Source organism: Mesoplodon bidens (genome assembly GCF_964165515.1).
Source record: "Mesoplodon bidens genome assembly, chromosome: 4".
Classification (NCBI taxonomy): domain Eukaryota; kingdom Metazoa; phylum Chordata; class Mammalia; order Artiodactyla; family Ziphiidae; genus Mesoplodon; species Mesoplodon bidens.
This window is the reverse complement of record NC_138160.1, coordinates 165,260,515-165,332,603: the sequence shown is the minus strand read 5'-3', so window position 1 is coordinate 165,332,603 and position 72,089 is coordinate 165,260,515.

Here is a 72,089-nt window from a genome sequence, read left to right as displayed (position 1 = left end):
TTCTTTTTTTGGTTATAGTCTTTGTTTTAAAGTTTATTTTCTACCCCAGATTTCTTTTTGTTTCCATTTGTATGGACTACCTTTCCATCCCTTTATTTTCAGACTGCATGTGTCCTTAGTTCTAAAGTGAGTTTCTTGTAGGCAGTATATAGATGGGTCTTGTTTTTTATCAGATGACTCTGTCTTTTGATTGGAGTGTTTAGTACATTTACATTCAAAGTTATTATTGATAAGTATATACTTATTGCCATTTTGTTAATTGTTGTCTGGGGTTTTTTTGTAGTTTTTTTAGTTTCTTCCTCTTTTGCTCTCTTCCTTTGTGATTTGATGACTATCTTTAGTGTTATGTTTGGATTCCTTTCTCTTCTTGTGTGTGTCTCTCTTATGGGTTTTTGGTTTGTGGTTACCATGAGGATCATATATAACATTTTGTATATGTGTGTGTGTGTGTGTGTGTGTCAGGGTATGCCCTTTGTGGGCTTCACGGGCCCTTCTTTTGTGGCAGGGCCAACTGCTGTGGGCGCATTGTTAGGCAAGGCTGGCCACAGGCCCAGTTGACTGAGAGGCCCTGCCTGGTGTGATGGCTGCCAGCCTGCTGGTGGGCAGAACTGGGTTCCAGAGCAGCTGGCTATGGAGCCCAGAGGATACTGGGCTAGTGTTGTCCCTCTGGTGGGCAGGTAAGCCCCTGACACTAATAGGCTAGAGGGAGGACTTCAAAATGGTGTTTGCCAGCACCAGTGTCCTCGTGGTAGAATGAGCTCCACTTCCCAAAATGGCTGCTGCCAGTGCATTGAACCCCAGGTGGTGTCACGTGTGCCTCATACCTCTCTGAGAGATGCTCCAAGATCAGCAAGCAGGTCTGACCTAGGCTCCTTTCAAATCAATGCCTTCTGCACTGAGACTTGGAGCACGTGAGATTTTTGTGTGCACCTTTAAAGAACAGAGCCTCTTTCCTACAGCCCTCTAGCTCTCCTGTACACAAGCCCTGCTGACCTTCAAAGCCAGATGTTCTGGGTGCTTATCTTCCTGGTGCAGGAACCCGAGACAGGGGAGCCTAATGTGGAGCTTGGACCCCTTACTCCTTGGGGAGAACATTTGCAGTTGTGGTTATACTCCTGTTTGTGGGTCATATACCCAGGGGTGTGGGCCTTGACTATGTCATGTCTCTGCCCCTCCTACCAATCTTGTTGTACTTCCTTCTTTATATCTTTAGCCATGGAAATCTTTTTTACTAGCCTTCAGGTTATTTTTGTAGATAGTTGCTCTGTAAATAGTTGTAATTTTGGTATGCCCATGGGAAGAGGTGAATTTAGGGCCTTCCTAGTCTGCTGTCGTAGCCATATTCTCCAACACCGAGTATTTTAGTTCAAGCCAATATCTTTTTCTTACACCAGTGTTCCTCAAACTTGAGTGGGCTTCAGAATCACCTGAAGGTCTTGGTAAACAGATTTTAGTCCCCATCCCAAGTTTCTCACTTAAAAGGTCTGGTTTGGGGCCAACACATTTATATTTCTAAGTTTCCAGCTGATGCTGGTTGTGGGACCACACTTTACGAATTATTATGTTTTCCCATCATGCTTTTCAGATTTATCGTCTGCAAATCCTTTCAGCTTACCTTTAAAATGAAATTAAGAGTATCTATTCTGTCTTCCTCTCAAGGTTGCCATGAGTTTCAAGTAATTGTAAACTGCTAAAATGCTACAAAACAAGTATAAAGCTTTTCTCTTTCACTAGAGTACAAGTTCCATGAAAGGTGGAGCATGTCTTGTTCATTTTGCTATTTCTTGTTCCTGATAAATAGTACTTTATAATTTTTGTTGAATAAATAAATGAATAAACAGTAAAATCCAGTGATTGGTTAAAATTAACTTAAAGAGAGAAAAGATAGAAGTAGAGACCAATCAATAGCTATTTAAATTCAAGAAAATAATTCCTAAGGAATGTGTATGCTTCTCTGATTTATTTGGTAGCTTAGTTATGCTAGTGTTAAGAATGCAAAAAGAAGCAGTGTATCATTCAGTGATGGTGCTTGTTGTAATAGTTTCTCCTCTGGGTAAGAATAGTTTCTGCATAAACATTCAAATGATTGTAATCACTATCCAGAGAGCGAATCCTCTGCCCTGGCAGTTGGAAAATGACTCTCTACGCTGACAGCCCCACAGGATGGAAATGCAATAGCTTTGCTACTACTGTGTAATGTTGTTAAGCTTAATTGACTGCACCCATAAAGAGTGGGAGAACGTGAGAGTGTGTAATCCATTCTACTCTTAAATTAATATGTGGGGCCAACTTGCAGGCATCTCAGGGACTCTCTATAGTATAAACAATTCGTTGTTTGGATTTTAGATTTTCCTTGTCCATACCAACCCCAGCTCAGTTTCATTCATTTGCAGTCCACCTCTTCTTAAGCCTTTTGTTGTTATGATTTCACACATACTTCCCTTTTCTTTAAAAAAAACATGTTGTCTATATGGGCTGTTACACCTTATTGCCATAATTACCTTCCTACTCCTGTCTTATTTCTGTACCCATGACTCCAAAACAGCTTTGTTAAGGGTATCAATGATTTCCACATTGGAAATCCAAAGGACACTTCTTTTTTTTAAATTTATCTTATTGAAGTATAGTTGATTTACAATGTTGTATTAATTTCTGCTGTACAGCAAAGCGATTCAATTATACATACATATATATATATATATATATATATATACACATTCTTTTTCATATTCTTTTCCATTATGATTTATCACAGGATATTGACTATAGTTCCCTGTGCTGTACAGTAGGACCTTGCAAATAATACTTCTTAGGCCTCATCTTACTTAACATCTCACCACATTCGACATAGTCAGCCATGCCTCCTTCTTGAAGACACTCTTCTCTTAGCTTTCATCCAACTACATTCTCTTAGCTTTTTTCCTTCCTCTCTGACCACTACTTCTCAGCCTCCTTCATGAGGCACTCTCTATGGCACATTCCTAAATATCAAAGTTCTTCTCTCTCTACAAACTTTCCCTAAGTGATATTCCATACCCATGACATAATGTCATCCAAATGCTAATATTTACCATCTCCTATCACTTATCCATGCCTCTCCTCTGAGAGGTAGGTTTATGGATCCAATGCCTTCTGAACAGCTCTACTTGAATTTCTTTCAGGTTCCTCAAACTTAAAACGTCCAAAATTTTACTCTTGAATTCTCACTTCCTCACTTCACCAACACTTGACATTTTCTCACTCCCCTGCTCTACCTAACTCACACATTCGTGCCAACATCTATCTCCAGCCTATCAGTTCATTCCTAGCTACATTATTCACTTTTTGGTCTGATTCATCATCATTTCTGTCTCTGGACCTTTACCAATGGCTAGTTATCAGCCTGAAATACTGTTCTCCCCACTCTTCATCCAGATAATTCCTATTCATCTGCAAATCTTAATTTCAATATTCTTTCTTTAGAGACCTTCCCAGACCCCTCATTCCCACTGGTCAGTGCATTTATCCAGTTCTTTGTAGCACTTAACATGATTTGTAATTCTACATTTATATGAATGTTTTTATATGTTATCTCCTTTACTTCATTTGCCTCTCCCTCTCTCTTTTTCTCTTTTAAATTTGGCTTTATAAACCTCGACAGTTTGGAAGAGAGGTATCTCCTGGATTACCAAGACAATTCTGTCTTAAAATATCTAGGACTAACTATATTGATTCACTCATCCATTTATTCATTTAATTAATTCTTGAGCTCCTACTGTGTATTATGTACTTTTATAGCCTGAATCTTGGATCTGCCACTCACTTGCTGAGTTATCATGACATATTAATTATTCATTCATCAGTTTCCTTATCTCTTAAAATGGGTGAAAATAGTAACTATGTTATAGAGATATTTTGAGAAGTAAATGAGTTATTACATGTAAAAGTGACTAGCACATAATGAATTCCATGTAAGTATTAGCTAGCTTTATTTTTAATATCATCATTACTTTTTTAGACATTGAGTTATATAATGTTGAACAAAATAAAGTTTATACCTTTCACATAGTTTATATTTTAGTGTAGGGCAAACTGTGACCCTTTGACCATTTTTGTAAATAAAGTTTTATTGGGATACAGCTAGCTTATTTCTTTATATTTTGTCTAAAGCTGCTTCGTGCTGCAACAGTGACTTTGAATTGTTGCTACAGAGATTGCATGCCCCACAAAGCAGAAAATGTGTACCATTTTTCTCTTTACAGGAAAAGTTTGCTGACCTCTGTTCTAATGCAGATAAACACACTTTCTTTAGTAGATAGCCTATATAGTGAAAAATCCACTGGAGTCAGGAAGACCTGGATTAATATTCTAATTTTTGCATTCTACCACTGTCTTATTGCATGGTTTTAGCATGCTACTTATCTCCCTAAGCATCAGTTTCCTTGGTTGCAAAAAAGAGCTCAGTGTCTATTCTGATGTGTTAGATAATAAAATGTATACACAGTACCTGGAAATCTTGGTACTCAATAAAAATTTTCCTCTTTCCTTTTGGAGAATAAAGCATTTATTTAATATTGATATTATAAGTATTAACATTTATTACAACTTTACAACTACATGAAAACATTTTAGATCAGAAGTTGAAAAAATCATGGTCTATAATAAAGTAAGTTTCAGCAGAAGAAAAATAGATTTTAATTGCAGTAAATGCAAAGGAAAGATGTGTTAAATTCTTTCCATTCTAGTGCTATTAAGATGTTATCATCTTAGTCTTGGTTTAAATTTGTCACAATTAAGTTATAGGTTTAAATCCTTTATATGCTAATGATTATTCACTTCTAATAGGGTTTCCAAGCTGCTTCTAGTGCAAAAACCAACTGAAATTATTGTGTAAACTAAATTAACTAGACAGGAGAACAATCTGGCTCTCTATGAGGGAAATAATTTGGGTTTTTTCCCAAAGGTGCCTCCTTAATAATAGCTTAAAACAATAAACCTATGAAGATTTGATTTTCTCACAGTAGTTAACCCCTCAGTAGCGTTGCTTACAAAATTCCAATTTCAAAAATGACCTTTGATAGATGCCCTATAAAATTAAATTTTAATGAGGAATAATAAATGGTGATACTTTTCACAGGAGGAAACACAGTGCTTGCCTAGAGCCCTTACTGCATGTCATCCACAGCAGCCCTCTATTACTGTGGCTTCCCTTTCATTATTTTCAAGGAACGATGATGGGACAGCACACTTTGAAGAAGCAAAACCAGCTTTAGTATTATGCTTACCAAAGGTGATCTTCATCACTGGCTAATTAGACAGATGGCCCTCCCTTGCTTTAGTGATGGTTCTTTTGTAGAAAGCTGCTCTATTCCTCCACAATGATAGTTTAAGGTATTTAGGCATTCCTTTGATTATGTGGCCTGATTGAAAAATAAATCTTCATGATTGGGCTCAGAAAAAAGTGTTTCACTAGATGGGAATTTTACTCTTCTGTAGCAAAGACAGAAAAGTCTTTACAGTGGTCAGCTTTCAGGTGGAAAACACATTTGGCAACCACTCAAACTGAGTCTAGGAAGAGCAAAGCAGAAGGACGATGGGTAAAAGAATCACATTATATGCTGATACCTGCACATGGCTGTTTGGCTTCCTTAATCAAATAAGAATGCTCACCAATGCTTCTTAGGCCAATATAAGCAGTCTGTTATTAACCCTCTGGGCCACTTGAGTTCATTGGCCCATTTACTAAACGAGAACAATTTATCATAAATGTGCAATAATCATGGCAAACATACTTATTAATTTATTGTTTCTAGTTTAAATTTCAAAAAAAAAATGTGACACTTTCTGTTTTTATATGATGCCACTCTCTCTACCCTTTTTGCCCTGAGGATCCTATTAGCAGAGAGCTGAGCAATTCGGTTTCATCGGAAATAAATTATGCCTCCATTCTTAAAATATAAGTACTGAAGGACTGTAAAGATTAGAAATTCGTGTGAAGCCCCCATCACTGGAAGTTTTTTTTTTTTTTTTTCCCTTGATGTATAGCGCTTCTGGTGTTAATGTAAAACAACACATCTTTCTAAAAGTTCAGAGCCAAGTCGCCTTAAAAGATCCCTGACCAGGATTACGGGGGATGTACAAAATGAAACATTATTACCATGGAGGGCGGGGATGTTCGGTTCCTCAGAAGCTGTTTCCAAGACAGACTGCTTGTGTATTACAGAGTGGGAGGGGACTCAGCTAGTCACCCTCTGTTTCAAAATGATTAGAAGACTGCAGTTCCCAAGAAACATGAGGTGAATTCTCACTTTTCTCACCAAGGATCTGGGGATGAAATGACACCTTTGATTATGAAGGACTGTTGGTACCACTCTGGTAACAAGCTGCCATAAATGAAACCCCTAATTGCCTCAGAATCAAGTATTTCATGTAAATGCATTTTAATCTTAGGTACAGTTGTTGGTCCAGCTTTCGTATTTTCCCCTGTCAGCATATGATAGAAGGAAGTGGTTGTGCAAACTTCTTATTTTACTGCTATTTTATTGTCAGTTTTGCCCAATGGCTAAGGAGCTAATGTGTGTTTTCTAGCCATAACTTGTTATTTTACTAGCCACAGGGCCCCATGGCGGTGCTCAACTTTGACTTCCATAAAATTGCAGTTAGAAAAAGAGGTGACTCTCGTGTTTTAACAAACCTTGATCTTTACTTATTTCTCATAATTATATCAAATTGCACTAGGTATCAAACCATTTTTGTCTGATTATTATTTTTAAAAAGTATTTCAGATGACTAGAATTCATTTATCAGCTACACATGCTTACATTCTTAAAATTAACTCTGTATGATCTGAATATTTACTCAGCTTTTTCTCCTTTGCCCCCTCCTCTTCCATTCATTTTGAAAGATAAAAAATATACGCTCATGTTGTGAAATTCCCAGTATTCCACTTTTCTTAGAACGTATTGAATTTGGCTGCCTGATTGTTTCTTCTAAATTAATGTAGACACATCTGGAGATGCAACAAGTAAAGAAATAAGCAATAATTAAAGAAATATGAGTAAATGGGAGAGAGGAGTTGACCTAAGTAAATAAAAGAAAAGGGAAAATTTGTTGATGTATTCTCTTTCCAATGTAGTCAAAGATATATTTTTTTAATTCCAAAATGAAATATAGATCCAAAGCTGTATTTAACTAAAACTCTGAAGACAAATGGATTCTGAAAAAAAAGGGAGCAGTCTAGGTTTGTTGAACAGATATGTACTGACCTATTTGGTCTGTAACAGGTAAAGTGGATGGTAGTAATAGCAAACATTAAAACAATTTTCAGAGGAAACTTCTGGAAGTGATGGATATACTTATTGCATAGATTGTGATGGTGGTTTCATGAGTGCATACTTATTTCTAAATTCAACAAGTTGCATACATACATTAAATATGTACAGCTTTTTGTGTGTCAATCATACCTCAATAAAATGGTTTTAAAAGAACCAATTTCAGCAACTTGTCAGAGATTAAAAAAAAAAAAGCAGAGCTGCCAAGCAGCAGTTAATTTTTGAAGAATTATATTCTGGATTAACTTACATGACTGGTAGGTACACTAACAATAAGTGCTTCTTGCTTTTTCTTTCTTTAGAAATGAAGAGTGAATGAAGGCAGGAATTACTGGAAGGGAGGTCAGGGTAAGTCATATCATATTTATTGCTTACTTTTGAAGTGTGCCGAATACATTGTATAAAACTTGTTCAGGGACTCTCCATGGCTCACGTCTCAGATAAATTAGACAAATTGAGTCTTTCAGGGGGAAATAAAATGCTTGGTATAGCTGTGCTATACAGAAATATACCACTTGTCCCTGACATTTTAAGACCCATGTTCTCTGTATGCAAACCACCTTACTGTTCCATATTGTTAGGTGGATCACTGCCAAAGTGGCAAAAGAAACTCTGGATGAATTCTTATTTTAGAATTGTGAGTCTAGTTTTTCTGTGTATTTTTTTTTTCCTTTTAATTTGGTATGGCAAAGGTAGTGCTTAAATTCTCAGGGCAGTATCTAACTAGGCATCTCAATGTGACTCATATTCAAGTTCAGATGCAAATGGTCAACAGACTAGAGTTGATTACAATATAATTGTGTTTTTGTATTTTAGCATCATTTACTTTTTTGCTTTTCTTTGAAATTTAAATGATTTGCCTTTATGAAATGATAAAACGTTTGCTACATTATAACCAATCATGTAAAATCAAAAGCCATAGTATTCTTACAGAAGCCTTATGCAGTATACTTTACCTCAGTGTGTGTAATAGGTAGACCTTCAGAATTATCTTCAAATAGAGAGAATTCAGGCCAAAGTTTTTAATCACAAATTTCCTGAAATCACTCTGAATGTAAATGAATAAGAAAGTCAGAACAAATATCGTTTTATATATAGTAAATAATAAAAACAAGAGCTCCTTTAAAAGGAAAAAGAGAGGAGGAATCAAGGAAAGAAAAGAAGGAGAGGGAGAGGAAGAGAGAAGGGAAGGAAAGGAAGAAAAGTATGGTTGTAGCTTAGACTTATTTTTCCTGTTTGTGTATCAGAAGTCTTAATTCTCGTAGACTCAGAAATAGTACTTACTTGTTTTTGATTGTCAATGCCTTATTGAATCTTGCCAGTTTAATACTCAGCAGAATACTGGAGGTTTGGGAGGAAATAAGGTTGCACAAAAAAAGAGTGGAATTATGAGCCTTCCTTCATCTTCAAACAATTCATTTCCATATAGTCTTTTGCATATTGGGATGTTCCCTAAAAATTTGTTTCGAGAAAGAGAGAACTTATATGGAAATATGTTAATATCACTTAAATCTAGCTGGTGGATACATGGGTATCTGTAACATTGATTATTATTCTTCCCTCTATTTTTGAAATATGTCTTAAACATTAATGATTCAAAATAATTTTTTGGAAATATCTCCACATGTCTAAAAAATGGTTTTGAACTTCATTCTGTGGCATGTCACCAACAAATTAATTGAGAATGAGTGAAATTAACAACACTTTGTCTAGTGGATTACTTTCATTATAGTGAGAATTTTTAATGGATGGGAAAGGGGGAGTGTTATAGTCACCCTTTGTGACTATACATGTAGAGAACTCCATCAGGCCTGAACATTCCAAGTTTATACTATATTCTTCTTCCAAAAATAAATATTTTAGATGGGCAAGTAAACAATCAGAAAAGGACTATATTTTCAAAGCTCCTTGATAGCAAGTGTGACCACATGACTGAGTCTAGACCAGTAGTACATATTTAGAATTTCAGGTGACCTTATAGGAACCTTCCTCAAGAGACAGCTGCTTCATGTCTTTGTCCTTTGGGGAGAAGAAAGTTCTTTTGACAATTCAGAGAATATCTCACTGTCTCTGACGTTGTCAAGTTACTTCATACTGCTTCCTGAAATGTGGATGTGGTATCTGGAATTCAGTCTTGGACTATTAAATGTGAGTCATATGTTAAGTAGTGAGGGATTGAATATTTTGGATTTGTGTTTTTTATAAGCTGAAAAAGAACAAACTTATATACCATTTTAATTAATTTTATAGTAATGGAATTTCAACTATGTATGTCAGGGCTTGGAAATAGGTAGCCCCCATATCACAGACATTTTTTAATGGAGATATTTTCGCTAAATATTTAAATTGGATCTTCTCATGGAAAAAAAATAGTTACTCAAAGCGACACTGAGTGCACATCCTCATATGGCCCAAATATTGTGAAACTAAGGAGCAACATATCCATTTGGAAATGGCAGGAGACTCCGGGTTCCTTCTGTCCCCAGTCCCTCTAAATGTCTCCTGCTTCCATCATTCCACTCACTGACTTTACCTGAATCCTTGCAGTAAGGAACTGTTCAGAGTCCAGACATCACCTGGACTTCTTTCAGATGCAAGCTGTTACTTGCATTCCAAGAAAAATTGGTATGATCCCCACTGCAATTCCACGTTCTGTGAAATACCAAAGTTCTCAGGGAGATTTCTGCAAATCCCTAACGGGATCAAGGTTTTTATGTTGTATCTTCATGTAATCTCTGTTCCTTACCATGTCCATGCAGACATGAAACTCATCTTTTTTATGAATATCCACAAGTCAGCTCATTCATACAAGCACAGTCACCTCTACAGCAGAGTTTCTAAATAGAGCAGTATCATGTTCGGCCCTACCTAACAAAAACATATTTTTTATATTAGACTTTAAAGTTCTCCAGAAGCTTTCTTGTTGCCCTAAGTGGGGGCCATCTCTCTTGGTGCCCTTGCCTGTAGGGTTCTGCATTCTCTCCTGCCTTCTCTCTCTGGTCCTCCCTTCTCTCCCTTTTGTTCTCTCATCTGCCTCTGCTATTTCAGAGGACAAACACACTTCTCTTTGGGCCCATTTATAGCAGTTCTTCCCTCCTCTTGTTTTATTTGTTGTCATCTTGGGTGTTTGTTTTCCTCCAGCAAAATGAGCTCATTCAACGATAAATGCTGGAAGCAGCTTTTAAGATGATATATGTATTTTTTCTCCTTACCTTATCAAATACAGAGTCATAGCTTACCTTCCCTATGCCACCAGTTATATGTATTGATTTTGTATGTCAGTAGCCACTGTCACGTGTTGTGAGATTTGAAGAAAAGTTTTGAATCCCTGCTAAAGAGACCCACAGAGGGAAAAACAATTTCTGTGCTAAGAAAATCAGATAGGGTGTGACCACATGCAGAGAACCACATGTTGTCTATCTCTTTACCCTCTGATGTTTGTTGAGAGGAAAATCATGAGATATCTGAAGAAAACATAGTTCCTAAAGAAATGTTATGTAAGAGAGAGAGTTTTAAAACCTGAGGATTTACAAAAATGAATGCTAGACCTAAATATCTCACCTTGTGACATTTTGAAGATAGAATTTTCTATTCTATTTTTGCAGCAATGATTGGGATTTCTTAATCTTGTATCTCTAAAAATGTGCTTTTTTACCAGCAATGGAGGCAGCCTCTGTATATGATGATATCCATGTGTTGGCTATTGCAAAGGATTGTTTAATTCTTTCAACATGCAACCTTAGGGAACAGAAAGGAGATTTTCATTTTAAGTTATGTTGTCAAAGTCCGTAGGTGCAGTGTCTTTAGGGCAGTGAATCCTGTAAATTCAAATTTATGATTAGGTGACAAGTTGACATTGAGATTGTCCTTTCCCTGATCAAAAATGAAGGAAGCCTAGGAATTTCATATTGGTGAATTTTGGCATGATCATTTGTATGATGTAGCTAAAAGCAAGTGGACTGTGTCTTTTTGAAACCTATCATGATGTGAGGAATGCCGATTGAAGACCATTGCATTCTCCATAATGTTCTTCTAGGAACCAAGATGATGAAATATGTTCCATTTGACTATCCCTGCACAATGAAACAATCTAGCCAGATCGTAAATTAAGTAGTATATTGTAAATTATGTATGTAGCATGGAATGCCAAAATAAGGCATAGCCACCACATGCAGTTATCCTGGAGTAAACACTAAGAGGATGTACAATCTCAGTTCAGAAACTTTAGAGGCTGGAGATGAGAGGAAGAGTTTTTGAAGGATATTTTTACAGTTGAAATTAATGTGGTAAGCCCTAAAGTCTACATCCTATTGTCTAAAGACATGTAGTTAATATTTTACTGGAATATACATTTCCTGGTGGTTTAGTCCAACTTCTAAATTTAATACCAGTTTTATAAAATATCTAGTTAGTATAAATTATAGTTCATTTTTCTGTGCCTCCCAACTTATCAACTGAAGATAAGGGTACATTCTTTAAACCTACAGATCTCATAGAAAATTTGAGGGGGCAACAAAACCTTAGGATGTTAAGATATAGCTCATGTTGATATTTTCTTTCTTTCCTTTCTCCTACATTTCTTCATACTTCCCTTCCTACTTCCTTTCAGAATCCATGATTAATGCTCATTCTATTTAAAAACAAAACAAAACAAAATTTGCTGATATGTCCTCATATTTTTCTCTTCTTTCATCCTAAGATATTTTTTCATCTCCTCTAGACATTTTTACTTGGCCAAAATGGCTTTTTGTTAGGAAGTAGGCATAGGTAGTTTGCTGTAGTTTTGCTCTTAGCTGGAATGAATACATTGGTGATTTCTGGTAAAATTGGAATTGCTTCCAAATACAAAAATGGATGGTATTGCTTCTAGCATGAAACACCTTACAATAACTTTTTCGCCCTGTTCTTACATTCTTGTAACAGAATATATGTAAACTAGTGTCTGAGAGGCTCCTTAATATTTTAATTGATGTGAAGGTTTAATTGGTTCACTTGGATTCATTTTCCCTTCTTTTTAATTTCTATTATCATAGGGATAACTCTCACATGCTTGATTTAAAAATATATAATTGATTTGGTCCAAAATTCTAAAAATTCTGTGCCCAAAAGCAACTATTTGATTTGATCCCTTTACATTTTCTTTGAATTATTCTAGAAGTCATTCAATACACTTCTCCCCACCAATTGTTGACTTTCACATTATCTTGAATTTGTTTTGTATACATTGAATAAATATTGATGAGTGACAGATTCTAATTTCTAGTCAAGCTTTTTTCAAGTTTTACCTCTAGGATCTAATACATTAAAAGGAAATAAGTATTTAATTTCCAAATAATACATAACTTTGCTAAATGTATTTCTTAGCACTAGATTTTTCTTTCCTCCAAAACTTTATGGATACATTGGAAATTATTTTCAAAACTTCACTATAACTGAGACCTGCTTTTGAGAAATTTGGAAAAGAGGAAGGCAAAGAATTTATTGAAATTCTATCTTGCCATTATTGTGTTAATACACTATCAAGGGGCATATATAATTCATATGCTGGAGCCCTGCTATTCCACTATGCTCAAGATTCCCACTAAAAGACTGAAACATATTTATAGCAAGTTCCTTCCAGTATCTTGAGTAATAGACCCTATTTACACAGTCCAATAGAGACTTTCCTTCTCTTGAATTCTCTATTTAAAAACTTTTGTAATGCTGGAACTCCATTGCAGTTTAAACACATTTTTCCTATCAATAAAATGTCTGCTTTCTTCCAGACAGCTACTAGACATTGTTAAGTCAAGCCAGTGCAATAGTTATAGAAACGCATTTTGACATACTCTCTACAGTTAGAACTCATTAATTAGTAGAAATTTTAATCAAATTATGATTATAAAAGAAAGCAGTTTAACTTTTTACTAATGTCTTTAAATCACACCAGAGATTTTAACTTGTGGATTCTCTAATATAGAAAACAGTTTAGCATTTTGACGTATAAAACAATAGGTATCCTGCATTTTTTCCTAAATCAAGGGCTCAAAAATTACCCTCAAATTCAACACCACTTTGAGTTAGAGTTATTTAGAACTCTAAGGGCCTTCAAAATGTGCAGGTGTTAATGTGATCCATAAAAAAGTAAGGTTTGAATCCTTTTTCAGGAAAGTGTTATATTATAAAATAGGTTTATGAAACATCCCTTCTAAGGAGTTAAGGATTTCACTAATAACAATGAACATATCCTGAAGAAGATTACAGAGAACCTTCAGTGCAATTATAAATCACAATAATAGTTGCATTAAAAAAATTAAGAGAACATTGTCTGGAAATGGTACACTCTACAGGAATGCCTTCCCAGCTCAATTTCTGAGAATAGAATCTCCATTATTTACAGTACAGTTACAGGACGTTAAAGACTCAACAAATTGATGCCGCCTTATGCTTTTGTTGAGTATGAATGACAAGGTTATCTATGCCTTGATTTTCAAAATAATTTACAACGTTGTTGGCTTCAGGCCAAAATAAGGTAAGATACCTGTTTTGCAGTAGTTTTATCAATTTAGCTAAAAGTTGTTGGTTGTTCGAGGGAAGTCAGCATTGAAAGATAAAACAAATTAATAGCAACAACAACCAAATAAACTATTAATTCGATGACTATTAAAAAATCTAAAGGAATATTGGGGAAAAGAGCATTGAAGTTGGTTGGATTGCCAGATATTTTTTTAACATAAATTCAGATCTTGATCTCATGTTATATTAATGAAGGAGCAATGAAGAAAAAGACAGTAACATATATGGCTACTAAATCTAGGATGTTTGTATTTTTCTCCTTTTTTGCCATTCAAGGAAACTGAAACATAGAAGACAGTTTTAAGCCTAAATAGAACTAAGCAAAATGTTGGAAGGCGTAGCTTAGTGCAATAATACTTTATTTCTTCAGCTGTAGAATGGTCTTTGGCATAGTTATCTGCTGTAGTTTGTTGCCTTTTCACATGGATACCTTGTAGTTTTGAACTAAGATTTCAAATGCATAGAAAAGGAGCAATATATCTACCACCAAATTGTGAGTACCTGACAATCAAAAACATCTCTGGATAGTTGAAATCAATAAACCATTTTATTTTTGAATTCATGAAAATATGTCCACCTTTCAGAGCTCTAAAATGATGGCAGTAATAGACAGCATATCACTTTTCTCATTAGTTGATGCCAGATTCACAGCAAATGACAAATTATCATCAATTTAAAAATATCAGAGTACAAAGAGTCAAATTCAGACAATTTTAAAACATTTAATTAGTGAGGCTTACTATAAAATTAACTTTGTTTTATTAAACCTGGCTTAAATCTGTTTATAAAACAAAGGCTGTTTCAATTTCGTTTACTTTCATCTTTTTCTATAAACACTGAACTGGGATATATTTTAATGCATTAGTGAAGTGGTGTCCTGATTGAAAGTTTTCATTTTTTCTTTAAAAAATAATCATCTATGGATGAAATGCACTGAGGTTTATGATCATAATGGGTAACACTTCAGCAAAGGAACCAATTCCAGAAGAAAATGTAGGGGCGAGGGAGAATGATCTTAGTAAAATAGAAACCAAGTTGCTCTCTTCAAGAACATTATTTATTGTGATTGAAATAAGAAAGGAGAGTATTAATCCACATTTCATGCAATTTCATTAATTTTGCCAGTCAACAAAATATACGTTTAGTAACAATTACATGCCTAGAAACTGTGCACAGATTTAGGTGAGTAATGTTCTTGTCCTCAAGGGTGATGAGAAACAGAAATATCCATTGTTCCAAATATAAAGCAATTCTGAATAAGTCCATGTCTCCCTACTCTTTACGATCTCATTTGGGCAAGAAGGGAAACTAAGTATTGATGGGTTAGAATAAGAATGTCTGCAGGGACAAATACTGTATGCTAACACATATATATGGAATTTAAGAAAAAAAAATGTCATGAAGAACATAGGGGTAAGACAGGAATAAAGACACAGACCTACTAGAGAATGGACTTGAGGATATGGGGAGGGGGAAGGGTAAGCTGTGACAAAGTGAAAGAGCGGCATGGACATATATACACTACCAAACGTAAGGTAGATAGCTAGTGGGAAGCAGCCGCATAGCACAGGGAGATCAGCTCGGTGCTTTGTGACCGCCTGGAGGGGTGGGATAGGGAGGGTGGGAGGGAGACGCAAAAGGGAGGGGATATGGAAACATATGTATATGTATAACTGATTAAATTTGTTATAAAGCAAAAAAGAAAAATAAATAAATAAATAAATAAATAAAAATTAAAAAAATAAAAAAAATAAAAAATAAAAGAATGTCTGCAGGGAGGCCAGTGGTATAGAGAATGATGCTCATAAATTAATCAGGAGTCAAGATGAATAGAGAACTATAATGCGGCCTTGAAGAACATGGTGTGAAATGTCTTTAGGAGGGAAAAAGAAATATTTAGAGGAAGGCAGTAGCTTAGCTAGCTTGTTATCCAACCATCTAGCAAAATATCAATCCCTATTTCCCATTTTGGGATTGGTCTAATTTGACATAAAATTGAATTTAAGATTCCATTGGTATCTCAGTATTTTGCTTATTTATTATGTGTAAGCAGACAGGCCACATCAGTCTTTAAAACCATACTTTATTGATTCTGATAGATTTTAAATTCTAAAGGACATGTTTGGTGATGAGGAAATGATTTCAATCTGCTGTCCAAAGTCAAGATACAAAATTTCAAATTAGATGTGGCAAGCCTAACATAGGGGACATGTACTACTACCCCCTTGAACTTGAATGTATATTCAGAGTCATCTGTGCAGACAATTGGAACAGTATTCATTTTAAAAAGGAAAAAGAGAGAGCAAAAATATGTTGAAATAATCAATGGCTGTACAATCATAGAAAGAAATTGAATAGTTTTGTCAGCATGTCAGTCAGAAATGCATTACAATTGTGGTAAAGAAATCACAGTAAAAGGAATTTCTCTGGGGAAAAGTGGCATGCAAAATAAAAGCATTAGTGTGACATACAGTTTACAGAAACTCTCTTTGTGGAGATTAAAGTTTATGTTTGTTAGCAGTACAACAGGAACATGTCACACAATGTAAAAATGATCATGCCATAACCACTCCTTAGTTAATGGCTTGATTATACATGCAATGATCGAGGTTAGATAGAATTTCATGTATATCTCCATCTACTGACATTAGCAAGAGTAGGTGCCTGCACACATGGATGCAATTATCTGAGACCAAAACATTTTCTATCATGAGGTATTTCATGGTGTGATACCACCAGGACCAGTCCTGTTGCTCATACAAGAAAAATGAACAGAAATTAAATTCTTTATATTTTATTTTCCAAATATCATTTATATCCAGACATGGACCCTAACATAGGCTTCCTGGACTCTCAGAAAATTGAGGCCTGCTGGGAAAATTAATAATTATGTTAGTAATAGCAGAATTAGTGAGAGGGATTGTTATAACATACATGTATTTGGCGCTTACTATCTGAAGAACACTTTTTTTAAATTAATTAATTATTTTTATTTTTGGCTGTGTTGGGTCTTCATTGCTGCACACGGGCTTTCTCAAGTTGCGGCAAGCAGGGACTACTCTTTGTTACGGTGTGTGGGCTTCTCATTGTGGTGTCTTCTCTTGTTGCAGAGCACGGGCTCTAGGCACATGGGCTTCAGTAGTTGTGGCTCATGGGCTGTAGAGTGCAGGCTCAGTAGTTGGGGTGCACAGGCTTAGTTGCTCCATGGCATGTGAGATCTTTCTGGACCAGGGCTTGAACCTGTGTCCCCTGCATTGGCAGGTGGATTCTTAACCACTGTGCCACCAAAGAAGTCCCTGAAGAATACTTTCTATGTTTTACTTCATTTAATTCTCATAACGTTGATAATCTTTATTTAAAGAAGAAGGAATGGGGCTTCCCTGGTGGTGCATTGGTTGAGAATCCGCCTGCCAATGCAGGGGACACGGGTTCGTGCCCCAGTCCGGGAGGATCCCGCATGCCACGGAGCGGCTGGGCCCGTGAGCCATGGCTGCTGAGCCTGCGCATCCGGAGCCTGTGCTCCGCAACGGGAGAGGCCACGGCGGTGAGAGGCCCGCGTACCACAAAAAAAAAAAAAGAGGAATGAAACTTAGAAAGGCTAAATAAATAAATGAATCAATACCCAGTGAAAAGCACATAAGAAATACGACCCAGGTTCAAGGGCTACCTGGCCCTAAAAAAGAGGCCCAAGCCTCTATTTTAGGGCCAACTAATGTATCAAAGATGTCACAAATTTAGGTACGATCCAGGTGGTCTTTGCAACTTGATGTCACTTCTCTTGGGTAAGTGCTATTTTACAAAAAATTGCAGAGAGAGATTACAGTCTAATGAAAGTCAAATTTAATTATCAAAGCAATAAAGATTTATTCATTTGTGAGGCTTTCTCTTGGGTTCTGCTTTCCTAATCATGTACATTAGTGCTAGTGGAAGTATTTTTGAGGGTTAAAGTTCTGACCAGTCTTAGTGATTGGAAACAGATTTTTGCTCCTCCACTCTTGTTTTATATTTTGGATTTATATCACCATCCTATCAGAGCTTACATTTCCAGTATATGTACTACCATTTGCAGGAATATTGCAACCCTCAGGAGTTTGTGTCATAGTGTACTGGCAAAAACGTTTAGCAACCAACTCTCCAGAAAGAAAAAGTGTGCTTATATATACATATATAAATTTATTATAAAATTTATAATGTGTAGGACACAATTTACAGACAGAAATGAAATATGCAATACTCTTTATTGTAAATTCCACATGGCCAATTGATTCTTGAAGAATTTTCTTTGATTTTTTTCCCTTAATTTTTATCAAACTCATATCTGTAGCTAACTCACAGTTGCAACTGATTAATATAGTAGTTCTGACATGAATATTGATTTTTATTCTAATTTACACTAGTGAGTAAGAAAAAATACATGTGTTGGAACTTCACTCACATTCATCAATGACTTGGGCAATTTCTTTGTCAAATTGAATAATAACTTCCAAATACTAAAAGAATATTGCCTCAATTTTTGTGCTATTAACAATGTAACAGCTACAGATGTGATGCACTTTGAAGTCTGTCTGCATTGTTAACATTTTATACAGTACTTTCTTAACTCTAGACTAGGGGTAAGCCCACTATCACCCACAGGGTAAATCTGGTCTACTCCCTGTTTTTGTAAATAAGGTTTGATTGGAACACTACTAAGCCTATTTCTTTGTATATTGCCTATGTCTGCTTTCACAGTATAATAGCAGATTTAAGTGGTTGCTATAGAGAACATATAGTGCACAAAGCCTAAAATATTTACTCTCTGGCCCTGTAGAGAAAATATTTGCAGTCACAAAAATGGTAAATCAGGGCTTCCCTGGTAGCGCAGTGGTTGAGAGTCCACCTGCTGATGCGGGGGACACGGGTTTGTGCCCCGGTCCGGGAGGATCCCACATGCCGCGGAGCGGCTGGGCCCGTGAGCCATGGCCGCTGGGCCTGCGTGTCCGGAGCCTGTGCTCCGCAACGGGAGAGGCCACGGCGGTGAGAGGCCCGCGTACCAAAAAAAAAAAAAAAAAAAAAAAAAGGTAAATCAAGTCCTGATTTGTAGTTTTTGCCAATTTTTGTAGTGTTTGCTGTAGTGTAAATATTTCTGCTGTAAGCCCAAGAATATAACATAATAGTAAAAAGTAGTAAAGCAATTAGGAAGTTGTGGGTTGAATTGTGGAATTGTATCCCCCAGGAAAGACTTGATGAAGTTTTAAAATCTCTGGTACCTGAGAATGTAACCTTATTTGGAAATACAATCTTTGGAGACATAATCAGTTTAAGATGAGGTCATATTGGATTAGGGTGGGCCCGAAATCCAATGACTGGTGTTCTTATAAGGAGCAGCAGGGAAGAAGGTCATGTAAAGAGGGAGGCAGAGATTAGAGTTATGTTGCCAGAAACCAAGGAGCACGAAAGATTACCAGCAATCTCCAGAAGTTAGGAAAAGGAAGGATTCTCCCCTGGACCTTCAGAGTGAGCATGGAGACAACTTGATCTGAGATTTCTAGTCTTCAGAACTTGTGGGAACCTTGCAGTAATTTGTTACAGCAACCCTACAAAACAATACAGAAATGTTGAGTTTGAGATATTTATTTTTTTTGTTTTTCACATGATCAGTTTAACTGTAAGTTTATATAATTTAACTTTTAATGATGGCTTTGTTGAGCAAAAATTTCACAAAATTCCTGAAAATTTAACAAAATCAAGAGCAAGTTTGGGCCTTTTCCAGCACATCACTCTTAAAACAAGTGATAATAACAAGGTGGCATCCTCCTTTAGGGAAGGGAACAGATTCAGAGCCCAAGTTTGTTACCAGGCTTCCATGTTTCCAGAACTAGTTTTGTAAAAGTGGAGCACAGAGGTGAGAGATTTCAGGAAACAAGTAAGTGCTGAGATTTGCTGTTGAAAATTTAAGTTTTGGGTCTTGATTTGCTTGAAAGGAACTTAAATGTGAGCCGGGTCATGGGCCTGAAGAATGAGATTTGATTTTAGAATCCACATAAGAACATTGCTTCAACTTCTATTGTATTCCCTGTTTCAGTCAGGACTGGCTCAGGTACTATATGCAGTTAAACTATAGGGGTTAGTATCAGTTGGCCCAGTCTTGAACTGTAAAATGGAGAAGCAAAAGAAGCTATTATCAGCCTTAATTTAGAAATAAAAAAGGTTCAGGAATTTCTAATTTAATTATTCATTGCCTAATTATCTTACGTGTTTCCAAAGTGTACTCTTTCCCAAACTGTGGAGGTGTAGTAAAACTTAGTAGTATATACCTCATAAATCGTATGGAACATTTAGTTTTAGTGGTACTTTGTGTTGTAACTGTCTCCTCCTCTGCCAAAGTAATGCACTTCCTATGTCTCATTAATTAAGCTTGAAGAGTAACTGCTAAACATTTAGTAATGGGAAGATATATTTACTACTAGAATCACAGTAACCATAAAAATACATTAGAGGGCTTCCCTGGTGGCGCAGTGGTTGAGAATCTGCCTGCTAATGCAGGGGACACGGGTTCGAGCCCTGGTATGGGAAGATCCCACATGCCGTGGAGCAACTGGGCCCGTGAGCCACAACTACTGAGCCTGCGCATCTGGAGCCTGTGCTCCGCAACAAGAGAGGCCGCAATAGTGAGAGGCCCGTGCACCGCGTTGAAGAGTGGCCCCCACTTGCCACAACTAGAGAAAGCCCTCACACAGAAATGAAGACCCAACACAGACAAGAATAAATAAATAAATTAAAAAAAATACATTAGATATGCAAGTCAGTTGAGTAAAAATTAAAGTTCTTTACCATTAATTTAATGAAAGATGTGAGACCTTTCTCTCAGTTTTTATCCCTGTCTGTTCAGGAGGGAGAGAAGTTGATATTTGCTGTTACTGTGTAGTCACCTAACAGATTTCCGGTTTCCTGTTCACCAACAGCTTCTAACTTCACGAGGTCAAGAATATTATTTCATATTCTGCCAGTAACCATGGGGGATTCTGATCTATAGTTTATCTTCTCACAGGAAAGTCCTTTGGTTTACTAAGTACTGGGACCTTTGTCCTTTTTCTCCATTCCTGTGTTTAGTCAATGATATAATGAGTTCCTTACCATCATCTCCCAGTTTGTTCTCCCAGCTTAGTTTCAACATTTATTGAAACACTACTTCAGTTGCATCAACATTGCCTATAACAGAGTCTACACTGACTTCATAATGAGAGACCCCTGTCTTGTACTGCATATTGTATATTGCTCCTCTTCATCTTAACTAATAGCAGTATTATAACCCTAGACACTAAGCCCAAGTTAGCCACAAATATTACGTGTGAAATTGCATCACCTGTAAGTATTTTGATGCATAGAATGATAATGCTCCATCTCCTGGTGTAAATAAAGGTATATAGCTAACACTTAACATTTGATATTTTAAAATTAACTTGCAAATTAATAGGAAAAGTGCTGATTGAAAAAATATATATATAATATACTCTGCCTTCAAATTGCACAGCCAAACTTTTGATATGAAAACCAAGGCTGAGAAAGAGGTTTTTATTCAGAATTTTTATCTGGTCATGCCACAGACTATTTCAAAGGTTGTTGAATAAAGTGATCAGGGGAAAGTCTGATTGAATATTTGTATTTTTCAACAAAAGTAGGAATAAAAATGATGGTACTTTTTATGTCATGGATAACTTGTGGTATTGTGTTTTTTATAGACTGAAATTTAATAGTGGTATTCATGTGAGAGCATCAAATTGGTCTCCATACTTTAATTTCCATTGATACATTAATTTCAGGACATTAGGAATAAGTAAATGCAAAATTATGCACACACGGGCCTCCCTGGTGGCGCAGTGGTTGAGAGTCCGCCTGCCGATGCAGGGGATACGGGTTCGTGCCCCGGTCTGGGAGGATCCCATATGCCGCGGAGCGGCTGGGCCCGTGAGCCGTGGCCGCTGAGCCTGCGCGTCCGGAGCCTGTGCTCCGCAACGGGAGAGGCCACAACAGTGAGAGGCCCGCATACCACAAAAAAAAAAAAAAAAAAAAAAAAAAAAAAATTATGCACACACACACCACACACATACACACCACACACACACACATACACACACACACACGTTTCCACTGTTGCTCCAAAGATATGTATTTTAATCAACTCTGTCTTCTGCTCATGTTTGGAGTGTATTATCCACTTAATGTGCTGGGCATGACTTCTAGGCCCTTTCCCATCATTTTCTTCTATGTGGAATGAGCTCAGAGGAAGGAAAGCTGCTACATGATGAGGCTGATACATACGTCCTTTGGCAAGATATGTTCCCCTTTGGCAGAAGAGGCCATCTTCAGTGTGGAGTGCAGATTCTTAGAAAATAATAATTAAATTCACCTAGGTTAAATATTAAAATAGGCATGATTATTAGCATCTATGTTCAAATTTAACTCTTGTAAAATAGCACAATGCTCCTCAAACTTTATCCAAGATAAGTGAAAACACATGTAGACAAAAGCCTTTTATAAGGAAATGAGTAGAAGATTTACTCATAAGAGCTACAACTTGGAAACCATCCTTCTGTCTGTTGTCTAACAAGAAAAGAGTAGATAAACTAACTATACCATTTTTATACAGTGGCATACTACTTGGGTATTAAAAAGGAACAAACTGTATGGATTAATCTCAGAAACATTATATAAAAGAGTCTAGATGCAAAAGGCTATATTGTACTCTATGCTTCCATTTCTATGACATTCTAAAACAGGCAAAGCAAATCTATGGTGATGGAAACTAGTATAGTGGCTGTTTTGATCAAATTATTTGATTTTTGCTATTGAGTTATAGGAGTTCCTTACATATTTTGGATATTAACTTATCAGATATATGTTTTGCAAATATTTTCTCCCATTTCGTAGGTTGTCTTTTCATTCTGTTGATTGTTTCCTTCACTTTGCAAAAGCTGTTTAGTTTGATGTAGTCCCTCTTGTCTATTTTTGTTTTGGTGTCATATCCAACAAGTCATTGTAAAGACTAATATCACGAAGCTTTTCCCCTATGCTTTATTCTGGAAGTTTTACAGTTTCAGTACATATATTTAAGTCTTTCATCATTTTGAGTTGATATTTGTGAATGGTGTAAAGTAGGGTTCCAATTTTGTTTTATGCATGTGGATATCCAGTTTTCCAGTTTGTTGAAGAGACTACCTTTTCTCTTTTGTATGTTATTGTCATCCTTGTCAAAGATCAGTTGACCATACAAACATAGGATCATTTGTGGGCTCTCTATTCTGTTCCATTGGTCTATATGTCTGTCTTTATGTCAATCCCATATTGTTTTAATTACTGTAGCTTTGTAATATATTTTGAAATCAGGAAGTGTCCTGTCTCCAGCTTTTTCTTCTTTCTCAAGATCACTTTGACTGTTCTGGGTCTTTTGTGGTTCCACATACGTTTTAGGAGTTTTAAAATGTATGTAAAATATGCCATTGGTATTTTGATAGGCATAACGTTGAATCTGTAGATTGCTTTGGGCAGTGTGAATATTTTAGCAATATTAATTATCCCAGCCTATTAACAAGTGAAGCCTTTCCATTTAGCTGTGTCTTCTTTAATTTCTTTCATCAGTGTCTTGTAGTTTTCCATGTACAAGTCTTTCACCTCCTTGGTTAGTTTATTCTGAAGTATTTTATTTATTTTTCATACTATTGTATATGAGATTGTTCTCTTAATTTCCTTTTCAGATGGCTTATTGTTAATGTATAGAAACAGAATGTATTTATTTCTATTGATTTTGTATCCTGCCACTTTACTGAATTTGTTAGTTCTAACAGGTTTTTTTTTTTTTTAGAGTGTTTAGGGTTCTCTACATATAGTCTCATGTCATCTGCAAATACATAATTTTATTTATTTCTCTTTGATTTGGATTCCTTTTATTCCCTTTTCTTGCCTAATTGCCCTGGGTTGGCAAAAGTCTTGGGCAGACATTTCTCTAAAGACATACAGATGGCCAATAGACATATGAAAAGATGCTCAACATCATAAATTATAATGGAAATGCAAATTAAAATTACAATGCAATATCACCTCACACCTGATAGTATGGCTATCATTAAAAAAATAAGTGTTGGCAAAAATGTGGAGACATGTACACTGTGTAAACTTGTGCAGTCTTGGTGGGAATGTAAAATGGTACAACACTTATGGAAAACAATGTGGAGGTTTATCAAAAAATTAAAAATAGAACTACCATATGATCCAGCTTATGAAATCAGGATTGTGAAGAGATATCTGCACTACCAGTTCGCTGCAGCATTATTCACACAGCTAAGATATAGAAACAACTGAAGTGTCCATCCACAGAGGAATGGATAAAGAGAATGTGGTATGTACATAAAATGGAATGTTATTCAGCCTTAATAAAGAAGGAAATCCTGCCACCTGCAACAACATTGTTGAGCCTGGATGACATTATGGAATAGAAAATAAGCCTGTCACAGAAGGACAAATACTCTATGGTTCCACCTATATGAGGTACCTAAAATGATCATACTCAGAGAAGCAGAGAATACAATAGTGCTTGCCAGGGACTGGTGCTGGAGGAAACAGGGTGTTATTGTTAAATCGGATAAAGTTTCAGTTACTCTAGATAAATAAGTTCTAGAGATTTGCTATACAACGTAGTGCCTATAGCTAACAATATTGTAATTTGCACTTTTAAAAAGTGTTGAGAGAGTAGATCTCATGTTAAGTGTTCTTACTAAACAATAACAACACCAACAAAGGGATACAAGCAAACTTTGGGAAGTGTTGGATATGTCTACTGCCTTGACTGTGGTGATGGTATCATGGGTGTTTGCATATGTTCAGACTTATTCAATTGTGCACATTAAGTATGTGCAGTTCTTTATATATCAGTTATACCTCAATAAAGGTGGTAAAATAAAGAGACATTGCTTTGAGTGAGTGGAGGAGACTGGCTGGGAGGGACATGAGGGATCTTACTGAGATGATGAAAATGCTGTAAATCTCGATTGGCATGTTGGGTATTGAATGTATATATTTGGTAAAACTGGTTGAGCTATATTCTTAAGACATATGCATTCACTCTGCATAAAAAGTAGCCAGGTGCTTTGGAAAAAATAATGACTTATTAATAGTTATTTTTTTATTTATAATAATTTGCCTTTTAATTCTCTTGATTTTTATAACAAAATTCCATCTACTATATCATTTTATCCTGTGGTTAAGAAAGCATGGATATTATCTCTACACTCAGGAAAGAAACTAAGTCTTTGAGGAGCCAGATGAACTGCTTGTATCATACAGTTCTAGCAGAACTAGAGATCAAATTATAATTCCTAGATCTCTGACTTTCACTGTAGTCTAGATGGAATCTGCTAAAATCAATATACCTCAGGTGCAAAGTAAATGGTAGGAACATAGAGAAGAGCTCTTTCTGTCTGACTCAACCCACACCTCTTTTTACTTAAAACCTTGAGAACAAATGCAGCAGTGTCAAAAAAGGTTAATTTAATTTATATTCTACTCAAGGTATGTATGTTAATTTAACGACTGTAGAGGTTTTTGTTGAGTGAAAGTATGCACAAATCCCTGAGCTAAGCTACTGAATGATTCCAGCAACAAAGTTCAGTGGATTAGTGGTGACTAACAGTTTATTTCCTGCCTTTGGTGTAGAATATCATTCTTTTTAATTAGTTGAATCAAAATCCCATATATGTACAATTTTTATGTTTTTCTTTTTTTTTTAAGTTATAGTTTTCTATTTAAAATCTAAATGGAGAATTTTCCCTGAATTAAAATGCAGTTCCTTGGGAAATACTTATAGGAGCTGCCCAAGGTATCCATTCTCAAATAAAATTCTTCACTATATATTTTGATGCGTAACAGAGGAAGCTCATAATGTCTGTTCTTGCAGCATAAAAAATGTAATACCCTATACAAGTATGAAGATAATATAAATGCAGCATTTTTATATAAAAAGTTAACTTTAAGAATATTGATCAAAGATGTTATGTTATAAAACTAAAGAAAAATATACACCTAATTTCACTAGTTATTTATTCTAATACCTAGTCTTTTCCTAGTTGAGATGTGTTGACTCCAGACCATTTAAATGATTATTTTGTCTCTATGTATCATTTTTTTTTATTTTTTAAAACTAACTTTTTGAATATTCTTTGTAAATTAGGAAGTCTGCTAAGAACTTTATATATATATTATTTCATTTTCTTCTTAAAACTGCCCAACAAGTTTAGTACAGTTACATTCCAATATTTCACATGTAACTATTGAGGCTTTAAAAAGCTGCCTTACAAAAAGTTGTCTCTTACTGCAAGTTAAACAGATGGTAAACTGAAGGACCAGGATTTATACCTAAGTTGTTTGATCTCAGAACCCTCACTCTGAAATACTATTTTATATTATCCCCTGGATGGAAACCTTATACATAAATAGAAAAATAGGAGGCATTTCCTGGGGAAATCTCCTTCCATCACTCCTTTTCTAAAAGGAGGGGAAGTAATTCGTTAGCATATTTCACCCTCACTCCTGAAACACCACAAGCCTTGATATTTTCCTGGCCAGGATTTGTTTCAGTACATGTCTGTAATATGAGACACCAACTTAAATGCTGACCAGAACCCAGTAAGTAACTAATAGGAATAAAGCAGGTCAGGGCACATGTATGAGGAGCTGTTGCTGTGGAGATGTAGTGATGCACATGTGGGGTACACTTCCTTTCTCACTTTTGTTCGTTGAAAGATGGCCAAGAACTACCTCTTTCAAAGTGGATGAGGTGTTTTCCATAGTGGCTGTATCAATTTACATTCCCACCAACAGTGCCAGAGGGTTCCCTTTTCTCCACACCCTCTCCAGCATTTATTGTTTGTAGCCACTATGGAGAACAGTATGGAGGGTCCTTAAAAGACTAAAAATAGAATTACCATATGACCCAGCAATCCCACTCCTGGGCATATACCCTGAGAAAACCATAATTCAAAAAGATATGTGTACCACAACGTTCACTGCCGGCCTGTTTACAGTAGCCATGACATAGAAGCAACCTAAATGTCCATTGACAGATGAATGGATAAAGAAGATGTGGTACATATATACAATGAAATATTACTCAGCCATAAAAAGGAATGAAATTGGGTCATTTGTGGAGACGTGCATGGACCTAGAGACTGTCATACAGAGTGAAGTAAGTCAGAAAGAGAAAAACAAATATCGTATATTAACACATATTTGTGGAATCTAGAAAAATGGTACAGATGAACCAGTTTGCAAGGCAGAAATAGAGACACAGATATAGAGAACAAACATATGGACAACAAAGGGGAGCAACGGTGGGTGGGATGAATTGGCAGATTGGGGTTAACATATATACACTAATATGTATAAAAGAGATAACTAATGAGAACCTGTTGTATAGCACAGGGAACTCCACTTCACTGTACAGTAGAAACTAACACAACATTGTAAAACAACTATACCCCAATTTTTTTAAAAAATGGATGAGATGAAGGAATTATTGGCTTACATATAGTAAGTCAGTCCAGAGGTCATGTGGGGTTTTTTTGTTTTTTTGTTTTTTTCCAGTACGCGGGCCTCTCATTGTTGTGGCCTCTCCCGTTGCGGAGCACAGGCTCCGGATGCGCAGGCTCAGCGGCCATGGCTCACGGGCCCAGCCGCTCCGCGGCATGTGGGATCTTCCCGGACCGGGGTACGAACCCGTGTCCCCTGCATCGGCAGGCGGACTCTCAACCACTGCGCCACCAGGGAAGCCCTTATCATGTGGGGTTTTGAATGACTCTGTCTCCCTGAAATTCTCCTGGCTCCATCCTCCTTTGGGCAAAGGGCTTTGCCTTCAAGATGGTAGCAAGATGGCTGCAGCAGTTCCAAGCTTCATATTTATGACAAATAGTAACCAGAGGAAAGGAGAGGGACAGTTCAGAAAGTTTCTCAGGAGATTTAGGAGGAAGGACCTTTTCCAGAAACCCCAGAAAATATCTCCTAACATTCCATTAGCTCATATTTGGTCACAAGTTCTTGAAGAAACACATGGCTGGCCAAAAGGAAGATTCGGAAATTGAGGGAGTCACTTTTCCGGGAGTCCCAAAGGCTATGGGCATTTGTGTACCTGAACCAATACAGTTCTGTCAGGAAAGGGAGAGGAGGGAGTGGATGCTGGTTGATGGTGACTTCACCACCCCTGCTTAGCCCTAGCCACTTATTATTCTTAGGGACTCAGGGATCAGATCTTTGGGTTTTCTTTTCCAAGAAAAACTGGAAATGTGAATGTTTATGAGAATGACTTTTGTGTTTAAAAATAACTGCACATCCAAAGAAGCTGCATCTTCAGATCTAGTACAGCCTAAAGGCCACAGTAACATCTGCTCTAGGTTGTGGTCTAAAATTGGGTGGTGTTAAAACCCAGGGCTGTTGAGAACGAGAAAGTTGTGAAGAAGCATAGTGTTCCATGTTAGATCCATGGGGTTGCTAAGGGAAGGATTCTCAGCAAGGCCAGAAATGGAGTTGAGATCAATACCTGGGGGGAAAAAAACAGAAAGACTACAAGGGGGACACCTTCAAGATGTCGGAGGAGTAAGACATGGAGATCACCTTCCTCCCCACAAATAAATCAAAAGTATATCTACATGTGGAACAACTCCTACAGAAAACCTACTGAACGCTGGCAGAACACCTCAGACTTCCCAAAAAGCAAGAAACTCCCCACGCACCTGGGTAGGGCAAAAGAAAAATGAAAAAAAAGAGACAAAGAATAGGGACGGGACCTGCACCTGTGGGAGGGAGCTGTGAAGGAGGAAAAGTTTCCACACACTAGGAAGGCCCTATACTGGTGGAAACGGGGCTTTCCCCATGGGCAGGGGGTGAAGCTTCACAGCCACAGAGGAGAGCACAGCAACAGGGGCACAGAGGGCAAAGCAGAGAGATTCCTGCACAGAGGATCTGTGCAGAACAGTACTCACCAGCCTGAGAGGCTTGTCTGCTCACCACCAGAGCAGGTGGGGGCTGGGAGCTGAGGCTCGGGCTTTGGAGGTCAGATCCCAGGGAGAGGACTGGGGTTGGCTGCATAACACAGCCTGAAGGGGGATACTGTGCCGCAGATAGCCATGAGGTAGTCTGAGAAAAAATCTAGACCAGCCTAAGAGGCAATAGACCATTTTTTCAGGGTAGTGAGGAGGGGAGATTCAGAACACTGCCTAAACAAACTTCAGAGATGGGCACAAGCTGTGGCTATCAGCTTGGACACCGGAGCTGGCAATGAAACGATAAGGCTGCTGCTGCAGCCACCAAGAAGCCTATGTGCAAGCACAGGTCACTATCCACACCTCCCCCCACTACTGGAGCCTGTGCAGCCCACCACTGCCAGGGTCCCCTGATCCAAGGACAACTTGCCTGGGAGGACAAACAACACGCCTCAGGTTGTTGCAACATCACACTGACCTCTGCCGCCACAGGCTTGCCCCACATTCTGTGCCCCTCCAGATGCCAGTGCACGACCTACATGCAGAAATGGGGTCAAATTCAAAGCTGAACCCCAGGAGCTGAGCAACAAAGACGAGAAAGGGAAATGTCTCTGTGCAGCCTCAGAAGCAGCAGATTAAATCTCCACAATCAACTTGATGTACCCTGCATCTGTGGAATACCTGAATAGACAAGAAATCATCCCAAAATTAAGACAGTGGACTTTAGGAGCAACCGTAGACTTAAGGTTTGCTGTATGTGACAGACTAGCTTCTAATTATTATGTTTATATTAGTATAGTTTTTAGCGCTTGTTATCATTGGTGGATTTGTTTGTTGGTTTGGTTGCTCTCTTCTATTTTTATTTATTTATTTTTCTTTTAATAATGTTTTTAAAATTTTTTATTTTAATAACTTTATTTTATTTTTTTCTTTCTTTCTTTTTTTTTCCTCCCTTTTCTTTTGAGCCGTGTGGCTGACAGGGTCTTGTTGGTCCGGCTGGGTGTCAGGCCTGTGCCTCTGAGGTGGGAGATCAGAGTTCAGGACATTGGTCCACCAGAGACCTCCAGGCACCATGTAATAGCAAACAGCGAAAGCTCTCCAACAGAGCTCCATCTCAACGCTAACACCCAGCTCCACTCAATGACCAGCAAGCTACAGTGCTGGACACCCTATACCAAACAACTAACAAGACAGGAATAACTCCACCCATTAGCAGACAGGCTGCCTAAAATCATAATAAGTTCACACTCACCCCAAAGCTCACAACCAGATGAAGTTCTGCCCACCAGAAAGACCATATCCAGCCTCATCCAACAGAACACAGGCACCAGTGCCCTCCACCAGGAAGCCTACACAACCCACTGAACCAACCTTAGCCACTGGGGGCAGACACCAAAATAACAGGAACTACGAACCTGCAGCCTTTGAAAAGGAGTCCCCAAACACTGTAACTTAAGCAAAATGAGAAGACAGAGAAATACGCAGCAGATGAAGGAGCAAAGTTAAAACCCACAGACCAAACAAATGAAGAGGAAATAGGCAGACTACCTGAAAAAGAATTCAGAGTAATGATAGTAAAGAAGATACAAAATCTTGGAAAGAGAATGGAGAACATACAAGACACGTTTATAAGGACTTAGAAGAACTAAAGAGCAAACAACCAATGGTGAACAACACAGTAAATGATATTAGAAATTCTCCAGAAGGAATCAACAGCACAATAACTGAGGCAGAAGAATGGATAAGTAACCTGGAAGATAAAATAGTGGAAATAACTACCACAGAGCAGAATAAAGAAAAAAGAATGAAAATAATTGAACACAGTCTCAGAGACCTCTGGGATAACATTAAATGCACCAGCATTAGAAATATAGGGAGATTAGAAGAAGAAGAGAAAAAGAAAGGGACTGAGAAAGTACTTGAAGAGATTATAGTTGAAAACGTCCCTAATATGGGAAAAGAAATAGTCAATCAAGTCCAGGAAGTGCAGAGAGTCCCATACAGGATAAATCCAAGGGGAAACACACCAAGACACATATTAATCAAACTATCAAAAATTAAATACAAAGGAAAAATAATAAAAGCAGCAAGGGAAAAGCAGCAAATAACATACAAGGGAATCCCCATAAGGTTAACAGATGATTTCTCAGCAGAAACTCTGCAAGCCAGAAGGGAGTGGCAGGGCATATTTAAAGTGATGTGAGGGGAACACCTACAACCAAGATTGCTCTACCCAGCAAGGAGCTCATTCAGATTTGATGGAGAAATTAAAATCTTTACAGACAAGCAAAAGCTAAGAGAATTCAGCACCACCAAACCAGGTTTACAACAAATGCTAAAGGAACTTCTCTAGGCAGGAAACACAAGAGAAGGAAAAGACCTACAAAAACAAACCCAAAACAATTAAGAAAATGGTAATAAGAACATACATATCGATAACTACCGTAAATGTGAATAAATTAAATGCTCCAACCAAAAGACATAGACTGGCTGAATGGATACAAACACAAGACCTGTATATATGCTGTCTACAAGAGACCTACTTCAGACCTAGGGATACATACAGACTGAAAGTGAGGGGATGAAAAAAGATATTCCGTGCAAATGGAAATCAAAAGAAAGCTGGAGTAGCAATTCTCATATCAGACACAATAGACTTTAAAATAAAAACTATTACAAGAGAGAAAGAAGGACACTACATAATGATCAAGGGATTAATCCAAGAAGGAGATACAACAATTGTAAATATTTATACACCCAACATAGGAACACCTCAGTACATAAGGCAAATGCTAACAGCCATAAAAGGGGAAATCAACAGTAACACAGTCATAGTAGGGGACTTTAACACCCCACTTTCACCAATGGACAGATCACGCAAAATGAAAATAAATAAGAAAACACAAGCTTTAAATGACACATTAAACAAGATGCACTTAATTGATATTTATAGGACATTCCTTCCAAAACCAACAGAATACACATTCTTCTGAAGTGCTCATGGAACATTCTCCAGGATAGATCATATCTTGGATCACAAATCAAGCCTTGGTAAATTTAAGAAAATTGAAATTGTATCAAGTATCTTTTCCACCCACAACACTATGAGGTTAGAAATCAATTAGAGGAATAAAACTATAAAAAATACAAACACTTGGAGGCTAAATAATAAGCTACTAAGTAACCAAGAGATCATTGAAGAAATCAAATAGGAAATCAAAAAATACCTAGAAAAAAATGACTGTGAAAACAGGACAACCCAAAACTTATGGGATGCAGCAAAAGCAGTTATAAGAGGGAAGTTTATAGCAATACAATCCTACCTCAAGAAACAAGAAAAATCTCAAATAAACAACATAACCTTACACCTAAAGCGATTAGAGAAAGAAAAAAAAAAAAGAAACCCAAAGTTAGCAGAAGGAAAGAAATCATAAAGATAAGATCAGAAATAAATGAAAAAGAAATGAAGGAAACAATCTAAAAGAACAGTAAAACTTAAAGCTGCTTCCTTGAGAAGATAAACAAAATTGAAAAACCATTAGCCAGACTCATCAAGAAAAAAAGGGAGAAGACCCAAATCAACAGAATTAGTAATTCAAAAGGAGAAGTAACAACTGACACTGGAGATATACAAAGGATCATGAGAGATTACTACAAGCAACTATATGGCAATAAAATGTACGACCTGTAAAAAATGGACAAATTCTTAGAAAAACACAACCTTCTGAGACTGAACCAGGAAGAAATAGAAAATAAAAACACACCAATCACAAGCACTGAAATCGAAACTGTGATTAAAACCCTTCCAGTAAACCAAAGCCCAAGACCAGATGACTTCATAGCCAAATTTTATCAAACATTTAGAAAAGAGCTAACACCTAACCTTCTCAAACTCTTCCAAAATACAGCATAGGAAGGAACACTCCCAAACTCATTTTACAAGGACACCATCACCCTGATACCAAAACCAGACAAAGATGTCACAAAAAAAAAAAACTACAGGCCAATATCACTGATGAACATAGATGCAAAAATCCTCAACAAAATACTAGCAAACAGAATCCAACAGCACATTACAAAGATCATACACCATGATCAAGTGGGTTTTATCCCAAGAATACAAGAATTCTTCAATGTACGCAAATCAATCAATGTGACACAGCATATTAACAAATTGAAGGATAAAAACCATATGATCATCTCAATAGATGCAGAAAAAGCTTTTGACAAAATTCCACACCAATTTATGATAAAAAACCCTCCAGAAAGTAGGCATAGAGGGAACTTACCTCAACATAATAAAGGCATATATGACAAACCCAGAGCCAACATCATTCTCAATGGTGAACAACTGAAACCATTTCCTCTAAGATCAGGAACAAGACAAGGTTGCCCACTCTCACTGCTATTATTCAACATGGTTTTGGAAGTTTTTGCCATAGCAATCAGACAAGAAAAAGAAATAAAAGGAATCCAAATTGGAAAAGAAGAAGTAAAGCTGTCACTGTTTGCAGATGACATGATACTATACATAGAGAATTCTAAAGATGCTATCAGAAAACTACTAGGGCTAATGAATGAATTTGGTAAAGTAGCAGGATACAAAATTAATGCACAGAAATCCCTTGCATTCCTACACACTAATGATGAAAAACCTGAAAGAGAAATTAAGGAAACACGCCCATTTACCACTGCAACAAAAAGAATAAAATATCTAGGAATAAACCTACCTAAGGAGACAAAAGACCTGTATGCAGAAAACTATAAGACACTGATGAAAGAAATTAAAGATGATACAAACAGATGCAGAGATATACCATGTTCTTGGATTGGAAGAATCAACATTGTGAAAATGAATTTACTACCCAAAGCAATCTACAGATTCAATGCAATCCCTACCAAACTACCAATGACACTTTTCACAAAACTAGAACAAAACATTTCACAATTTGTATGGAAAAACAGAAGACCCCAAATAGCTAAAGCAATCTCAAGAATGAAAAACAGAGCTGGAGGAATTAGGCTCCCTGACTTCAGACTATACTACAAAGCTACTGTAATCAAGACAGTATGGTACTGGCACAAAAACAAAAATTTAGATCAATGGAACAGGATAGAAGGCCCAGAGATAAACCCACGCACATATGGTCACTTTATCATTGATAAAGGAGACAAGAATATACAATGGAGAAAAGAGAGCCTCTTCAATAAGTGGTGCTGGAAAAAACTAGACAGCTACATGTAAAAGACTGAAATTAGAATACTCCCTAACACCATACACAAAAGTAAACTCAAAATGGATTAAAGCCCTAAATGTAAATCCAGACACAGTCTAACTCTTAGAAGAAAACATCGGCAGAACACTCTATGATATAAATCACAGCAAGATCCTTTTTGACCCATCTCCTAGAGAAATGGAAATAAAAACAAAAATAAACAAATGGCACCTAATGAAACTGAAAAGTTTTTGCACAGCAAAGGAAAGCATAAACTAGATGAAAAGACAACCCTCAGAATGGGAGAAAGTATTTGCAAATGAAGCAACTGACAAAGGATTAATCTCCAAAATATACAAGCAGCTCATGCAGCTCAATATCAAAAAAACAACCCAATCCAAAAATGGGCAGACAACCTAAATAGACTTTTCCCCAAAGAAGATATACAGATTGCCAACAAACACATGAAAGTATGCTCAACATCACTAATCATTAGATAAAGGCAAATCATAACTACAATGAGGTATCACCTCACACCCGTCAGAATGGCCATCATCAAAAAATCTACAAACAATAAATGCTGGAGAAGGTGTGGAGAAAAGGGAACCCTCTTGCACTGTTGGTAGGAATGTAAATTGATACAGCCACTATGGAGAAGAATATGGAGGTTCCTTAAAATCTAAAAATAGAACTACCATACAACCCAGCAATGCCACTACTGGGCCTATACCCTGAGAAAACGGTAATTCAAAAAGAGTCATGTACCACAATGTTCATTGCTGCACTATTAACAATATCAAGACACAGAAGCAACCTAAGTGTCCACTGAGAGATGAATGGATAAAGAAGATTGGTACCTATATACAGTGGAATATTACTCATCCATAAAAAGAAACAAAATTGAATTATTTGTAGTGAGGTGGATGGACCTAGAATCTGTCATGCAGAGTGAAGTAAGTGAGAAAGAGAAACACAAATACCATATGCTTTATATGGAATCTAAAAAAAAAAAAAAAAAAAAAGGTTCTTAAGAACCTACAGGCATGACAGGAATAAAGATGCAGACGTAGAGAATGGACCTGAAGACACAGGGAGGGAGAAGGGTAAGCTGGGATGAAGTGAGAGAGTGGCATTGACATATATACACTACCTAATTAAAATATATAGCTAGCTGAAGCAGCCTCATAGAACAGGGAGATCAGCTCGGTGCTTTGTGACCACCTAGAGGACTGGGATGGGGGCTGGGAGGGAGACGCAAGGGGCACGGGATATGGGGATATATGTATATGTATAGTTGATTCACTTTGTTATACCGCAGAAACTAACACACCAGTATAAAGCAATAATACTCCAATAAAGATGTTAAAAAGAAAAAAGACTAAAAGGAATGATACTAAATTGATATTAAAAGTAACTTGGGTCAAACTGATAATATCAGCAATGATGCTTTTCTCTAGGATACTTTTAAATAGGCTGCTTTTCCCCCACTGAAAGCACTGCTCTCAACTTAACATACAATCAATAAAAAAGTTCTGCAGAAACTGAATCAGTTCTGATGTCATCAGTCATTATTCCAAGTCACTTTAACAATCCACTCTTCCAATGACCCATGGGATTCCCACGCATCTTGTAATTCTCTTTATTATTTATTGAGCTCCTACTACCTGCCAGACACTGTTCTAAGTTTAGCACATATTAACTCATAAATCTTGAGAAAGGATGATTTTTCTCATTTTACCAACGACAGCACATAAGTTCGGAAAAGTCAAATGACTGTCTAAGGTCAGAGGCCTAGGAAGTAATAGTGCCAGAATTTTGTCAAAATCTGCTGGACTTCAAAACATGGATATTTTATCACAAAGCTATTTTGCGTTCACTGCCCTTTCTCCCACAACAAGTGCCTGTAGAAAATGAGCAGGATCCCTCCATACTATTTAAGTTGAACTAATGTTATTCACACAACCATGAAGTCCATCTTCTGGAAAAAAGGAAAGTGTATCTTTAAAATTTTTTTTTACATTTTTTTAAACTGAAGTATTGTTGATTTACAATGTGTTAATTTCTGCTGTACAACAAAGTGATTCAGTTATACATATATATGTATGTATATCAGTTATACACATATATGTATAATTGAATCACTTTATATATATATGTTCTTTTTTCAATATTCTTTTCCATTATGGTTTATCACAGGATATTGAATATAGTTCCCTGTGCTATATAGTAGGACCTTGTTGTTCTTTTTAAAAATTTTACAGCTAGATAAACCACACAGTTTGATTTCAACTCAGACATATACCATGCATGCATATCTGCTTTGTACCTTACCTGTCCTTTTTCTCCGTACTCATCTTTGCCTTGATTATTCTACTGCAGGGTTAACATGTTGACTGAGTAGTTGAACAGATATTTGTTGAAGGTCCATTTCTCTCTAAGACTGAATTATGATGTTCCAGTCCTCATTTAAATTTCTCTGATAGACCTACTTCTTGTTGCCCAGAAACATAAGAGATCTTCCTGTTTTTTTAATTCTTTTCCCCCTTCAAATTAGGTATAAATGTGAAATTGAATAAAAAGGAAAATGTATCAAGATTTTAAAACATTTTCTTAGTTCCAAGGGATTTGGGATTAATAGTAAAATGTAGATAAAATACCTGTGGTTGGTGTTTGATTTTATATTGGCTCCCATTTGGTGTTTGGTTAATATTTTAGTGTGTGTAAAACGGTCTGCTTTCTTTTTCACTTCCTGTGTGTTTGGCATATATGTGGGGAGGGATCTCACTCTTGTTGAGTCCTCTTGAAATTAGAACACCCCCCACCCCCCGCCATCTCTCCATCTTTCCAGCATTCATCACAGTGTCTTGGCCTTTGTAGATTCTGAAGAAAACATTTGTGGGATGGTTGGATTTGTTGTATTTCTAAATATGTGAGTTGATTATTAAAAATATCAACTGGGGCTTCCCTGGTGGCGCAGTGGTTGAGAGTCCGCCTGCTGATGCAGGGGACATGGGTTCGTGCCCCGGTCCGGGAAGATCCCACATGCTGCGGAGCGGCTGGGCCCGTGAGCCATGGCCGCTGAGCTTGCGCGTCTGGAGCCTGTGCTCCGCATCGGGAGAGGCCGCAGCAGTGAGAGGCCCACGTACCGCAAAAAAAAAAAAAAATATATATATATATATATATATATATACTGCGGTGATATGATTCCTAACCACACATTTTCTGAAATTTATTCCCCAAACGTGCAAATTCTTTTTTTTTTCCTTCTGCGTTTTTTGGGGTGAAATAGTACACTGGAAACTTTGAGTCATTTTTGATGTGGAAAAGAAAGCATCACTCTGCAAGGAAGCCATCCTGAGAATCTATAATGAGAACAAAATAAACTACCTCATCCTGGGCTCGCAGCACCATGGCTCCTGATGACTTAGGATTCCTTCACAATCACGTACAAATGAGTCTGTGTCTTTAAAAAATAAAGCTCATCTTTTATATGAGACAGTTTATAGTTTATCAAAAAGTTGCATTAAGGTGTTTAATAAATCATGCAGCATACAACCCAGGGACAGGAAAGCACAAGTGTCTAAAATAAAATATATCAGGAGTACAAGAGAAACGTAGATTCTTAGTGTGATACTCAGAGTCCTTATGAATTAATCAGAAAAATTTTACTAGTTGTCTACCAAGTTTAAAGCAGTGAAGGAATAAAAAGGAAACATGTAGTCTTTGTCCTGAGTGGAATGTACAAGGCCTGGCTGCTAGGAGAGTGCAAATCATAGCACTTGAATTGGACCACTTCCTCTGCAGCCTCAGCTTCAACATACCCATATATACAATTATATTTCAAGCCTCCATGCCTTTTCACATGCTGAGCCACAAGTGAACTTCACTCTGGCCATCTGGCAATTTCACCTTATTCTTCAAGTCTCATTAAGACTTGTCTTTTCCTTGTGAAGCCATTCCTCACCCACCCAAGCAGGTGCCTGACTCCCTGTTGCCCTCATTCCATATGTCTATTGCTGCCCTTAACTCCCTGTTAATTATTTTTTGAGGCTGTCTGTCCTTTTACACTGTGAACTTTTTAAGAGGAAATATTATGTCTTATTTGTATGTGATCTTCTAGCATTTAGCATACTGCCTAACTCGTAATAAGTATCTAATACATATTACAGAATAAATAGAAAAAAATCCTTTCTATGAAATCTTTCTTATCTTCTCATATATAATTAATTGTTCATTTGCCCAAATTCCATAGTATCCAAGTGCCAAGGATTTAGAGTCAGATTTCTGGGTTCAAGTTACTGATCTTTCACTTACTAATAAGTAATGTTTTAAATTGCTAATCCTCAGTTTCCTCATCTCTAAATAATGTATATCTATGACTTAGGTTATTTGTTGAACAGGATGATGCTACATTGTGATCAGTCAGCAAGTCTCAGATATTGTAAATTTTGCTAGCAGAAATGGTGGTGCTAGTAGTTATTGTGTTATTAACTTATATATATTCATTCCATGTACCTCATCCTGCCAGCTCATGGCTCCTTGAGGGCTGCTACCTTTCATATTCTCCTTTGTATTCACAGAATCTAGAACACTGCCTGTTTACAGGCTATAGATATATACTAGAAAGGAATTGAAATATGGGCATAAAATATAAGAATAAAATTAATTCTAAGTATATATAAAACACAAAGAGTGCTGACTCTACACAGAAGACCATTGGAAGACCTAACCAGCTCTAGAAAACAAAACAATTTGACTGATGAAAATATTGATATGAATACATATAGGACAGAGGTGTAATGAGGGGATATGAGGACTCAAACTATTTGGAGTTCAGATGCTGAAACCTGTACTGACCAAAGGAAAGATTTCATTATGCCCAATTATGATCAAGTACATAGTCAAAATTATGTTGACTAGCTTTAGAATTGTGGGGAATATCACTTACTTGAAACTGGGATCTTGGATAAAAATGCAAAATTTTTTGGTGTGCAGCTTTGACTGTGAGAGTGAATCAAAAGGAGTCTGCATAAGCTCTGCTCTTCCTCGGCTCAGAAGCACTCATCTGAGCCCTTAGGATGAATTTGTACATCTTTAGTCAGAAGACCTATATCATCTGCCAAAACAAGATTTCCTAGGTTTACTTCTAAATATAGCTTTAGTTTGGGTAATTTGCTATAATCAATTTTGAAGAACATTTAAACTCAATTTAATGTTTATTTTCTTTGCCAATTCTTAGCGCCTGCATATATGATGACTCTCATTCAAACTAGAAGATTACACACCTATTAAATATGTACATGCAAGTGAAATCACTGTACATCATATAAGCACAAATTTAACTCTAGAAGATGTACTGCTTTCACTGATGCATTTATTCATTTGCCGAGAAATTTTTTTAAGTATGCATGTATTAAATATAACATTTAGAGAGATTCACTTTGAAAATTCCTTAATTTCTGAACAAAATAATGCAATTATGAAAATTTCACTAATCTTATATTTACCATTTCTGGTACATTTTGTACTCAGCTTTGAGATTTGTAGTAGCCTTATATTTATGAAATTGTTCACCAGTTGGGTGTTTACTGATATAGGACCGTAATTATTTTATGTTTGCCAATATTCTTATAGTTAGTAAATTTGACAAAGGTAATTTTCTACCAAAGAATAGAAATACCAGTTGTAAAGAGCTTCTTTTCTAAGCACCTGTCATTGACGATGTGGCATTAGGACCAAGGTTGCAAAGGTGAGGCTAAGGGCACCTCATTTGGAATGGGCGAGAATAAGACTTGCCCTAAGCAGGGGTGTCAGAAGTGGATGGCCAAAGGGGAACTGGGAGGTGGTAGGAGAATTTTCAGTCTCCAAAGATCAAGTTTAATGAATGAGATGGCTCGAAGTTATGTTCACATGGACAGGACCAAACTAGGGCGTCTAAAACAAAGAAGGGGCAAAGAGAACATTCAGTTAGAAACACATACTGGGAGAAAGAATACGATATAAATGCAAAGCTTTGTAGTAAGGTTGCACACTAGAGGGCAGAGGGCAAGCAAGATCTGTCTGACAGATATGGTTGGGTGGTAGTTTTGTTTTTTTGTTTTAGGTAGAGATTAAAAATTAAATTATCAACCAGTGTTTAACAATTAGAGATATACCACAAAATGCCCATCTCTGACTTCCCTTTATGAATCACAAGGTCTTGAAGATCCTACGTGAGTACTTGCTGAATCTGAGCATTCCTTACCTCTTAGGATGACCATACATTCAAGTGTGTCCCCTTTTACATCTGTTAATCTGATGTAACGGTTAATAGCACTCTTTTTTACTTCAAACTGTTCTGGCTTGAAATATAAATTTATGACTCTCATCTAAGGGGAGTTATACACTATTTCATGCATCATAGTCTCTCCCTAGCCTTTTATGTCCAGCCCCACTTGAAATATAAGCTTTAAATCCCTTACTTCCGGAAGTGTTTGAGTTTGTGACTCTTATTCTTGGATTCAACAGTTCAACAATTAGGGGTCACAAGTTGGAAGGTTATTGAAAGACACAACCATTTTTTTAAAATATTTTAATTTTATTGGAATATAGTTGATTTACAATGTTGTGTTTCAGGTGTGCAGCAAAGTGAATCTGTTATACATATACATATGTCCAGCCTTTTTCAGATTATTTTCCCATATAGGCCATTACAGAGTATTGAGTAGAGTTCCTTGTGCTATACAGTAGATCCTTATTAGTTATCTATTTTATATATAGAAGTGTGTATATGTCAATCCCAATCTCCCAATTTATCCCTCCCCCCCTTACCCTCTGGTAACCATAAGTTTATTTTCTACATCTGTAATTCTGTTTCTGTTTTATAGATAAGATCATTGGTAGCCTTTTTTTAGATTCCACATAGAAGCGATATCATATGATATTAAGACACAACCATTTCGATGACCGACAAATTGCAGGTCCAGCAGAGCAGGATGAACTTTAGACTAAAAAAAGCAGTGATAAGATGGATCTTATTCCACTATCATGTGGTTGCCAAAGGTCACATGGAGGAACCTGGGAACGCATAAGCCATGCCTGGCCTTCACACCTTTGTTATTTGACTTATACAACCTATTTTCTTTTTAAGTTATGTAAATAGAGATATTTCACATTTAAAATCTGATTTCTAGCTTGTCTTGAAGAAATGGAAGGTCTAGCAGTTTGGGGCCCATATTCTCAAAACAGCAACTGAGGACAGGGCTTGTTAGAGCCTGTACCCCCTTTAGATGGGGCCCACATTCTCCCAATGACTGCTGTGCGAGTGGGGTGATTCATTCATTTGCTGCACCTCCCTGGTTGCTGTAGGTCTGAGTTTTCATCTTCCAAGGAGAGGCAGGCATCAGTCCCTATGAGTCACACTCAGACTCAGAAGAATTGTTTAAAACCCGATTGAGATGGAGGGGTGGGGATGGAAGTAAATAGGAGCTCTTGTCAAGCCCACTCTTTTTTTTTTTTTTTTTTTTTTTTTTTTGCGGTACGTGGGCCTCTCACTGGTGCCGCCTCTCCCGTTGTGGAGCACAGGCTCCGGACGCGCAGGCTCAGCGGCCATGGCTCACGGGCCCAGCCGCTCCGCGGCATGTGGGATCCTCCCGGACCGGGGCACAAACCCGTGTCCCCTGCATCGGCAGGTGGACTCTTAACCACTGCGCCACCAGGGAAGCCCGAGCCCACTCTTGAAGGCCATCATAGATGCTATTCTACTTTAATGGTAGAGATGACACATTAACTATCAAGAAGAAGCTGTAATAATAAGATTACTTTAAAATAACTATTGCTTTTCTCTATTTGATTTTATAACATGCTGCATCATGAACATTACATTGTCTCTCACAGAGATGCTCAGGGGTAAGTCCTATGAGTATTAGCCCCTTTACAGAAATAAGATGTCATTGTTGAGCCAACTCCAAAACCCAAGCCACTCACTATCATGCTTAGAGGAGTTTCTACCTGAAGTAAAATATTGGACTGATGCACACAGTCTTGGATTTCTTTATTATGGATTCTTTCTTTCTTTTTCTTAAGTAGAACTTAGGTACAATATTCTCTCCAATCCTCTGAGCAGTTCCACTCTGAGTAGTACTGCAGCACTGAAACACTCTATGGTGGTACTGATGGGCACAAGGAAATTAAATCCTGGCTTTTCCTGCATCCTCACACCTAATACACTCCAGAGACTTCCCATTGCTCCTTCTCTGGCACAAGCCAAAGGCAGTGAAGTGAAATTCACAGACTGTTCCTGACACATTGCTTTGAAACTTACAGTGACTCACGTCTATGCAGTTTGTCATCAAACCACCTCCAGCTTGGATTGACCATTATTTCCTTTAAATTGGTGTCCTATCTTACAGTCCACAATTAGCTAAACTATTTTCTATGCTCCTCATGCTCACTTTTACAGAATCAATAACATAGTTACTTGCACTCTGGGTTATAATACAAGTAGAGTATGATCATGTACATGACCTATAAGTAAATGTCATAGCATTTACTACGCAGTTGCCCTACCACTTTGTGATACCCACAGTGAAATTAAATGGCCCATAGCTTCAAATATGCAGAAGAATTGGAACAGCATTTGTTTTTCCTAAGTTCATGACTTCCTAAGTTCAAGATCATGTTCCTCTTGATTCATACAATTTGAAGAAAAATTATTCAAGAGGAAGAATGGAAACAACTTGGCAAGATTTAGCATTAACACTATATTCTAGCTCAGGGAAATGATTTAAATTTCTATTCATACCATTTTCCCCAGTATATCACACTGGGGTTTTCTCCCCAGAAACTATTCCACCACTGTTCTATTGTGTAGGAGCTTTGGTTTGTGGTATACTGGACCCCACCTCTGCCTCCACGTGGACCCTGATTGTTATAAATTGATCAATATAGTCTTATCTCTCTAGCTCAGATATTAGTTCTACAATGGGCTTGTCCTTTAAGTTGGTTTGAATAGAGTGAAATAAACATCTTTTAGGCAGTTTGGTGGGGGTACAAAGAAGTGATTTTCTTCATGGTATGGTTTAAGAACATAGCATGTGAAACTGGTGCAGTTATTGCTGATAGAAATGAAAATCATTCTGAACATAAAGTTGGCATATGGAGGAAGGCAGAATTAAGAGATAATGTAAACCTCTAAATTACACCATACTTGAAGCCAGTATTGCCACCATATAACTTCTTAAGCATATGAGCTAGTAACGTCTTTACTGAAAACTTCATAGATATACTTTCTAAAAGCAAAGATACTGATCATTAGTATTAAAAAATATTGAGTGCCAATAGAGACTGTAAGCACAAAATTAAGTACAGTCCCAACTGTGGGCATTTAGTTAGAATTTTCTGTTATCCTCTTTTTCAGTCCATTAATTTATATGTTAAACTTAATGTTTACATTAAGTAATGCATTGGTCTTTTAATATCTCTGGTGTTAAAAAAAAAAGAAAGAAACAAGATTAAAAATTGCATTTTGGACCATTAGCTCTCAAACTTCGTGGTAGACAAAGATTACTTGGAGGGCTTATTAAAAATACAGATGACCAGGATTTGCCCCACATCTATGTAACCAGAAACTGTGGACGAAATGCCCAGGCATTTGCTTTTCTCAAGGAATACCAGGTGATTCTGAGATGCATAAAAGTTTGAGCATCTCTATCATAAGTTTACTGTATAGCAGCAGGATTTTATAGAAGGTATTGAATTGTGTTTCACGGGAAGTTTGGAATACTGATTGTTTTTTTGTGTTATACTGATATACCTAAATAGTCATGCCTATCTTTTCCTATAGTATACCTGTAGAGATCTAGCAAAGTAAGTATTCAATAAATGTATGTTAACTAATTTAACATTTATGTCAAGTGAGGATGTTCTAGCTTTCACACAGTTAACTTGAGAAAAAGTGTTCACCAAGAAATATATCTCATGTATGGAATCCAGTCGACATGAAAGAGTTTGATGATATTGCAATATATCCGGTCTCAGTGACTTTTTCTTTTTTGAAAACAAATCTGAGTTAGCCAAAACCACTTCACCAGAGAATATATGAAGATCAATTAGAGATAAAACCTAGGGTGCAGATGGACAGAACATAACTCTTGTTGAAGTGACTTTTGAATTCCTCTTCATATTCTTTGTTACTTTTAAATGAAGTCTAAACCAGTTAACAGAAAAGTGAGTGATTTCCTTAACTAAAGAGTTTAGATTTAATGATTAAAAGTATAGGTTAAAAAAACTGATTTATGTTTCTGGCCTCAGAAATGTATAGCTGCTGTCAAATTGTGAACTGAGCACAATATCACCCATATTTAGTATATATTTTAAATATTTGATAAATTTAAAACAGCTGCCAGGGTTTTCCTGTACACATTTATTCAGTAGGGAAAAAATAGACAATTTACGTATCATGCAAATATATCAACAATTTCATTGGCAAATCCTCCCTACTTTAGAGATGTCCCTCTCCATAAAAAAACAGAAATATTTGAACATATTTTTATACTATAGATAATTTTGAATAGTTGGTAACTTTTAAGAAATGATTACATTCGAACCTCTTAAAATAATCCTTCTCAGTGAATTTAACATAGACTCCAGTAACAGCAAGTTTGAATTTTATACACATACATACAACCACAAGGTAACATACAGATAATGATATATACAGATACACACACACATGAAATTCTATATAAAGCCAGAGAGTTGAACCTGTTCTGTTACCTAGGGAAATGTCGAAAAACTGACACCACACCTCTTGGGACAGGTACAACCACAAAGCTAGAAACCTTTTTTCTTTCTGTGGGAATGTTGGCACTGCATCCAAAGGATCCCTTTGTAAACATCCTCCAAGATAAGTTAGAAATACCAGATGAGACTTGAATACTCCTAGCAGTATCACATGAGAGAAGGTAGCAATTTGTTTCCCCTTCTTTCTGCTGCAGAGATAAAGAAGAACTTAAATCTATTCACTCAAGTGTATGAGGAGGGGAAAATTTAGTTTCACACCTAAAGCAATCAGATTATTATACTGTCTTTTACCACTACACCACAGAAAACAGATTTCTGGTTTTTGTTTTCAAATTGAAAAATTGAAAAAGTGAAATCCTCCCCATCTCCTCTCTCCCTACACACACACACACACACACACTCACACTCACACACACACACAAAATGATTGCCCATGAAATTTCCATTGAAATTACTGTACAAATTCACTTTCCAGCTGAATTTTGAAAGAAAACGGACCCAGGCAGTTGTCAGAAGCTTGAATCTGACTCATAACCATGTTTCACATTTAAGGGGCCCAAGACTCCAAGATTTCTGCCTTGCATTTATGGTGAACTTGAATTACAACTGAGTTGAAATAGTCTTTTGCTAGGCCTCTTGTAATATATATTCCAAATAGGAAAGATGGAATAGGTCATTATTCAGAACAATTTACTCCTAGATGATGGATCGAAGGAATCACTGCTGAGCAATCACTCATTCTCCACCAAGATGTGCAACATTTGGAATATAGGTTGACAAGAAAGTCTGAAGTGACATTTCTGCCCTGCCAATGCCACCATCATCATGAAATACTCCTTTCTCATTTTCTTATACTGGTCATGGACACTGAGCACAAAGAATAAATGACTTGAGAGAAATGAAAAAATATGTTGTCAGAGTACCAGACCTGGAACAGGATGCATAAGACAAATATTAATGTATTCATTCTGTTGGGGCAACAAAGAAAGGAAGTGATTCCAAAAACTTGGGATGTCCTCGCAGTATTAGGAGGTTAAAGACAAGGATATCAAAGCCAAAGTTTCTGAGAAGCACACCAAAAAATGTAGGTAATTTTATGAAAGAAAAGACCTCATTCAAGCTAACCTTTAGTCCCCATTCTACATGAAGAACAACTTTTAGATCAGCAGTCATCTAGAAACAACTGTCCAAATCCCAGCTGGATTGATGGTACACTCCCTTTGTGCCATATTAAATAAATTGAGTTTGACATATGGGCCTTTTGGGAAAACCTTAAAACCCCATCTGTTCTATTTATTTTAAAGATCCCCCTGCAGCTTTAAAAGAGTAGGCATTTATTCTGAGGCAAATTTGGGCTACTGTGTGAGGACTCAAGGCTGATCTCCATAGTCCTGTTGACACTCACATTGTAACAATGAGTGATAGTATTCACCATCCCCACTACCACCATCACTGTCTTAGCATGCTTAAAAAAAATTTTAAAGAGCATCTCACCCTTTACTTTGTTCTCTGAGGGGTCCACTCAACTGCACGACCTAGAGCTCTGTGCTTCTGTACTTTGGCTTTAACCTGCTTAATCAGAGCTTCCACAATTTGACTCAAGAGCGACTAGGAGGTTTGTCCTAGGTTCTAATGTAGGCCAGACACCAACCAAGTTCCTGGTGCTTTCGGGTAGGGGGACCTTCAAGATGGCAGAGAGGTCAGATGTGGAGATCACCTTCCTCCCCACAAATACATCAAAAATACATCTACATGTGGAACAACTCCTACAGAACACCTACCGAACACTGGCAGAAGAGCTCAGACTTCCCAAAAGGCAAGAAACTCCCACATACCTGACTGTGTGGCTGACAGGGTCTTGGTGCTCTGGCCAGTGTCAGGCCTGTGTGTCTAAGGTGGGAGAGCTGAGTTCAGGACATTGCTCCACCAGAGACCTCCAGGCACCATGTAATAGCAAACAGTGAAAGCTCTCCAAGAGAGCTGCATCTCAATGCTAAGACCCAGCTCCACTCAATGACCAGCAAGCTACAGTGCTGGACACCCTATGCCAAACAACTAGCAAGACAGGAACAACTCCAACCATTAGCAGAGAGGCTGCCTAAAATCAAAAGTTCACAGGCACCCCAAAACACATCACCAGATGTGCTTCTTCCCACCAGAAACAAAAGATCCAGCCTCATCCACCAGAACATAGGCACCAGTCCCCTCCACCAGGAAGCATACACAACCCACTGAACCAACCTTACCCACTGGGGGCAGACACCAAAAACAACAAGAACTACAAACCTGAAGCCTGAAAAAAGGAGACCCCAAAAACAGTAAGTTAAGCAAAATGAGAAGACAGACAACTACACAACAGATCAAAGAGCAAGGTAAAAACCCACCAGACCAAACAAATGAAGAAGAAATAGGCAGTCTACCTGAAAAATAATTCAGAGTAATGATAGTAAGATGATCCCAAATCTTGGAAATAGAATGGAGGAAATACAAGAAACGTTTAACAAGAACCTAGAGGAACTAAAGAACAAACAAACAATGACGAACAACAAAATAAATGAAATTAAAAATTCTCTAGAAGGAATCAATAGCAGAATAACTGAGGCAGAAGAACGGATAAGTGACCTGGAAGATAAAATAGTGGAAATAACTACCACAGAGCAGAATAAAGAAAAAAAGAATGAAAAGAATTAAGGACAGCCTCAGAGACTTCTGGGACAACATTAAATGCACCAACATTCAAATTATAGGGGTCCCAGAAGAAGAAGAGAATAAGAAAGGGTCTGAGAAAATACTTGAAGAGATTATAGTTGAAAACTTCCCTAATATGGGAAAGGAAATAGTCAGTCAAGTCCAGGAAGCTCAGAGAGTCCCATACAGGATAAATCCAAGGAGAAACACACCAAGACACATATTAATCAAACTATCAAAAAATACATACAAAGAAAAGATATTAAAAACAGCAAGGAGAAAGCAGCAAATAACATACGGGGAATCCCCGTAAGGTTAACAGCTGATTTTTCAGCAGAAACTCTGCAAGCCAAAAGGGAGTCACAGGACATATTTAAAGTGATGAAAGGGAAACACCTACAACCAAGATTACTCTACACACCAAGGAACTTACTCAGATTGGATGGAGAAAGCAAAACCTTTACAGCCAAGCAAAAGCTAAGATAATTCAGCACAAACAAACCAGCTTTACAACAAATGCTAAAGGAACTTCTCTAGGCAGGAAACACAAGAGAAGGAAAAGACCTACAATAACAAACCCAAAACAATTAAGAAAATGGTAATAGGAATATACATATTGATAATTACCTTAAATGTAAATAGATTAAATGCTCCAACCAAAAGATGTAGACTGGCTGAATGGATATAAAAACAGGACCACTATATATGCTGTCTACAAGAGACCCACTTCAGACCTAGGGAAACATACAGACTGAAAGTGAGGGGATGGAAAAAGATATTCTATGCAAATGGAAATCAAAAGAAGGCTGGAGTAGCAATTCTCATATCAGACAAAATAGACTTTAAAATAAAGACTATTACAAGAGACAAAGAAAGACACTACATAATGATCAACGGATTAATCGAAGAAGAAGATATAACAACTGTAAATATTTATGCACCCAACGTAGGAGCACCTCAATACATAAGGCAAATGCTAACGGCCATAAACGGGGAAATCAACAGTAACACAATCATAGTAGGGGACTTTAACACCCCATTTTCACCAATGGACAGATCACACAAAATGAAAATAAATAAGGAAACACAAGCTTTAAATGACACATTAAGCCAAACACATGGAGGCTAAACAACACACTACTTAATAACCAAGAGATCACTGAAGAAATCAAAGAGGAAATCAAAAAATACCTAGAAAGAAATGACAATAAAAACACGAGGATGCAAAACCTATGGAATGCAGCAAAAGCAGTTCTAAGAGGGAAGTTTATAGCAATACAGTCCTACCCAAGAAACAAGAAATATCTCAAATAAACAACCTAACCTTACCCCTAAAGCAATTCAAGAAAGAACAAAAAAACCCCAAAGTTAACAGAAGGAAAGAAATCATAAAGCTCAGACCAGAAGTAGATGAAAGAGAAATGAAGCATGGGCTTCCCTGGTGGCACAGTTGTTGAGAGTCTGCCTGCCTTGCCGATGCAGGGGACAGGAGTTTGTGCCCCGGTCTGGGAAGATCCCATGTGGTGCGGAGTGGCTGGCCCCATGAGCCATGGCCGCTGATCCTGTGTGTCCGCAGCCTGTGCTCCGCAACGGGAGAGGCCACAACGGTGAGAGGCCAGTGTACTGCAAAGAAGAAAAAAAAAAAAAGAATTGAAGGAAATAATTGCAAAGATCAATAAAACTAAAAGGTCGTTCTTTGAGAAGATAAACAAAAGTGATAAACCATGAGCCAGAAACATCAAGAAAAAAAGGGAGAAGACTCAAATCAATAGAATCAGGAATGAAAAAGAAGAAGTAACAACTGACAATGCAGAAATACAAAGGATCATGAGAGAGTACTGCAAGCAACTACATGGCAATAAAATGGACAACCTGGAAGAAATGGACAAATTCTTAGAAAAGCACAACCTTCTGAGAATGAACAAGGAAGAAATACAAAATATAAACAGACCAATCACAAGCACTGAAATTGAGACTGTGATTAAAAATCTTCCAACAAACAAAAGCCCAGGACCAGATGGCTTCACAGCCAAATTCTATCAAACATTTAGAGAGGAGCTGACAGCTATCCTTCTCAAACTCGTCCAAAATATAGCAGAGGGAGGAACACTCCCAAACTCATTCTACGAGGCCACCATCACCCTGATACCAAAACCAGACAAGGATATCACAAAAAAAGAAAACTACAGGCCAATATCACTGATGAACATAGATGTAAAAACCCTCAACAAAATACTAACAAACAGAATCCAACAGCACATTAAAAGGATCATACACCATGATCAAGTGGGGTTTATCCCAGGAATGCAAGGATTCTTCAGTATACACAAATCAATCAATGTGATACACCATATTAATAAATTGAACAATAAAAACCATATGATCATCTCAATAGTTGCAGAAAAAGCTTTCACCAAAATTCAACAATGATTTATGATAAAAACCCTCCAGAAGGTAGGCATAGAGGGAACTTATGATAAATGTCATATATGACAAACTCACAGTCAACATCATTCTCAGTGGTGAAAAACTGAAGCAGTTTCCACTAAGGTCAGGAACAAAACAAGGTTGCCCACTCTCACTGCTGTTTTTCAACATAGTTTTGGAAGTTTTGACCATAGCAATCAGAGAAGAAAAAGGAATCAGAGTAGAAGGAATCCAAATCAGAAAAGAAGTAAAACTGTCACTGTTGCAGATGACATGATACTACACATAGAGAATCCTAAGGATGCTACTAGAAAAGTACTAGAGCTAATCAATGAATTTGGTCAAGCACCAGGATACAAAATTAATGCACAGAAATCTCTTGCATTCCTATACACTAATGATGAAAAAGCTGAAAGAGAAATTAAGGAAATACTCCCATTTACCATTGCAACAAAAAGAATAAAATACCTAGGAATAAATCTACCTAAGAGGACAAAAGACCTGTATGAAGAAAACTTTAACACGGATGAAACAAATTAAAAATGATACAAACAGATAGAGAGATATACCATGTTCTTGGAATGGAAGAATCAACGCTGTGGAAATGACTCTACTACCCAAAGCAATCTACAGATTCAGTGCAATCCCTATCAAACTACCAATGACATTTTTCACAGAAGTAGAAGAAAATATTTCACACTTTGTATGGAAACAGAAAAGACCCCAAATAGCCAAAGCAATCTTGAGAATGAAAAACAGAGCTGCAGGAATCAGGCTCCCAGCCTTCAGACTATACTACAAAGTTACAGTAATCAATGTAGTATGGTACTGGCACAAAAACAGAAATTTAGATCAATGGAACAGGATAGAAAGTGCAGAGGTAAACCCATGCACCTCTGGTCACCTTATCTTTGATAAAGGAGGCAAGAACATACAATGGAGAAAACATCCTCTTCGATAAGTGGTGCTGGGAAAACTAGACAGCTACCTGTAAAAGAATGAAATTAGAACACTCCCTGACACCATACACAAAAATAAACTCAAAATGGATTAAACCCCTAAATGTAAGGCCAAACAGTATAAAACTCTTAGAGGAAAATATAGGCAGAACACTCTATGACATAAATCACAGTAAGGTCCTTTTTGACCCACCTCCTAGAGAAATGGAAATAAAAACAAAAATAAACAAATGAGACCTAATGAAACTGAAGAACTTTTGCACAGCAAAGGAAAGCATAAACAAGATGAAAAGACAACCCTCATAATGGGAGAAAATATTTGCAAACGAAGCTACTGACAAAGGATTAATCTCCAAAATATACAAGGAGCTCATGCAGCTCAATATCAAAAAAACAAACAACCCAATCCAAAAATGGGCAGAAGATCTAAATAGACATTTCTCCAAAGGAGGTGTACAGATTGCCAACAAACACATGAAGGGATGCTCAACATCAGTAATTATTAGAGAAATGCAAATCAAAACTACAATGAGGTATCACCTCACACCAAAATGGCCATCATCAAAAAATCTACAAATAATAAATGCTGGAGAAGGTGTGGAGAAAAGGGGACCCTCTTGCACTGTTGGTGCAAATGTAAATTGATACAGCCACTATGGAGAACAGTATGGAGGTTCCTTACAAAACTAAAAACAGAACTACCATACGACCCAGCAATCCCACTACTGGGCATATACCCTTAGAAAACCATCATTCAAAAAGAGACGTGTACCACAATGTTCAATGCAGCCCTATTTACAATAGCCAGGACATGGAAGCAACCTAAGTGTCCATCGACAGATGAATGGATAAAGAAGATGTGGCACGTGTATACAATGGAATATTGCTCAGCCTTAAAATGAAACAGAATTGAGTTATTCGTAGTGAGGTGGATGGACCTAAATACTGTCATACAGAGTGAAGTAAGTCAGAAAGAGAAAAACAAATAACATACGCTAACCCATATATATGGAATAAAAAAATGGTTCTGAGGGGCCTAGGGGCAGGACAGTAATAAAGACACATACATAGAAAATGGACTTGACACGGGGAGGGAGAAGGGGAAGCTGGGACGAAGTGAGACAGTGGCATGGACATATATACAAAACCAAATATAAAACAGATAGCTAGTGGGGAGAAGCAGCCGCATAGCACAGGGAGATCAGCTCCGTGCTTTGTGTCCACCTAGAGGGGTGGGATAGGGAGGGTAGGAAGGAGATGCAAGCGGGAAGGGATATGGGGATATAAATATACGTATAGTGATTCACTTTGTTATACAGCAGAAACTAACACACCTTTGAAAAGCAATTACACTGCAATAAAGATGTTAAAAAAATTTTTTTAGAGAAAAGCATCAAAAGAAATCAGATAGACAAGAAGAGAATAAGCCTTCTGGGATATGATAAAACTTGCCAAAAATAAAGTCAAATCTAAAACTATGCGTATTGCTTTGTGTCTCATTTTCTTGTCTTTATAGAATTGAACTTGTTAACCAGGCTTCACAAGAGAGAAGCAAAGGAAACTTTAAAAGACTAAGTGTGCCCACTACTTGTGTGGTTTTCATCATGCCCTCACTTCCTCTGCTGAGGTAGATAGTAGCGAATACATGTTTTAACCCAAGTGGAGCTCCGAGGTGCAGTGGCATTCAATAGGACACAGCTAATAATGGCTATGGCTTTTCATGACATCTCTTTGGTACGTTTCAGCATGACCTTGTCAAAGTTAAAAGCTCATAAAATTCCTATTTACTTTTCATGGCATTACGATTCTGCATAACAGTGCTTAAAACAAAAACACAGTATAATTATACTGTCAATCAAGCAACTAAGAAAGGCATTTTCCACCAGCCTTTTACCTAGCAAACTGTAAATAATTTATAAAACCAGAAGTCATGACTAAGTGGCAGTGTTCAGTGGCTAGTTAAGCACTTTTCATAGTGCCATGGTTTAAGAGAGCTGGACACAAAACACTGCTTGTTTACTTTTATCCTGTGAGTGTAAAAAATTGTCATTTGTGCTTGTCGTGTTTATGTGTGGGCTCTAATAAAAATATCAAATTGTCAGTAGAAATTTGAACAGGTGTACAGTGAGAATAATAATGATGTTTTATTCATATGCATTTCCAGCCCATTTAACTTCATCCAACAAACAACAAAAATATTTTCTTCATTACCTCCAATTAATGTAAATGTCAAATGTGTTGAATATATTATCACACTGATAATTTGTTGTGTTGATTGATTTGTGGAATGTTTTGGATTAAAGTAACAATTTTTCTTACTTGACTCACAGTTGCATGCTGCTATCCGTCACCTCTGGATTATGTAAATAACAAATTTGTTTCCATTAGATCTAGTACTAATTCTGGTAAACAAGATTTTCAAAGTGTCAGTGATTTCTGAGATTTCCAGCTCCTTCATTATATTCAGTTATTTTATTAATTGTTAACTAGAATTTATCAGCTCTGGAGAAAGTGTATATCTTCTTTATGCTAATGACCAGGTAACTTTTTGCAAACCCTTTGTATTTATAGTATTTACAAAGCATTAGCAGTATAAAATCCAAATAATTAAATGCTAGGTTCTACATCCCTCTTTGTGTTTTAAATTCTACTTGCAAGCCAGAGTCCAGTATCCATCTCTCATAATAGTCTTTCATAATAATCAAGATGTGTATTATGAATCATTTCTGTAATTGGTTTCTTGTTAGTTTTTTTTTTTTTTTAAACTTCTCTGGCCATTATTTAATCTTCTTACTCAATACATTTATGATGAAAAACTTGTGGTCAGTTTTCAAAGGCAAGATTTAATGATATATTTAATAGGTTTCTTAATATGATAATGGAGAAATATTTTTAAAATTTAGCTATCGATATCAAGTTCACATTTAAACTGGGAAATTTAGGTTATTTTCTTCATGATTCAGGAGAAAAACTGTGTGTGTGTGTGTGTGTGTGTGTATTTTGTGTCCTTTCTTTATCTGGTTATTTCAATTAACCTTTCATCATTAAGTGGGAAATTAAAAAATGGGGTTCTTAAGGGGGCCTGAATATATATGAGCATAGCACCGAATCCTAGCTTGATAGTTTTTTAATGACCCTGAGAAGTGATTTGACCTCCCTATGCCTTGGTTGTCTCTATTCTGTGAAATGGGGATAATATTACTTATCAGAGAAGTTTCATAGAAAAGCTGAATATTTGTGAAACACCTAGCACACTGTATTACTTATGGCAGATAGCCAACAATTTATTTTTATAGATCTTTCTTTCCTTCTCTATTTTATTTTTCATATGTAAATATCATCTACATAAAAAGGACATTGCATTCTACAGAAATATGATATTTTAAATAATGTATTTTTATATATGTATCTGATATAAATTGTACCTAACTCCTCAGATGGGTAGCATATAATATTATTTATTTTTTGAGAACCTCACTTAATTTCTAATATGGGCTTTTATATAGGTTTAAACTCAGTTGGTTCTTGATTTTCCTCCACCTTTCTCCACGGACTAGGTATAAATATCTAAAAGCTTTTGTAGACCTATGGAGTGGCAGGAGTTTGTGTGATGATGGTGGTAGGATTTTCAGTGATATGGTCAAGGACTTCTCACTGCATGTGTTGTCATATGTCTGTCATTCATCCAGTTTTCACATCAGTTGTCCGTGATGAATCAGCTTTTGGTACCATCTTCAAGGATTCCTCTAGTTCAGGTCCTTCATTGCCATATTAATGCTTTTCTTTTACTACATTGGCACAAGGGAAGTCAGTGAGGCTCTTTCAGGCCCCCTTCATCTCAACACTCTATACTGCCTTATTATTTCTGTCATCTCATTAACTCTCTTGGGAGTCTACCCAGAGAAGTAAAGCTCAGGTTCTCCCTAATAGCAGATCCCACGAACTTCTCAGGGATATACTCTCATCTCTCCTCCACTTGAGGTTTGGTCTACACAGCAGAGAACAAAGCTCCCCTTCTCAGGGACCCATATCCTTTACTCTTAGCATCCTCTACTTCTTGTGTTTTCCTCCTAACTCTGGGAAATGCAGATCACTGTTACATATCAAGTAGTGTGCTGGATGTGCTGCTCATGCCCTGCATTTCATTCTAGTCATTGAAGGCTGAGACCTAAACTCAACGACCATGAATGGCCTTTTAGCTTTCTTCTCATGTGCTGATGTGTAAGGTGGCCTTCCTGAGGTCATTCTGTCCCTTGAAGCAATGACGGAAAATACCTAGCTGAGGACGTGGCAAAATGGCCGCATGACATAAGGAAATACTGGGGAAAATGTGCATATCAAACCTTATCTTGCTATATCAAGTTTCAAAAATATTCCTGCAACTAGAAAAGTATAAAGGAGAATTGAAAGAGTAAATAATAGAATGGTGGAATTTACTGTTTGGGAGTAATTCATTCTAGCAACCGTTCCTCATTTCTGCCTTACCTCAACCTGAGAACCACAGGGTAGTAACCAGATTGGGGTCAAGATTGAGGGTTATATGAAGTGGGGAAGCACAGAGACCAAGAAGAGGAAGGAACTAGAACAGCTGGGCAAATAAAAGGTAAGGGACTGAAAGAGGAATCTCTGTGCAGCAGTTCAGAAAAGAGCTCACTAAGGGAGCAGACACTAGTTTTCTTGCCCAGGACATCCTGGAGGTGTGACATCAAATATCACAGTATCACAGGGACAGGTATGGCAACAATCACCACTTATTTTCCATAAATACCACCCAATTTGAAGAATAGACTCTAAAATTCTAAGAAAGCTTCTAGGCTCCATTAAATAAAAATAAACATTATTTAGAATCATTTAAGTGCCCACTAGCCTTCACATTTCATGTTGATATGCATATTCCAAAGCATATTTATTACAGCCTCTTTTCTCTAAGACACATGGTGCCCATTAGGCTCAAATTTAAGAAAAAGGCTATAAAAATGGCAAAAACCCATAGCTGAGCTGGCAGAAAACACTCAGTGGGCACAGTGGCCCTCATGACTGGGAGTTGCATCAGAATTTCAGTCTAAATGCCTTTTGTCACCAGTGTGACTTACGAAAATCTGGTCACATTTTGTGTGTCACTGACTTAGTCAATCAGGAAAGCGTTCTAAACACTTAGAATCCTTGTGAAAAGCATTCTCAATATTCCTCCAAGGAATTCTAGAAACAGAGGCCAAAGTCATAATTACTAGCAAGCAGTGTAACACAAGAGCATCAGATAGTGAGAAGGTTTGTTTTGCAACCACATCCTGTGATAGGGGATGAGCTAAGATTAACTGCATGTACAAAAAAAAAAAACAAGAAAACACTGCACACACATACAAATATATACACTTAATGAGTACACAATTGAGACTTTGTTAATATTTTGTGGTTCTTAAAATATCACCTTACTAGTACTTACTAGTACTTTATTTTTTTTCTCCAATGCATACCATCATCTTGTTGTTCATTAGTCCAGGCCAGCATATGGATTCATCCAGATAAATATATGGGCCAGCATACATCATGTCTGTCTTCTGTATTCAGAAAATCTTTCTGTGTGCAAGAACCTGCTTACCATAAGTCTCAGAATGTCAAGGACTCGAGAAACAAGTAATTCTTTGTTACCCTGAAACAGAAGTGGTATGAGTAATCAGTATAGGTTCAAAACAACAACCAAAAGCAATTTGCCATTGTGAATAATTAGAAAAAAGAGTGTCCAAGAAATGAACAAGCAACGAATGGCTTCTAGTTATTGCCCAGGTTTGAGGAGGAGCCCAAGGTTTATTTGGAAATTGACTATTACTTTCAGTTTTTTATTATAGCCAATCCAGTGGGAATATGCAAATGCTTAAGCTATGATATCAGTAAGCTGGCCTACAGTGGAGACTTAACATTATATAGTATTAGAGCTGAAGCGCAGTTAGAAGACACTCTGCAATAATAAATATTATGTTCAGAGCTTTAAGTCAGTACTTCAGTAGGCTCTTGAGACCCACTGTAAGATTGGCAGGCCCTAGTGGCTCCTCACTGGAGGGCCATTCTGCCAACTCCAGAAATATTTTAGAGCAAATCAGGAAGTTCCTTTCATTTCACCTTCTACCTCCAGTTTAAAAATAGCCTTAGAGATTTGGAATAAGACAAAGTGGCCTTTAGAAGCTGGTACCAGGTCACAACTTATTCATTAAGCCTGGGTTCATATATTCTCTGAAGATTTATCATGAAACTTATTATAGGCAAATTTTCCGCTAAAGAAAATCAGATTAATTAAGAATTTTCCAACGTGACAACTGAAATAAAATGTATTTAAAGGTGATCAGAAATTGGATCTAATAAGAAATATGATGATAATAACCAAAGCCAGCTCTCTGAAAATTACATTTACTCATGGAGAGATTTGGAAATTATTTTTCCTGACTAGCATACCATGCTAAATATTTTAAGAAAAGAAATTGCATGTACATCTGAGAAATCAACCATATACTGAAGAAGTTCTGTAGCTTTTTAATAGCATAGCACTTTGCTTAATAAAGATGAAAATGCTTAACTGCATATTGATCATTAGAATTTTTTATATCTATCTATAAGTACAAAGATAGTAACCAGTCTGTGCTTAGCTCACTGCTAGAGCTCATGGTGGGACCCACATAAAATAACTAAAGGGGTCACTTCTTTTGAATGAGTTTCAATAAGGTTTAAATGCAAGAAGTCAATTCATGGGGGAAAAACATTAATATGTAACATATAACAAGATAGTAGATTATATGATATTTCAGATGAGAAAATAATTCAGAGGAGTAGAGATTACAATGAGCTAAATGTAATCGAGAAAATCTTCAAGAAGATTTGTGTTAATGGAAATTCAAGAATTCCATTTTCAAAGAGTTAAGCGGGAATAATTTAATAAAAGGAGAACAACATGGGCCAAACATTTTTCAATCATGTTTTATGGCAAATATGGTAAGAAAACCCTTAGTATTAATTATGCTATTAGGCTTCTCCTTAATTCGTTGCCATTAGAAGAGGGCAGACCAGTGTGGAGTGGTGAAAATCTGCAACTTCATGTGATTTCCCATGAAAACAAGGAAGGAATTAAAAAAAAAAAAAGCTGAGGGTGTGTTCTGATAGACCTATTAATAAGACTTGGCATTGATTTGTTCTAAGAGGTAAAGCAAAACAAGTACAGAAATCACTGTATGGTTCCAAGTTTGGGGAACCAGGTCCTATGGACAAAATGGAATGATGACATGTTGGTGTTAGCCATGACTCATTGTGAGAAACATTTCCAAGAACCTGGTCTGGGTAGAGTTAAGTACTAGTAGAAGCCTTCTTGAGTAATAGGACTGTGATCAGTATTATTATTTGAACACTTTGCACCCAAAATATGCTTTAATAATAAAAAGTTAACAGTCACTTAATGATTATTCTTTGCTCAACCCTGAGCTAAACATTGTATCCATAATGACCCATTTAATCTAATAATACTGTCCTGAAGATTGATGGTGGAGGGGTAGTAGAAATGATTTTCTGATTAAGCTTGATCTTAGTTTTAGAATAGTCAGCAGTCCCCTAGACCTCAGTGTATATGATTTGATTTACAAATGGTGGGGATTAGGAGGGTAGGATGGGGAGCTTATGAGCAGAAGTTTTTTTTTTTTTTTTTTTTTTTTCTGTGAACATTTAGTATATTTTCTTTTATTTTATTTTTAGTTAACAAATTTAATCAGTTATACATATACATATGTTCCCATATCCCCTCCCTTTTGCGTTTCCCTCCCGCCCTCCCTATCCCACCCCTCCAGGCGGTCAAAAAGCACGGAGCTGATCTCCCTATGCTATGCGGCTGCTTCCCACTAGCTATCTACCTTACGTTTGGTAGTGTATATATGTCCATGCCGCTCTTTCGCTTTGTCACAGCTTACCCTTCCCCCTCCCCATATCCTCAAGTCCATTCTCTAGTAGATCTGTGTCTTTATTCCTGTCTTACCCCTATGTTCTTCATGACATTTTTTTCTTAAATTCCATATATATGTGTCAGCATACAGTATTTGTCTTTCTCTTTCTGACTTACTTCACTCTGTATGACAGACTCTAGGTCCATCCACCTCATTACAAATAGCTCAATTTTGTTTCTTTTTATGGCTGAGTAATATTCCATTGTATATATGTGCCACATCTTCTTTATCCATTCATCCGATGATGGACACTTAGGTTGTTTCCATCTCCGGGCTATTGTAAATAGGGCTGCTATGAACATTTTGGTACATGACTCTTTTTGAATTATGGTTTTCTCAGGGTCTATGCCCAGTAGTGGGATTGCTGGGTCATATGGTAGTTCTATTTGTAGTTTTTTAAGGAACCTCCATACCGTTCTCCATAGTGGCTGTACCAATTCACATTCCCACCAGCAGTGCAAGAGTGTTCCCTTTTTTCCACACCCTCTCCAGCATTTTTTGTTTCTAGATTTTTTGATGATGGCCATTCTGACTGGTGTGAGATGATATCTCATTGTAGTTTTGATTTGCATTTCTCTAATGAGTAAAGATGTTGAGCATCCTTTCATGTGTTTGTTGGCAGTCTGTATATCTTCTGTGGAGAAATGTCTATTTAGGTCTTCTGCCCATTTTTGGATTGGGTTGTTTGTTTTTTTGTTATTGAGCTGCATGAGCTGCTTATAAATTTTGGAGATTAATCCTTTGTCAGTTGCTTCATTTGCAAATATTTTCTCCCATTCTGAGGGTTGTCTTTTGGTCTTGTTTATGGTTTCCTTTGCTGTGCAAAAGCTTTGAAGTTTCATTAGGTCCCATGTGTTTATTTTTGTCTTTATTTCCATTTCTCTAGGAGGTGGGTCAAAAAGGATCTTGCTGTGATTTATGTCATAGAGTGTTCTGCCTATGTTTTCCTCTAAGAGTTTGATAGTGTCTGGCCTTACATTTAGGTCTTTAATCCATTCTGAGCTTATTTTTGTGTATGGTGTTAGGGAGTGATCTAATCTCATACTTTTACATGTCCCTATCCAGTTTTCCCAGCACCACTTATTGAAGAGACTGTCCTTTCTCCACTGTACATTCCTGCCTCCTTTATCAAAGGTAAGGTGACCATATGTCCGTGGGTTTATCTCTGGGCTTTCTATCCTGTTCCATTGATCTATCTTTCTGTTTTTGTGCCAGTACCACACTGTCTTGATTACTGTAGCTTTGTAGTATAGTCTGAAGTCAGGGAGCCTGATTCCTCCAGCTCCATTTTTCGTTCTCAAGATTGCTTTGGCTATTCGGGGTCTTTTGTGTTTCCAAACAAATTTTGAAATTTTTTGTTCTAGTTCTGTGAAAAATGCCAGTGGTAGTTTGATAGGGATTGCATTGAATCTGTAGATTGCTTTGGGTAGTAAATTCATTTTCACAATGTTGATTCTTCCAGTCCAAGAACATGGTACATCTCTCCATCTATTTGTATCATCTTTAATTTCTTTCATCAGTGTCTTATAATTTTCTGCATACAGGTCTTTTGTCTCCTTAGGTAGGTTTATTCTTAGATATTTTATTCTTTTTGTTGCAATGGTAAATGGGAGTGTTTCCTTGATTTTACTTTCAGATTTTTCATCATTAGTATATAGGAATGCCAGAGATTTCTGTGCATTAATTTTGTATCCTGCTACTTTACCAAATTCATTGATTAGCTCTAGTAGTTTTCTGGTAGCATCTTTAGGATTCTCTATGTATAGTATCATGTCATCTGCAAACAGTGACAGCTTTACTTCTTCTTTTCCAATTTGGATTCCTTTTATTTCCTTTTCTTCTCTGATTGCTGTGGCTAAAACTTCCAAAACTAGGTTGAATAAGAGTGGTGAGAGTGGGCAGCCTTCTCTTGTTCCTGATCTTAGTGGAAATGGTTTCAGTTTTTCACCATTGAGGACAATGTTGGCTGTGGGTTTGTCATATATGGCCTTTATTATGTTGAGGAAAGGTCCCTCTATGCCTACTTTCTGCAGGGTTTTTATCATAAATGGGTGTTGAATTTTGTCGAAAGCTTTCTCTTCATCTATTGAGATGATCATATGGTTTTTCTCCTTCAATTTGTTAATATGGTGTATCACGTTGATTGATTTGTGTATATTGAAGAATCCTTGCATTCCTGGAATAAACCCCACTTGATCATGGTGTATGATCCTTTTAATGTGCTGTTGGATTCTGTTTGCTAGTATTTTGTTGAGGATTTTTGCATCTATGTTCATCAGTGATATTGGCCTGTCGTTTTCTTTCTTTGTGACATCCTTGTCTGGTTTTGGTATCAAGGTGATGGTGGCCTCGTAGAATGAGTTTGGGAGTGTTCCTCCCTCTGCTATATTTTGGAAGAGTTTCAGAAGGATAGGTGTTAGCTCTTCTCTAAATGCTTGATAGAATTCGCCTGTGAAGCCATCTGGTCCTGGGCTTTTGTTTGTTGGAAGATTTTTTATCACAGTTTCAATTTCAGTGCTTGTGATTGGTCTGTTCATATTTTCTATTTCTTCCTGATTCAGTCTTGGCAGGTTGTGCATTTCTAAGAATTTGTCCATTTCTTCCAGGTTGTCCATTTTATTGGCATAGAGTTGCTTATAGTAATCTCTCATGATCTTTTGTATTTCTGCAGTGTCAGTTGTTACTTCTCCTTTTTCATTTCTAATTCTATTGATTTGAGTCTTCTCCCTTTTTTTCTTGATGAGTCTGGCTAATGGTTTATCAATTTTGTTTATCTTCTCAAAGAACCAGCTTTTAGTTTTATTGATCTTTGCTATCGTTTCCTTCATTTCTTTTTCATTTATTTCTGATCTGATTTTTATGATTTCTTTCCTTCTGCTAACTTTGGGATGTTTTTGTTCTTCTTTCTCTAATTGCTTTAGGTGCAAGGTTAGGTTGTTTATTCGAGATGTTTCCTGTTTCTTAAGGTGGGATTGTATTGCTATAAACTTCCCTCTTAGAACTGCTTTTGCTGCATCCCATAGGTTTTGGGTCGTCGTGTCTCCATTGTCATTTGTTTCTAGGTATTTTTTAATTTCCTCTTTGATTTCTTCAGTGATCACTTCGTTATTAAGTAGTGTATTGTTTAGCCTCCATGTGTTTGTATTTTTTACAGCTCTTTTCCTGTAATTGATATCTAGTCTCATAGCATTGTGGTCAGAAAAGATACTTGATACAATTTCAATTTTCTTAAATTTACCAAGGCTTGATTTGTGACCCAAGATATGATCTATCCTGGAGAATGTTCCATGAGCACTTGAGAAAAATGTGTATTCTGTTGTTTTTGGATGGAATGTCCTATAAATATCAATTAAGTCCATCTTGTTTACTGTATCATTTAAAGCTTGTTTCCTTATTTATTTTCATTTTGGATGATCTGTCCATTGGTGAAGGTGGGGTGTTAAAGTCCCCTACTATGATTGTGTTACTGTCGATTTCTCCTTTTATGGCTGTTAGTATTTGCCTTATGTATTGTTAACTGTTAACCTTATGCCTTGTTAACTGTTTCTTGCATTTTGTCTATTCTATTTCCAAGATTTTGGATCTTGGAAATAGAATCTTGGATCATCTTTACTATCATTATTCTGAATTCTTTTTCAGGTAGACTGCCTATTACCTCTTCATTTGTTAGGTCTGGTGGGTTTTTATCTTGCTCCTTCTCCTGCTGTGTGTTTTTCTGTCTTCTCATTTTGCTTATGTTACTGTGTTTGGGGTCTCCTTTTTGCAGGCTGCAGGTTCATAGTTCCCGTTGTTTTTGGTGTCTGTCCCCAGTGGCTAAGGTTGGTTTAGTGGGTTGTGTAGGCTTCCTGGTGGAGGGGACTAGTGCCTGTGTTCTGGTGGATGAGGCTGGATCTTGTCTTTCTGGTGGGCAGGTCCACGTCTGGTGGTGTGTTTTGGGGTGTCTGCGGACTTTTTATGATTTTAGGCAGCCTCTCTGCTAATGGGTGGCGTTGTGTTCCTGTCTTGCTACTTGTTTGGCATAGGGTGTCCAGCACTGTAGCTTGCTGGTCGTTGAGTGAAGCTGGGTGCTGGTGTTGAGATGGAGATCTCTGGAAGATTTTCGCCGTTTGATATTATGTGGAGCTGGGAGGTCTCTTGTGGACCAGTATCCTGAAGTTGGCTCTCCCTCCTCAGAGGCACAGCACTGACTCCTGGCTCCTCAATTTTGGATGATTTGTTGTCTATTCATGTATTCCACAGATGCAGGGTACATCAAGTTGATTGTGGAGCTTTAATCTGCTGCTTCTGAGGCTGCTGGGAGAGATTTCCCTTTCTCTTCTTTATTCCCACAGCTCCTGGGTCTCAGCTTTGCATTTGGCCCCGCCTCTGTATGTAGGTCGCCGGAGGGCGTCTGTTCTTCGCTCAGACAGGACAGGGTTAAAGGAGCAGCCGCTTTGGGGACTCTGGCTCACTCAGGCCGGGGGGAGGGAGGGGCACGAAGTGCGGGGCGAGCCTGCAGCGGCAGAGGCCGGCGTGACGTTGCACCAGCCCGAGGCACACCGTGCGTTCTCCCAGGGAAGCCGCCCCTGGATCCCGGGACCCCGGCAGTGACGGGCTGTACAGGCTCCCGGAAGGGCGGCGTGGACAGTGACCTGCGTTCGCACACAGGCCTCTTGGCGGCGGCAGCAGAAGCCCCAGCATCCCACGCCCGTCTCTGGGCTCCGCGCTTTCAGCCGCAGCTTGCGCCCGTCTCTGAGGCTCCTTTAAGCAGCGCTCTTAATCCCCTCTCCTCACGCACCAGGAAACTAAGAGGGAAGAAATAGTCTCTTGCCTCTTTGGCAGCTCCAGAGTTTTCCCGGACTCCCTCCCGGCTAGTTGTGGCACATTAGCCCCCTTCAGGCTGAGTTCTCGCCGCCAGTCCCAGTCCTCTCCCTGCGCTCTGACCGAAGCCCGAGCCTCAGCTTCCAGCGCCGCCCGCCCCCGCGGGCGAGCAGACAAGCCTCTCGGGCTGGTGAGTGCCGGTCGGCACCAATCCTCTGTGCGGGAATCTCTCCGCTTTGCCCTTCCCAGGTACGTGGGGAGTTTCTTGCCTTTTGGGAGGTCTGAGTTCTTCTGCCAGCGTTCAGTAGGTGTTCTGTAGTTGTTCCACGTGTAGCTATATTTCTGGTGTATCTGTGGGGAGGAAGGTGATCTCCGCATCTTACTCTTCCGCCATCTTCCCCGGAAGTCGAGCAGAAGGTTTTATTTCCATGTACCCAGAATCTTCAATAAGAAAAGAAAGGAAAATAAAGAGAGTGGTGTGAAGTTTGTTCCACAGCTTGGGCACTAAGAACACAGTTTAAACTCGGTTAAAAGAGATGCTTTTAAGTATAGCAGAAGGAGCTGTTTGTACATTGGCGTTCAAGAAACAGGGCAAGCAGCCGCATGGCACACGGAGATCAGCTCTGTGCTTTGTGACCGCCTGGAGGGCTGGGATAGGGAGGGTGGGAGGGAGGGAGATGCAAGAGGGAAGAGATATGGGGACATATGTATATGTATAACTGATTCACTTCATTATAAAGCAGAAACTAACACACCATTGTAAAGTAATTATACTCCAATAAAGATGTTAAAAAAAAAGAAAAAAGAAACAGGGCAGTGCTAATTTCACTTAGGTCTTGTTATGATAACCTGTGATCAAGAATGGGAAAGGATAGGGCTTCCCTGGTGGCGCAGTGGTTGAGAGTCCGCCTGCCGATGCAGGGGACACGGGTTCGTGCCCTGGTCCGGGAAGATCCCACATGCCGCGGAGTGGCTAGGCCCGTGAGCCATGGCCACTGAGCCTGCGCGTCTGGAGCCTGTGCTCCGCAGTGGGAGAGGCCACAGCAGTGAGAGGCCCGTGTACCGCCAAAAAAAAAAAAAAAAAAGAATGGGAAAGAATGAACATAAAACTCACTTTAGCTATGCATATAAAGCTTTCCAGAATCATGGTAATTCTAGAACACTTCTGCCATTGTCTGATTATGGAGGAATCAGGGAACCACAGCAGAACCCTGGTGGAGATAAAATGCCAGTATGAGACAACAGTTGCTTTGGGGTGGGAGGGTGCTACGTGCAGACAGTGTCCACTTGGTGCCTGATAAAATATTGGAAGTGCGTAGTGGACATAGACTTTTTTATGTGTACATGAGAAATATCCCCTTATGAGTTCCAGAAGTACCCTAGTGGGGACATAGGGAAGAAGATTTTGCATGAGGGTAAAAATTCTGTGTTATTCAGGTGAGGGCAAGAAGAAGTGAAATTTCATCTATTCATTTATTTAGCAATTAATTACTGAATACCTGCAGTGTTTCAGAAATTATTCTGAAAATGACAAATGACATGGATAAGAAAGACACTGTTACTGGTAGACATAGGTAGGGTATGAACCAATTAATAAATAAATGGTCATATAAAGAACTATACAACTCAGTAGCAAAAAAATAATAATAATAATCCAATTAGACAATGGACAGAGGGACTGAACAGACATTTTCCAAAGAAGACACACAGATTGCCAACAGGTACATGAGAAGGTGCTCAACATCACTGATCATCAGGGAAATGCAAATCAAAAGTACAATGAGATATCACCTCCCACCTGTTAGAATAACTATCATCAAAAAGACAGAGATAGTAAGTGTTGTTGAAGATGTGGAGAAAAGGGAACACTTGTGCACTGTTGGTGGGAATGTAAATTGGTGCAGCCACTATAGAAAACACTATGGAGTTTCCTGAAAAAATTAAAAATGGAACTATCATATGATCCAGAATCTCGCTAATGGGTAAATATCCAAAGGAAATGAAAACAGACTATTAAAGAGATATATGCACTCCCATGTTCATTGCAGCATTTTTCACAATAGCCAAGATATGGAAACAACCAAGTGTGCACTAACAGATAAGTAGATAAATAAATTGTGGTATATATAAATATATGAATAAAATTAATTCAGCCATGAGGAAGAAAGAAATCCTGCTATTTGCAGCAACATGGATGGACCTTGAAGGCATTATGCTAATGTGAAATAAGCCAGAGAAAGACAAATACTCCCTGGTATCACTTATATGTATATATATTTTTTAAAGTAAAACTCATACAAAAAGAGTATAGAAAAGTGGTTGCTGGGGGCTGGGTATGGGGGAAACAGGAAGAGGTTGGTAAAAGGGTACAAATTTTCAGCTATAAGGTAAATAAGATCTGAGGATCTAAGGTAAACCATGATGACTATAGTTGATAACACTATTGTATAATTGAAATTTGCTCAAAGAGTAAATGTAAATTCTGTGAAGTTAATATGTGTTAATTAACATATGGGAAGTTCCTTTCACAATATATATATATATATATATATATATATATATATATATATATAAAATTACCATGATGTACACTGTATAATATACCTTACAATTTTATATGTCAATTATACCACAGTAAAAATGATAAATAGATAGAGAAATATCAGGGTTGTCATTGCAAAAATAAGGAGTCCATAAGAGAGCCTGATAAGGAATGCCAGTGATGGATTGTGGGGTAAAATAACATTTAAACTGAGACCTAAAATATGAGTAAGAGTAACCTGGGTACAGCTTAGAAGGGGGCAGTTCTATATCGCAGAAACAACTTTGTGTAGAGTCTCGAGGATAGAGCTGATAGTTTGAAGGAATCAAAAGCTGGATTAAATGGTTGGAATGTATGAGGTCAGTAAAGAGAGACTGGAGGCTGCAGAATAAAGTAGATTATAGATTGTGAAGGACCTTGAGTTTAGACTTGATCTTGAAGGCAATGGAGGTGATTAAATGACTTCTCATTTATTAGATTTACATTATACCATATGGAGCATGGATTTAAGGGATGAAAGACTGGAGGGGTGGAGACACTGATTAAAAATGGGAGCTTCTTGGGCCTCCCTGGTGGCGCAGTGGTTGAGAGTCCGCCTGCCGATGCAGGGGATACGGGTTCGTGCCCCGGTCTGGGAGGATCCCATATGCCGCGGAGCGGCTGGGCCCGTGAGCCATGGCCGCTGGGCCTGCGAATCCGGAGCCTGTGCTCCGCAACGGGAGAGGCCACAACAGTGAGAGGCCCGCATACCGCAAAAAGAAAAAAAAAAAAAAAAAAAAAAAAAAAAATGGGAGCTTCTTTCATTATCCTGAACCTAGATGACTGTGGCCCCAAGTAGGATAATGGCAGGAAAATGAAGAAAAAGGAAGAAATTTGAGAAACACAGAAGCAGTCAAACAGGAAGGACAAGGTGATTGATAGAATGTGAGTAATTAATAAGAGCTCAAGAACTGCACTCATAGTGTTGGCTTGAGCAACTAGGGGACAGGTGGATCTATTCCCTTGGCTCACCCCACTGGGGAAGGGTGATAGGGATGTCAGAACTGGAAGCCAGACCTACAAGGCTGTCTCCATATGGATTCTCGTTCACCACATTTGCCTGGTTTTCCTCTTAGCGTTTCTCATTGCTCTTTGTCATCTTCCTTGTGAGTGTCTTCTCATCCTTTGGACCTCTGTTTTTGAGTCCAGGACTCAATCCCTGGACTTCTATTTTTTTCTGTCTGTATTTGCTATCAAGATAATCCACCTACTCTCATGATTTCAAATACCACCTGTAAACAGATAATTCCCTACATCTTATTTCCACCCAAACTTCTGAACCCAGCTGCAGACATGTATATCCAATCACTGACTTGCATCTCTACCTGGACCTCTGATACATTATCTCAAATAGTTTTCTGAGCTTTACCTAAAACTGAACTCCTATTCCATCCCCATATGCTCATTTTAATCCCAAGCAGCTTCCCCTAGGTTCTAGGTCATGACTGGTGTCCCTACATAGTCCCTTGCCGTTCACAGCCAAGGGGACCTCCGCATTGAGTAAGGAGCCCAGGTAAGGGACTTTGCAGTAACCTAGTGGAGTGATGTTAGTGACTGAACCAGGGTGGTAGAAAAGTGGGCAGTGAATTGTGGTTGGATTTTGGATACTATTTGAACTTACTAAACACATTTCTGCTTCAGAGCCTATGCATTGTTCCTTTGATTTAATGTTTTCTCTGTAGATACTCCCAGGGCCAACTCCCTCACCTTCTTATAAAGGCCTCTCCAGACCTCCCTATATAACGTTTCACCTTACCCCAACATATTATATTCCCTTTCCCTAATTTATTTCTCTTTCTTATTATTAGTCACTCTTTAACATTCTATATATTTTACCTACCTATAATATGTTGGTTGTACACCCCATTGGAGTGTAATCTCAATGAGGCAAGGATTTCTTTTTTCCTTTGTTTCTTACTCCATCCCAGTTGTGTGTATAATAATGCCTGGCACATAGCCAATGTTCAGTACATATTTGTGAAATGAATGGTTGAATAAATTAATTTCAAAGCATTTGTCTCTAGGTATAGCATCTAGAAATAATAAACAGATTATCACTGCCAGGTGCTCATTTCCCAGGTCTTGCTGGACTGTTTTGAAAGCTATACTAAGACATTTTCATACCAAGAAACTCTAGTGTGGCTAGAGTTGCTTGGTATGAAAAATACCAAGAAAAATCTAGCAACCTGTAATAACATTCACCATGTTAAAAGAATTCTGGAATAAAAATAGGTCCAAAGTTAAGGAGATGCTTTCTAGATAATATAATTATATATTTTTCCCTAAACACAAGAGAATGGTTCGTATATATACATATATATCTTTGGAAATAAAGTGACAAAACTCTTGATCTCAAAGGAAAGTAATTGCTAAATAAAATATTTCCAAACATCCATGAAATGGTGCTATTAAGTTACTTTCATGAGACCCTCTTTCTTTCTCTCCAGCAATTCAATAGAGAGTGCAGTGACAAAAGTACTGCCCTTGACCTATGGTATAGAGATTTTTTGTATTCCAAGGACTTTGTTTAATGAAGCAGAGGTTTTACTGCTTAAAAATACTAAGTACTTAGACTTGGTCCAAGTCTAAGACTTGGTCCAAAACCATTGACATGATACTTCATTGAAAAACATATCAAGGAAGAATCAAGATTTCAGTATTCACTTCCTTTTACCAGAATATCCTTTGCTTGAAAAAATGTGAAAAGAGCAGAGTGTGTAGAAAATATTTGGAAATTTTAAAATCATAAAATATATGATTATCAAAAAATACTAATTGCAAATTCAGTCTATTTGGGCTCACAAGGAAAATATATTTGTTCCTCACATAGTTTCTCTTTTCTATGTAGTGCACAGATAATGAGTCTCCGTTGTTTTGTTATACTCTATCATTTTCTGGGGGTTCATAAATTATACAATACTCTGCTTAATCTTCCACACCTTCTTTTGCTTCTCTCTTCTCTGTTACACATCCTGAGTATATGTCAGCCAATATCAACATTTTGATTATAAACAGAATGAAACTTCTTGAAAGCCTGTTAGCATATAGAGCAACATACTTCATAATATTTTATGTCTTTTTTTTTCTCTCAGCAAATCCATAAGCAGTATAACATTTCTTTTTGCTATTGCATGAACTTGGCATTTTTAAGCAGCCTCAGATTAGCTTTTCTATGTGTTCATGAAGCATTAAAGCTTGCTGAATGAAACAGCTCCCTCTGACCTCTGCTAGAAAAATGGAATATCTTTAAGCATGCTCTTTAATTATTATTAATGGATATTTTTCCATTTGTAATTCTTTTTCCAGATCCCTTCCCTGTGGCTCATACTGTTGGTCTTGCTTGCATGACAGCGTTAAGGAAAATTATTTGTGTCTTGGAAAATTTTTCACTTCAGTAAAATTTGAGTTCAAAATTAAATTATAATGTATTTGGTTAATTAGTAAACAGTTAATTGGCCTATAAAATACAAAATCATCAGGGCCTGGCCAACTTAGAGTTAAAATGTGATCCAGATCTATGTTTCATAGTCCTCTCTAAGAGCGGAGAGACATTAAGATTGTTGTTAAGGTATGAAGCATTTTTAAATGAAACCAACAAAATGGTTCTCTAAATATTGTGAATAAAATGATAAAAGGAGAGATGCTTAGACTGGTGAATGAATAAACAAAATATGGTATATCCATACAGTAAAAAAAAAAGAATAAGCTACTAATATATGATACAAAATTAATGAACCTCAAAAACATTATGCTAAGTGAAAGAAGCCAGACACAAAAGGTCACATATTATATGAGTCCATCTGCATTAAATCTCCAGAAAAGGCAAATCCATGACACAGAAAGTAGATTTAGTGGTTGCCTGGGCTGGGCGTGGGTATGGGGATTAACTATAAAAAGGCCCCAGGATCTTACTAGTGTAAAAATTAGGTCATGGTGATAGTTGCAAGACTCAGTAAGTTTACTAAAAGTCTTTGAATTATACACTTAAAATGTATAATTTTATGCTGTGTAAACTATGACTCAGTAAGATTGTTAAAAAAAAAAAAGGTCCTTACATCTGTATACTGTTAAGTACCCACAAACTGACTTTTAAGGTCATCACCCTTTCCCATGGCAATAGCATCCCAAAATGTCAACTAAAAATTACCACCAAAAAGGATAAGGCTATTAAAATATATGCAGTCAATAAGAAGTAGTAGACAATTTATCCAACCAAAACAATGAAAAGTAATAAAAAAAGAATACTGACAGTTCTCCCTGACCATTTAGTTTCAGGAACCTGTTATCCTGTTGCCTAAAAGCATACATATTATGCTCACTTATTCTATGCCAATAAATACTAGAAATAGTCCCATTAATATTTTTTCATATTATTTCTCCAAAACCTGAGTTGAATAAATATGTATTATATCTTCAGAAACCACACTAGTCATTGCATCTCTTCTAAAATACCAGATGAATAAATAAATGTATTTTGTATATTCAAATATATAACACCAGTAAAATTTCCCTTCTGGTTTCAGATATCTTAGTGGAATTTATTGATTTCATAAAAATGAATTAGTTGAGGGAATTGTATTCAAGATTATGGACAAAGTCACATAAATATTCAAAATAAGTTTTTTTTTTTTTCCATTTTCACAAACATGTTTCAGCACCTAGTATATGGAACTGTCTTTTTAGGGAGCTACCTTTTTCATATCTTTGCCCATTTGGAGCCCCTTTCTATACACATTTTAAAGTATGTGTTTTATTCAGGAGTTATCCTTATATTTTCTGTTTAGTTTCTTTGTATTTGTGGAGAAATTTGAATATGAACATGAAATTTAAATGTAAACAACTGACTTGCTTTGAGTATTTCATTTGAAATTTATTTGTTTTTTTATTATGGATAATAGTTTAATAGTAATTCTTCATTTGTAATGATACCATGTACCAAGTAAGCTAACTTGTGTTCAAGGAAATTGAACTTAGTACTTTGACCTCTTAGGTACTAGTCAATAATCAACAGAGGTCCTCACATTCAGAATTCACCTTCTTGGTATCAGTGATTGAATTCCACAATATAGGAAGTATTTGGAAAATCTGTCATTTTGGTATATCATCCACCGGCCAAGAATCTCAAGTTGTAAACAGCTCAGGGCTGTTTAACATTAAAAGTAGAAAACTTCTAATATATGAACTGCCTTGGTCATAAATTTCAAAGGCCTAAAGGATTCAGGTATGCATTAGTAGGAATTTGAGTCCAGAAAACAGATAAGCCAATTAAAAGGGACCACCGTCCCCTAGTTCTAATTAAACTTTGCCACATGGAACAACAGACCGAGTATGATAGGGTCTTTTAAATTTTCAAGGGAAGCTGAGAAGTTGAATACTCAGGTGAAATTCCTCAGTTGTTAAATTTTGACAATTAATTCGAAAATGTTAAAACATTGTACATGGCAAAATTTACCTGAGGACAGGTCTCCTAGAGGCCAGCTCAATACTTCTGCCTTACAGTGCTATTTCCTTTTGCCTAAAATATCTTCCTCTCTCCTACTTAAAAATGAAAACTAACAAAACCCTAGTTTTCATTTTTCTATGAAATCTTCCATTTATATTTCTGGTACTCCTCCATTATAGAAATTATGACTTTATTAAAGTAATATTTGTGTAGAATCATTTCAGTGGCTCTCCAGTGAAAAACAACTCCTCAGTGTTCTGTGAAGGCAGGGTGTCATCTGTTCTCATTTCATGCTCACGGCACAGTCACTACAGATAGTTGACAGTCAAATGTTTGAATGAATGACT